The 71,903-nt window shown below is 43.5% G+C and overlaps 1 protein-coding gene and 1 long non-coding RNA gene across 23 annotated transcripts in view; one reads left to right on the top strand and one right to left on the bottom strand.

The window, feature by feature from the left end:
* Positions 1-6,481: 6,481 nt before the first annotated feature.
* On the top strand, positions 6,482-56,110 carry SFXN1 (sideroflexin 1). Of its 22 annotated transcripts, none has more exons than XM_045394521.2 (15): positions 6,482-6,585; positions 7,737-7,838; positions 10,437-10,495; positions 11,438-11,607; positions 13,412-13,516; positions 19,704-19,876; positions 35,417-35,587; positions 36,494-36,592; positions 37,833-37,908; positions 38,479-38,564; positions 39,817-39,944; positions 42,996-43,045; positions 48,616-48,665; positions 49,069-49,116; positions 53,313-56,110. In XM_045394521.2, exons 6-15 carry the CDS (start codon positions 19,713-19,715, stop codon positions 53,407-53,409), a joined length of 969 nt encoding a protein of 322 aa, XP_045250456.1. In that variant the 5' UTR covers positions 6,482-6,585; positions 7,737-7,838; positions 10,437-10,495; positions 11,438-11,607; positions 13,412-13,516; positions 19,704-19,712; the 3' UTR covers positions 53,410-56,110. The 22 variants fall into 22 exon arrangements, with proteins under 22 accessions (XP_045250456.1, XP_045250459.1, XP_073850848.1 ...); XM_045394524.2 differs by having other exon boundaries at positions 11,495-11,607; XM_073994747.1 differs by lacking the exons at positions 11,438-11,607; positions 13,412-13,516 and adding an exon at positions 7,971-8,215 and having other exon boundaries at positions 35,446-35,587.
* A 15,556-nt stretch (positions 56,111-71,666) lies between these two features.
* Positions 71,667-71,903, bottom strand: part of LOC123574087 (uncharacterized) — a 74,509-nt gene continuing 74,272 nt past the window's right edge. Inside the window, exon 3 of the long non-coding RNA XR_012414368.1 lies at positions 71,667-71,903. This exon is cut by the window's right edge and continues 148 nt beyond it. This is a non-coding gene — a long non-coding RNA (uncharacterized lncRNA).

The following is a 71,903-nucleotide window of genomic DNA, read 5'->3' on the forward strand; positions in this document are numbered from 1 at the left end:
CGTGATCTCAGCACACTGCAGCCTCAACCTCCCAGGCTCAAGTGATGCTCCCACCTCAGCCTCCCAACTAGGTGGGACTACAAGTGTGCCACACCATGCTCAGCTAATTTTTTAATTTTTTGTGGAGAAAGGGTTTTACTAGGTTGCCCAGGCTGCTCTTGAACTCCTGGGCTCAAGTGATCCTCCCACCTCAGCCTCCCAAAGTGCTGGGATTACAGACATGAGCCACCACGCCTGGCCTAAATGAGGTAATTCTGAAAAGTGACAGTACGACAAAAGAAATAAACAAGCAATGAGCTCCAGTGTGAGTGGGAGGGACTACTCCAGACAGGTGATCAGGGAAGGCACCTCTGAGGAAGTGACATTTGACCTGAGAGCATTCCAGGCAGAGGGAACAGCATATGCAAAGGCCCCGTGGTAGGTAAAGTTGCCCTGTTGAGCCAGCACTACCATGAGCATAGGAAGCAGTGGTATATGGTAAAATTGAAGAACTGGAACAGGACAGATCATGAGGGTCCATAGGCCACAGTAAAGAGTTCAAATTTTACCATAAGTATAACTGGAAGGTGTTGATTATTTAAAAGCAGAGGGCACATGATTTTATTGACCTTTCCAAGAGATCAGGGACTGAACAGTTAGAGGCAAGAGCGGAAATGGAGATGTAAAATCAGGGGCAGAGTAGTGTGATGGTTGCTTTTATGGGCCAACCTGGCTAGTCTATAATAGAGTGAATTAATCAAACACCGATCTAGGTGTTGCTGTGAAGGAGTTTTGTGGATAAGGTTGACATCTACAATGAATTGACTTTAAACAAAAAAGATTACCCGCAGTAATGTGGGTGGACCTCATTCAATTGGTTGAAGGCCCTAAGAGGAAAACCTGATTTTCCCAGTGAAGTTCAGCCTCAAGACTACAGCATCAACTCTTGCCTGAGTTTCCAGCCTGCTGACCTGCCCTAGAGATTTCAGACTTGCCAATCACCACAATCATGTGAGCCAATTTCTTAAATCATTCTAGACAAATAGATGGAGAGAGAGAGAGATGGATGGAGATATAGTATATATAGAGAGTTATAGATATATAGTTTATTGGTCAGTTTCTCTAGAGAAGCCTGACTGATATAAATAATTAACCCCTCAGGGATGCACTGAAGACTAGAGAAGATGTTTGTGCAAGTGGTTAGGGTATGTGTTGCCTGCCCCACTCACAGTGGATACTCAGTTACCGGCATTCCTCTCCCTCCCTTCTGTAAGGCTCTGCTGAGTTTCTGGACCCAGAATCTCCAGGTCTTCCCTCACCTGAGAAAAAAACACACTGAATCCAATGTGTGTGAGTGGGTACTACAAAAAGACTTTCTTTGACAGGTCGGGTGGACGCTGATGCAGCTGCTCCATGAAATGTTCTACAGCCATTCAAGCAAGAAAGGGCACCTTCCCCTAGGTCTTCCCTGGCCCAGCTCCCTGTCACCTCCACACCCCCTCCTTTGTTTACTTATAGGACTTACTACCTTCTAACATGCTATATATCCTACTTTTTTTTTTTTTTTTTTTTTTTGAGACAGTGTTTTGCTCTTGTTTCCCAGGCCAGAGTGCAATGGTGCGATCTCAGCTCACCACAACCTCTGCCTCCCGGGTTCAAGCGATTCTCCTGCCTCAGCCTCCCAAGTAGCTAGGATTACAGGCACATGCCACCGCACCTAGTTAATACTGTATTTTTAGTAGAGACCGGGTTTCTCCATTTTGGTCAGGCTAGTCTCAAACTCCCGACTTCATGAGATCTGCCCACCTTGGCCTCCCAAAGTGCTGATCCACCTGTGCTGATTACAGGCGTGATCCACCATGCCTGGCCTTATATATTCTACTTATTCATTGTGTTTATTGTCTGTCTTCATTTCCTACACAATCAGCTGTGTGAGGGCAAGGGGCTACATGTGTTCCATTCACTGTAGCCTCCTTAGCACTTAGAATAACGACTAATGTAGAATCAGTCAGTGTTCAGTAAGCATTTACTGAATAAAAAGCATGAAAGAATGCATAATGAAGATTATGATGTGACCTGAGAACATGTTTATAAAATATAACTTTGAGTGAAGAAAGTGAAACATAAAATACATGTACCAGGATTCTCACCACATATTTAGCAAACAAATACGGCATTCACTGGATGTCCTGCTAGACACTGGGGATAGAAAGTTGAATGACACTGAGTTTCTTGTTTGAAAGAGTTCATGGTCTAGAGAGAAGACAAGACTGTAAAACTATGCAGAGAGAGTTTATGAAGTGCCGCAGGACCCATGAAGCTGCAACTCTAAGAAAAGCAGCTCTCAATTAACAAGGCTCACACTGACCAGGCGCCCTGCTCATCTCTGCACATATGTAATCTCAGGTAATAGTCACGATGGCCCCAGGTAAGTGTTAGTCTTACCCCATTTAGACATAAGCCAAGGCACGGCAAGGTCAAGGAACTAATTTGTGTAGGGTCTCACACCCGATCCAGGCAGAGGTGGAATCAGAACCCACGTGGACCCACCTGCAGAGCACTGTGCCGCGTGCTTCTGGGCTTGTGCATACAGAGAGCTGAAACTCAAGCATGGGATGAACCGAAGTTTGATGGGTCAGCAAAGGAATTACAATATTCAAAGGGAATACACTAAAAATCTAGCAGGGAGATTTCTGGGGAGTAGCATTGAGTATACACTTATACTTTTCTGTACTTTTCAAATTCATTTGATTACATATTTCTTTTATCACCAAAAACAACATGGGGGGCAGGCGAGGTGGCTCACACCTGTAACCCCAGCACTTTGGGAGGCTGAGGCAGGCAGATCACGAGGTCAAGAGATGAAGACCATCCTGGCTAACATGGTCTCTACTAAATCTGTCTCTACTGAAAATACAAAAATTAGCTGGGTGTGGTGGCGGGTGCCTGTAATCCCAGCTACTCGGGAGGCTGAGGCAGGAGAATCGCTTGAATCAGGGAGTCAGAGGTTGCAGTGAGCCGAGATAGCGCCGCTGCACTCCAGCCTGGCTACGGAGTGAGGCTCTGGGAGAAAAAAAAAAGAGAGGGAGAATGAAAAAAAAAAAAACATGGCTAATATCATCTGGAACTTAAAGTTTTAATTAAAGAGTTAATTTAAACAAACCAACAAAAAATATGGTTCTCACTGGATTATCTGTTCTGCCCTGATGAAAACTTCCCTTTGTGATACATTCAGCAAGATCTTCCCTCAGCTCCCTGAACTTTTGCTATGCTCAGAAATGCCCCCCCCCCCAACCTTTGCTGATTTAAGCATTGTTTTGTCTTTGCTGTTCCCTGAATGGTCAAAGTCCATATTAAAATGCAAGGGTTTTGCAACTTTTGTTGATGCAAGCCTAGCAAGAATTCCCAAGCATTTGTTTTCTGAATTAAACAGAAATGTCATTTTAGCTTTATGGAAGCTGTTTCTGAACCGAAGTTTGATGGGTCAGCAAAGGAATTACAATATTCAAAGGGAATACACTAAAAATCTAGCAGGGAGATTTAGCAGGGAGCTGTATTTGAAACAATGACTGGAAATCATATAAACGCTTGCTTCCCACTTTTAATTCCCTCTCATTTTTCTTCCTTCATCCATCTGCTGTTCCCACTTTTTCAAATTTAGTTGCACTAGCTTGGATGTCACCACCTCTATGAACATCTCCTCACCCCAGTTAGTCAGGGATGAAAATCCAACTCACAAGAGCTTAAGATTTTAAAAAGAAGGAAAAAAGACAAGCAAGGGAAAAGAAAAGAGTTGGGGTGGGGGTGGGGTCTATTGACTCCCATAGCTGGAAGCCCAGGAGGCAGACCAGGAGGCAGATCTAGCCTCAGGCTTGGCTGAGTCCAGAGCCTGACATGATGCCATCTGACCTCTGTCCCTCTCACATCTTTTAGCCTGGCTTCCCTTCCACAGCTCCAGCGGCCCTCAATCCACATTCTCTTAGATCAGTTGTCCCAATATATGTGTGTGGTGGGGAAGGGAGGCAGGGAGGAGGGGTTACTTCTCTTCCCCAGCACCTACATATAAATTCAGGGTGGAATTCTGGCCCAGCTTGGGCCACGTACCCATGACTGTGGCAGACAGGAGAAGATCAAGTACCACGATTGATAATTGGACGAGATCCAGTGAAATGCGGGAGGGGAATTCCCCAAGAGAAATTGAGATGCTGGAAAGACAAAAACTACACATGACGGAATTTTTTAATAAAAAAAAAATCCACAATTCTCCACCAGTCTATATATCTACACCTGCTTGCCATGTTGCTTGGCAGTTTCTCTCATCAAAAGATAAAGTCTATTTCACCCTGAATAGCGGCTGGCCTTGTTGACCTGCTTTGACCAATAGGATGCCTTGGAAATGAAGGTTTGCCATTTTCAAGCCTTGGCCTCAAGAGGCCTTGAGTTCATCTATTCTAGCCTTTCTCTGCCTTTGCTATGTGAACATGTCCAGGCCAGCCTGCTGCAGGAATGAGACGTGGAGCAGAGCCATCCGGACCCAGTAATCCTGGCTGAGGCCCCAGACACCTATGAGAGAGCTCTGCCAAGATCAGCAATGCCACTGATGGCCCAAAGGTGACCACAGACACATGAGCAAGCTCTGCAGAGCCCAGCTCGGGTCAGCAGAACCTCCCAGCCAACCCATACACTCAGGAACAAAACTAAATGTTTACTGTTACATAGTCCCAAGGTTTTGTGGTTGTCATATAGCATTACTGTGGCAACAGACAACTGATACATTTGTATCTACTAAACCTCTTCCACATGCCCATTCTGCAGGCAACTAGTCAATCCCTTCTCTGTGTTCTCAGGACACTTAGTTATACAATATATTCCACACTCTACTGTTGCAAGTTTCCTTTTGAATTGTTACCATTTATTTTAAGCAAGTATTTACATGTCTATCTCCTTGCTCGTAAGCTCTTTGGAGAAACTGGTTTTGGTTTTTTCTTTTGTAAATTTGTAAATAATTGTTAGTTTTCTTTTGTGAGAGAGAGAGAGAGACAGGGTCTCACTCTATCACCTAGGTTGGAGTGCAGTGGCACAATCGCAGCTTACTGCAACCTCCACATCCCAGGCTCCAGCAATCCTCCTACCTTAGCCTCCTGAGTAGCTGGGACCACGTGCCACCATGCCCAGCTAATTTTTTGTATTTCTGGTAGAGATGGGGTTTTACCATGTTGTCCAGGCTTAAACTTCTGAGCTCAGGTGATCCACCCACTTCGGCCTCCCAAAGTGCTAAGATTATAGGCATGAGCCACAGTGCCCAGCCAAGAAGGGGCGACCTTTTGTATATCTTTTTGAGCCCAGCACTTGGCACAGGGTATGGTACAGAGAAAAAGCTAGTTAAACATTCACAGGAATTTGGAGGATGAGGAATACCACTCAAACTATCTGTGACATATTGCTTAAGTTTTAGAAGTTTTGTTTTCACATTTGGATCGTTAATCCACCTGGAGTTTAGTTTCATGCATTATACAAGTAGGGATTTGGCTATCCCAGTACTGTTTAACGAATATCCAACCTTTTTCCCCTGACCTGCGATGCCAAATCACAGCAGGTTTCTACATGTGCAGGTTTCCACATGGCTGGCAACTCTGTTTGGCTCCATGAAGCTTCGCTGACCCCGGAGCAAACACACCACCTTTCTTATTTACCATTGTTTTATAACAAGTTTTGTATCTGTAGGACAAGTCACTCGGCCTTGCTCTTTTCTTCAAAGCTTGCTTGGCTATTTCTGGCTCTTTATTTTTTTCATATACATTTTGCAGTCTGCTTGTGCAGTTATAACACACACTCCACCATGCACACCAGTGTCAAAAAATTTTTTGGAATTGTCATAGGTCATTTGGGAGAGAATTTACATCTTTAAAAATGGAATCTTCCTATGAAATTTATGATGTAATTCACCATTTATTAGATTTCATTTGCCCTTTAAATATGCCCAGGTTACCCACCTGGTCCAAAACACCATGATTCCTCTCCTGGATAACCTCAGCATCTCGCTAAACAGCCTCTCTGCCTGCACATCCCCTCCCACACAGTCTGTTTTCCATAAAGAAGACGGGGTGGTGGTGGTGGCGGCGGTATTTTTTAAGACGTAAATCAGGTTGTGGCACTAAAGTCCTAAAATCGCCTTGTAGCGCCAGTCTTGCCAAGCTCCACACTTTAATTGGGTAAATGAGTGCGTGAATGGCGCTGGCTATGCCAGGCCCCGGGAATAAAGAAATGATAAAGAGGCAGTTCCTTAAGGGAAACCCAAATGGAAAACAGTGGCCCCGGCCCGCGCAGAGCCCCACACCACGGTGAGGATGGGCTTGGAGTTCTCCCGGAGCCGGGGCGCGGTCGCTAAGCCAGAAGCGGAGTCGCGCGCGCGGGGCGGGGCCTGGACCCGGAGGGCGGGTCCCTGAGCCTGTAGCTCCGGGGCGCGGACGCGCGCTCGCAGGCCCGCACGAGGACGCGCTCCGGGGACGCGCGAGGACACCGTGGCGGGAGAAGCGCTTCCGGTGGCGGCAAAGGCTGCACTGAGCGGGACCTGCGAGCTGCGCACGCTGCGGCCCGGGGGGAGCGGTGAGTCGCGGGAGGCAGGCAGAGCCAGGTGGGTGGGAAACGCGCAGGGGGCCCGGCGGAGGCGCGCAGGCTCGGGCAGGCTTGGGCCGTGCACCTGCGGGCCGGCTGCCGGGAGACCCCGGGCTGGGAGGTCGGAAGCCCCTTCGCGGGCCGGGGATGCCTCGGGCCGGGGGGTCCCTGCACCTGGGGATCCCTGCCATCCTGCTGCCGGACAGCACCCCGCTTCCAGCATCCCGAGGCCCAGCATCCCGTGGGCCTCCTCTCCGGTGGGGAGAGCCCTCCGCCGCGTCCCCGCGCGCCTGGCCGCGCTGTCTTCGGCGCCTGCGTGGCGAACTCGCCGCGGGGACACCAAGATGGCTGCGTCCCGGACAGCGGCAGCCAGGTGGCCCGGTGCCTGACCCCGCGCTCCGCGCTCTCAGCTTTGCCTCCTGGTGCTGGGGTCGGAGGGGAGACCACCTGGTTCCTGTCCTGGAACTCGCAATCCAGTAGGGAGGTGATGTGCAAGGAAGTAGATTCTTGGAATAGTAGTTGCTTTTCTCCTGAACTTTCACATCTGTCACAGGTCTCTAACCTGCCCAGAATGACAATAAACAGTCTACTAAGTGCGTGCCAGGTGACTTAGGCCCATGTAGTTTTACACTCTTCCAGCCCTGCGAGGTACTGGGTTCCAGATGAGAAAACTGGGGCTGAGAGAGGTTGAGTGCCCAAGGTCGCACAGCTGGCCATCCATAGTCCAAGGCCATCTGAGTCTCAGTCGTAAATGCTGCGTTCTCAAAGATGCTTTTTCTTGGCTATGCTGCCTAAAATTGCACCCCCATTCCCACACACACCGTTTGTAACACAAACTCTGGATTTTTTCTTTAGTGTCTTTTGTCACTAGTTGAAATTAAAGGTGGTTGTTTCCTTCTCCTCATGTGAACAGGGCCTATTTTGTCTTGCTCAGCCTTTCTATCCCCTGCACGTAACAATTGCCTGCACCAAGAAGGCCCTCGGTGAATATTTGTTGGCTGCCTGAATGAAAAAGCCTAGCTCTGCTTGACCCCAGAGCTTGGGCACTTAGCTGCTCCGTAGGCAACTCTTTTCTGAGTCCCCATAGCTTTTCCCTTGTGCATTTCTCACAGTCCTAGTCCCTCTTCTGCCTTGACTTCTAGATTTTGACTTGGGTGCCTCTGGATTCTCCATTCTTTGTCCATCCCCCGTTTGATCTGCTTCAATGTTCCCGGCATTGTCATAGGTGCCCAAGGAGGATGCAGGTAAATGAGGGGGCTTTGCAGCTCCTACAGCTTCAGACTTGATGTAAAAGATGAGAGGGAATTGTTTGGGAGGATGAATGGGGTGGCTACCAAGAAGTTCGGGAACCTCAAGCAGGTTCTTTCTCTCCTCAGCACTGAGCAGGTGTCTCACTTTCAAAAATACAGTGTTTGGGCCAGGCGCGGTGGCTCACGCCTGTAATCCCAGCGCTTTGGGAGGCCGAGGCGGGCGGATCACGAGGTCAGGAGATCAAGACCATCCTGGCTAACACGTTGAAACCCCGTCTCTACTAAAAATACAAAAAATTAGCCAGGCGTGGTGGCGGGCGCCTGTGGACCCAGGACTCTGGAGGCTGAGGCAGGAGACTGGCGTGAACCCGGTAAGCGGAGCTTGCGGCCAGCCGAGATCGCACCACTGCACTCCAGCCTGGGGACAAAGCAAGACTCCGTCTCAAAAAAAAAAAAAAAAAAAATACAGTGTTTGGCAGTGAGGAGCTAACAGCTCCCATCTCAGCTCAGTACATATTCAAAGGTTAGATTGAGGCTTTCAGGCCACATGGATGTTCAGAAGAGGGATGATATCTGTGGTTACAGTTGTTAGAGAGGAACCTGTGTGGCAAGGGGTGTCATAATTCAGGATCAGTGAAATGTTTAGCATGTTCTTAATTTTCTGTAGTTTTATGAAATCCCATGGGGATGGCTACAGAAAGGCACCAACTGGCAGGGATATTCCTTCCTGCTCCTCACTTTCTGCAAAGAAAGCTGACAGGACAGCCAGGGCGCAGAGGCCGGAAGAGCAGACCCGTCATCGAACTTTGTTGTTCTGGAAGCCTTACATTGAAGTCAGGCATCTGTATCCTGTTGTGTAGCAGTGGTGAGCTGCATTCGGTTAGAGTAGAAACATGAGTGTGACCAATTTTTCCTTTGTGGTTAAAGGTAAGAAATCAGAAGTAGTGAATCCATTGTTTTAAAAAGGGGGGAACAAAGAGCTGTTGTCCAGAAAGTGAAAAATCATTAAGTTAGACCATGTATCAAACCTGCACTTAATTATACAAAGTTCAAAGTTACTAAGTTTTTCTTTAGCAGCTGTTAATTTGTAAAGTAGTTTTATAGACTTTGGTATATGGCATCCCTGAGTTGATTCCTATAAATGGATGGTAAAACTTCATCCGAATATGTCTAAAATATTACAGTTGGGTTGTGTTTGTCATTTTTTTCCAAGCTGATACCACCATCTCAAATAGAAATCAATAGAATTTGTTTTAACTGGTAATAACATCACCCATCCTAAAATACTGCTTAAGAAATCCACACCCATAGTTGATCTTGAGGACCGGAATATGAGCAGTGGTTGTAATGTTACATCAGTGTTTTTGGTTTTTGTTGTTGTTGTTTGTTTGTTTGTTTTTGGGGACGGAGCCTCCCTCTGTTGCCCAGGCTGGAGTGCGGTGGTGCGATCTCTGCTCACTGCAACCTCTGCCTCCCGGGTTTAAGTGATTCTTCTGCCTCAGCCTCCAGAGTAGCTGGTATTACAGGGGCCCACCACCATGGCTGGCTAATTTTTTTGTATTTTTAGTAGAGACGGGGTTTCACCATGTTAGCCAGGATGGTCTCGATCTCCTGACCTCATGATCCACTCACCTCAGCCTCCCAAGGTGCTGGGATTATGGGCGTGAGCCACCGTGCCTGGTAGATGGGTGTTTTAAAGTTAATAGAATAGTGGGATCTGCATGGGGGGGAGGACATGGCAGTGGGAAGGGCAGGAGGCCTTGATTTTCCGTGTATTCCTGATTCTAGGCAGGCCCCACGTCTCCATGCAGAGCTATCCTGGAATAGGGAAGCATATGCAACACAAATCCATTGCTGAATGGAAATACCCTTGGAATGAATCTGATGCTTTGCACAGAATTCAACTCTCTGATCTATAATTCGATCCCCTGTGTGACCACGCCCATAAGAAAGGGATACTATATGCAGATGCCCAGCCCAAACAGAAATCAGGGAATTTGCTTTTTAGGCTCCTTGAGTTAGTGTGATTGTCCTTGTCAGACACATGTTCTCTGGCCTCCAAAGACTCAGAATTGAGTTTCAGAGTCAGATAGAACTGTGAAGGCTGTGTCATCTTGGGCATGGCACTAAATTTCTCCGAGTGGCTCTAGAAAACAGGGGAAGATAACTTGGAGGGCTGTCATAAGGATTTAGCAATCTAACCATGCATGGAAAGCTTAGTGTCTGGGTGCTCCGTCATGTCCCCTGGACAGTGGACAGCAGTGATTGACGGGCTGTCTCACACCTGCCTGGCCCTAGCTAAACAAACTGGGCAATCATACCCTGTCATAACTCTCAAAATACAGTAGTTTTAACCAACAGGCTTCCAGCTTAATAACGTAGTTATCATTATTAATCTTTAGCCAAGATTAAAGGTCTTTATTACTAAACTCCTGATGAAGCACATTCCCTGCTAACTTGTTTTCTACAATATTTTGGAAAATTCTTTTTTCTCGAGTAGTTAAGCATTTTCTTGGCATGCAGCTAAAAATTTGAAATAAAGTTTATCTTGGAGATAAATTCTTTTTCTTACACGTTTCTGATCATCTTCAGGAAGCTCAGGCAGCCATTCCTGGCACCAGGAGCTGCATTTATGCACAGGACTATGGCCGGTAAGGACACGAGCTTCCACTCATGGAAAACCAGCTTATTAATATTGATTGCACTTTTGTTTGGCACCTTAATAAAGATTAATAAAAGACTCATACTCTTCAGTTTGCTAATCCTACCAACTCTATGAGCCAACTCTTATCTGTGTTTTATAGATGACAAAATTGAGGCTCGGAGATGTAAAGTAATTCACCCAGTCACATGTCTAGAAAGGAAATAACAGAATCAGGACTGAAATCTAGATTGTATTTGCTTAAGTCCAGTTCTCATTCCATAGGTTATCAGGGAGATTACGCCACAGGGCAGGGGGCCTCCATCAGCAGGGACCAGCCAGAATAAAACAGCTGTGTGTTGGGTCTTTCCAAACCCAGGACCAAGCCAGTGTTGAGTACATAAGAGGCCTTCAGTGGATACAGAAGGCATAAGTTAATTTTGTTTGTGAATGAATAAATAAAAAGACTTTCAGAAATCTATTGGGATGAGGCTGCATGAAACTATATTTACTCGAAACCTTAGTTAAGGGATTGAATTTAAACAGTTTTTAATTTCTCTATGAGATTATTTCTGTCCCTTTTAAAGGGTGAAATAATTTTTAAACATATATCATCTGTAAAATAATCTGTTCATTTAAATGCAGTATCATGTTATAATTGTTAACAGTTCCAGATAGCCAACATCATTGTGAGAATGTCTTTATGTGATCAAACCTTAAAGTCATTTTTCTTAGCATAAGTGGCATCAGCCAACCACAGAATTTTTTAAGTCCCACTTTTTTCTCATACCCCACCAAAATTTCTTAATACCATTAAAATCCAAATATTTCTTTAAAATCATTCATGAAAAAGATTCTTAGAATTAACACCTCAATTGGCCAAGCACCAGGAAGCCACATTATAGCTACTGCAATACACGGAGACCGTCTGTCACCAATCATTTCCTTCTAGCACGTCTGTTCTAGGCCCCTTCTCTTCCCTCCACACCCCATTGCATCATTTCTTCAGCTCATGAAAACTGAGCTTGCTGGACGTGAGAAACCTGCCAGTGTGCCGCTGTGTGAACCATCACATTTTGCTGCTGCCTTTCTGCAGTCCTGAAGCCAGCAAGTAACTGCTCAGTAAGCATCTCTAATACAGCTTCCCTGGGCCCCTCTGTGTCTGTGGCGGGCTGGGGCCTGCTCACCTGTCTCCTAGCCTCTCTGAGTGCCTGAAGGCACCCCCCCAGCGCTTCTGCATAACTCTCAAAGCCTCAGGTGGACAGGGCAGAGAGAGCACCCTCCCCACTGACTGTCTCCTCACTCTCCCTGGCATCGCTCACTTGCTTCACGTGCCATGAGGGTGATGAACCCACACACTCTGGAACACATTCTTTGGCGTCCTGTGCCGTCTGGCCCTCTGAGGGACATTCTTCATGAACCTTGCCGCATCTGCAATGGGAATGCAAATATCTTATTCTCCAAAACTTTCTTTTGAAGCCTCTGTGGTTTCATGATTATTCACACTGTTCCCAGTGTCAACGCAAGGCTGGGCAGCACGACTTCCTCCAGCGCAGTCTGCAGAAATCCAGAGTCGAGAAGCCTCTGTCCTAGCACTGCCCCTATCCTGGGTCATGAAAGACTGTGAGTGATGTTCAAGACACCTCTGTAACAAGGTGTCTGATCTTTACCCAGTTTCAACCTTGCAGGCAAGCCTAGGGGCCATAATTTGCCAGATGGATGGCTGCATAAACCAGACCATGGATAAACAAAGGCCATTCCTGCACCTTCACCCCCACCCCAGGACCTCGTTCCCTCCCCACAACAGTGCCCGCGGCAGCCCCGCCCCACCACCCAGCCCTGCTGACCTGTCAGTACCAGGTGTGTGAAGCACATGCCCTCAGCGCATCTCTGCCTTGCCCGGGGCCAGCAGGTGCGCACTGGAATGCTACAGACCAACCAAGTCACCCGGCCAGCCCTGACCCCGGCGAGTGGAATGGGGTGCACCCTGGGGATCCCCACATGGCGGCCAAGGCCTTAGGGATACCAGCATCTCGCTCCCTGAATAGACTCCAGGCACAAAGCGGAGCCAGCCCAGGGCGTGCCTAGGCGCACCCTCCCCAGCCCAGGCCCCATGCATAAGGAGTGCTCCATGTCAGCATGCTTGGTGGGCCCCATTGATTTTTAGAGACGGGTTTTACTATGTTGCCCAGTTTGGTCTCCAACCTCCTAGGTCCAAGCAGTCCTTCCACCTCCGTCTCCCAAGTCGCTGGGATTACAGGCGCGTGCCACCACACTCAGTGCTGTTGACTTTCATGTGAATAGGAAATAAGTTTTGGTGTTTGTTTTTGGTTTTTTTTAAGTGGGACTCCTGTTTTTAAAAATGGATCAATTTGTCTGGGGTGCAAGCTACTTCTGTGCTTAAAGGTGGAAGTAAGTTCATGCGTGAAAGAAGTCTTGTCTAATTGAAACACGGCATCATGGTTAATAATAAAATGTTATCTGATCTGAGATCAGCTGTTTTTGTGAGAATGCTAATGTGCCATTCCTGATTAGTCTGCATGTTTTTTGGGTTTTTTTAAATTCTGGGGGCAGAGGAACACAGATCATCACATCCAGTTGGTAGTTCTTATGCCACTATAGTACAACTTGAAATCCTTTTTAAGTAGAGGAAACAGTGTTGTATTCATTTCCTATTGCTGTTATAACAAATTACTACATATTTAAGTAGCTTAAAACAACACAAATATATTATCTTAGAGTTCTGGAGGTCAGAAGTCTAGAACAAGTGGGCCTTCCTTCTGGAGGCTCTAGGGCAGAGCCCCTTTCCCTGCCCTTTCCAGCTGTTAGGGACTGCAGCTCACAGCCCAGCATCACTCCAACCTCTGCTTGTTCCTACATCTGTTTCTTTGCCTCTGCCTCTTCTGCCTCCTTCTTTCTCTTATAGGGACCCTTGTGATGACATTGGGCCCACCAAATAATCCAGGATCGTCTCTGCATCTCTCAAGATCTTTAATTTAATCTTATCAGCAAAGTCCCTGCACCATGTAAGGTAACATATTCATAGTAGTAAGTGTTCAATAAAGAGATATTAAAGATAGCCGCATTTTTTATTAGACCTTCTCACAGCTTCCGGGGATTCGATGGAGGTATCTTTGGCGGCCGTTATTCTGCCCATCACAGGTACATGCGGTAGGCGCTTCCACTGCCAGGATTTCGGTGGGTTTGACTGGAGTCTGCAGATAAGCAGTTGGAGTCAAGCACTCCTGCTTCTTCCCTTGCTGGAAAGATGCGGTGGCTTTGAGTGATATCCCAGAATCTTGATTCTTCCGTCTGCAAAATGTGCGTAGGATGTCTGAATCACACTGTTGTTGTGAGAAGTTCTAGATGGAATATTCTCTAATATTGCAAGCTTAGGCCAGCATCTAGCCCAATTCCTTGTATGTAATGGAAATTCTTAAGATGTCAGGGCTCCCCTCTCCATCTCTCTCCTTTTTCCTTGCCTTCTAAGGAAGACATTTTTTCTGAGGCCTCCACAGCATTCTTGATCACTTGTACTGTAGAGTAACTTTAAGGTTATTGTAATATAGAACTTCGTAGTATGAAGGTCAAGTTTTTATTTAAAGGAAAAAAGGGAGGGGCCTCCAAGATATCATTTCTCTGCAGACATTAATTGGTGTCATACTTCAAGAAAAATGGCTAGAAGAGAGTGGTGAGTGGAAAGCTGGCCAGTGCCCTGGAGGCTGGTCCTTCTTTGAGCTCTCCCAGACTTGGTTCTGCCGCCAGCATCTACTATGCAACCTGGGCAAGTTATTTCCCCTCTGGACCTCGGCTTCCACATAATAAGCACATTGGAGAAATCATTTTTAAGACTATCCAGCTCTTATACATGATAATACTTAAATTTTATAGAGTACCCATATTTTTGGCTGGGTGCAGTGACTCACACCTATAATCCCAGCATTTTGGGAAGCCAGGGCGGGCAGATCACTGGAGCCCAGGAGTTCGACACCAGCCTGGGCAATACAGTGAAACCCTGGCTCTACAAACGGTATACAAATTCTAAGAATACAAAAACTAGCTGGACATGGTGGCAGACACCTGTAGTCTTAGCTACCCGGGAGGCTGAGGTGGGAGGATCACCTGAGCCCAGGACGTCAAGGCTGCAGTGAGCTGTGATTGTACCACTGCACTCCAGCCTGGGTGAGAGAGAAGACCCTGTCTCAAGAAAAATAAATAAATAATATAGTAACCAATTCTCAAATAAGACCATGATGGCAGCAACTTGCCCTAAAGGTTGCCCTTATATTTAACAAATTAGAGATAGTTATTAGGAACTAGAATTATATAAAAGCTACATATTAATTTTTGTTTTCATTATTTATGTTAAGCATAAAGGAAAAATACTGACAGTGAGAATTATAATTAAAAGGGAAAAGAGATTACTTGGTATTCAATTTTCTGAGAACAACCCCTATCAGATCTCCACCAGGGAACATCACAGATCACCTAGGCCCGAGGGCAGGCACCAGAGGGTAGAGAACGGTGCAGGGAAGGAAATGGCTCCCGGCCTCATGTACAGCCACAGCCTGGGGTCCGTCCAGCATGAGGTCCACACCCAGAGCACATGCTGAATCCCACGCCCAGCCTTATGTTGAACCTCCTGGATCAGAACCTCTAGAAGGAGGATAGTATTTGTGTTTATAAGAAGCTCTCCAGGTGATTTTGATGTGTTGCATTGGTTCAGAACCATCAATCTGCACCAGCAGCTTTGCAGGAATAAAGTCTCCTGAGGAGGGGAGGTTTAATGTGTTGTTCCATCTTGCTACCACCATCATTGCTGTTAAATCCACCTCCTCCCCCTTCACTATCCAAAAATGGAAGTGACCGGCTACCAAGGTGTCTACCTTTTGGCCAGTCGGGCTAACAATAGATTTACCTCTCATCTTCCAGGATGCTACTCTCTCCTGGTTTTCCACCCACCAGTCACTCCCCAGCCCACTGTGCGTGCCTTCGGTCCTTTCTGACCTCTTCACACCAGACTCCTTGGATCTCTTCTCTATTTACCTTCACTTCCCTGGTGATCTCATCACATCCCATGACTTTAAATATAATCTCTGTCTGACAACTCCCACAGATAATCTCCAGATTAGACTTCTCCCCCGAACCTAGACCTGCTCATTCTGCTGCCCGCTGGACATCTCCACTTGATGCCTCCTAGGTGCCTCAAACTTACTCCGGGCAAATCTGAGCTTCCTGTCTTCTCCATCGGCCCTCTCTCCTCCTCCAGTTTTTCCAACCAAATACTTAGGAACCTTGCTTTTCCTTTCTCTCACATCCCACGAGTGTGAGGTGTCAAGAAATCCCGCTGGCACCACTGAAGAAACACCAAGAGCTCCAGTACCTCTTGCCGCCTGCGCTGCCCCCCGGCTCTGTCTGGATCTCTGCAGGAACCTTGCAGCTGCTCCTCCTGTGTCCACTCTTATCTCCCCGTTGTCTGTTCTCCACACAGCAGCCAGAGAGATCCTTTCAAATTGTGAGTCCGTTCATTTCAGTCCTCTGATCAGAACCCTCCAATGACTCCCATTTTTTGCAGAGTGAAATGCAAAGGCCTTACAGAGGCTACACGACCTATATCATCTGACTCCAACCTAAGCCGTTACGCCTCTTACCTGCTCATCTCCCATCTCCCGCTTCCTCACTCCACTCCAGCTCATGCCTTCTTGCTGTTCTCTGAAGTCACCAGATGCATTTTTGCCTTAAGGTCTTGGCAATACCTTTTCCCTCTGCCTGGAATGCTCTTCCCCCAGATATCCACATGATTCAATTCTTTACTGTCCTCTGGTCTTGCTGCGGTATTACCTTCTCAATGAAACATGCCCTGACTACCTTATTTAAAAATGCAGGCCCTGCTCATGATCCTTCTTATCCTGTTCTGGGGTATGTTTGTTTGTTTGTTTGTTTGTTTGTTTGTTTGTTTGTTTTCCCCAAACCATTTACTGTCTTATAATATAATGAATAGTTTACTTGTCTTTTGTGTTTTTTGTGTATTGCTGTTTTCCTTTCACCTCTGCCATCCCAGCGTCAGCTCCAATAGGGCAGGAATTTTTGTCTTCTTCGTTCCCTGATACAGCCCAAGAGTCCCAAGAGTCCGTCCTGTAGTAGGTGCTCAATAAATAGATATTAAAGATAGCAGCATTTTTTAGGCCTTATAGAAAAAACAAAGCTAGCAGATTTTTTTTTTCTCCTAAGTATTTATTCTGTTATGCATTTAAACTATGGTCTATTTGAGAGTAGGAATTATATCTTTTATTGGCTCATTCAGAAAGGGGAGGAAATTAGGCCAGATTTTCTGTTTTATTCAGTTGTATGATTACGTATGGCATTTATTTGATGACCTCTAAGGATAGAAACAAATGCTGTGTAATACATGTAATTGTAACTTCAAAATGTGGCTCGTGGACAGGGGCCGGCATGTGAACCCACCGGCTTGAATTCGCCTGCACGCCCTACGGGTTGCTAAGATGCCTCAGCAGAGCCCAAGCCTCTGTAGACAAGTCTGAAAAGGGCTGCTTTTCAGAATATGAACTGGACTCTGCTTTTTGTAATACACTTGATATATTCTAATTCAAAATTTAGTCATGTCTGCATACAATGACATACATTTCTTGTATCCCCATGATGGTGGTAGCAAGAAGGAAGACACTGCACAGCACATTCAACTCCCCTCCTCGGGGAACTGTTTATTCCTGCGAAGCTGCTGGCGCAGATCGATGGTTCTGAACCAGTGGAACACATCAAAATCATCTGGAGAGCTTTTGAAACAGACAAATGTTATCCTCCTAGAGATTCTGATCCAGGAGGTCCAGCACAAGGCTGGGCATGGGATTCAGCCTGCACTCTGGGTGTCGACCTCATGCTGATGGGTACCAGGCTGTGGCTGTACATGAGGCCATGAGCCATTTCCTTCCCTGCACCCTTCTCTACCCTCCTGTGCCTGCCCTCAGGCCCAGGTGGACTGTGATGTTCCCCGGTGGAGATCTGATACAGATTTTTCTCAGAAAATTGAATACAAACTATTCTCTCTTCCCTTTTAACTGTAATTCTCACTATCACTACCACATCCCTGTTTCCTTAGAAGCTACAAAGTTAAGATGGACTTGCAACGTTGTGTCCAAAAGTTTCCTAATCTGAAGCTCTACTCCCGGGCTGGAAATCTGGGCCGGCTTTCTGTGTCAAGAGTGGGATGTTTCATTCTGTGCGTTAGGATTTCAAGTAGCGAAGTTTCTGACCGTCTGTGATGATAGATAACAAGATTTCTCAGTGAGATGAGAAAACAGTGGTCACAAAAAAAGAGAACTATTATGACACCACATAGCTGCATTCTGATCTTGGGGAAAATAGGCTTCCCATTAGCTTTCTGGCTGGCCTTCTCTGTGTTTGTTACCCCAGCCTGCTCTAGGAATAGCAGGGCTGATTCTTACCTTCTCACTCTCACCGCCCTACTGTTTTCCATACACTAGACTCCTCACATCCGTGGACCTCACATGCTCAGTTTTGATCCTGTGGTCCATGATATGTGTTAATTGGAGATTTTGAGAAAATATGCCTTACAGGAATGCCCAGCATTTGCATCTGACATCTTAATATACCTCCGAACCTGTAAAGCACTAAGAAAGTAACTTAAGGAAAAGTGACCTGAAAAGTGAATTAAAATTAAAACTGGTATTAGAAATGTAGGGAAGGGAAGCAGATGTAAGTAAGCCATGGTTTGAAACCTTCATAGTGGGTAAAATCCTTTGGCCTACTAATATCACGCAGAGAGAGCTAGTCTGAGGAAATCACTAGCTGTAAGGACAAACATGCATAGACAGGGATAAGCAATTATATGTCATGGTGAAAAACCAAAAACCACTTAAACATTAAAGGTGTAGTTATATATCCAAAATGAACAGCGGCCACAACGATACTCATGAAATAAGTACAAAAAAATCGGGATTTTAAAATACACAGTGTGATATCAACTATTTTTTTAATTGTATAATAACATGTATAGAAAATATCTATAAGGAAAGGTACCAAAACATTAACGATGATTTCAGAGTGCCTGGATTATGGGAGATTTTGTTTCTTTATTCTTTATTTTCTATAATAAGCTTGTGTTTTTCAGAATACCACAGTAAGCATCTATTACAACAATACAACGCAGTTCTAAAATAAACATGTATTACTCAGAGAAAGAAATTAATTACTTTTGGAAAAAAAGTAATGCTCTTTAGCCAGAAAATAAAAATTTTATGAGGATAATTATACGCTACAGAGTTATTCCTATTCATGGGGCTATGCAAATGTGTTTTTCCCACTATGTTCCTGGTAGCTTGAAGAACATAATTCTTAATTTTTGATTGGTGGTTTATGTGCTAAACAAGGCTGAATGAATCTGCATCTTTTTTAGTTGTGTAATTTTTAGCATTTAAACCTTTTTAAAATCATTAGTCATTTCTCCTAGTAGGAATAACAACTTTAGTAGGCTTTAAACAACTTTAGTAGTTTGACGTTGGTTGTTTCACTCAGAAAAATGGGTTCAAACTTCAGGCCTTGTTACTGTTATTATTTTTAAACTTCTTTTTTTTTTTTAGAGACATGGTCTTGCTTTGTCACCCAGGCTGGGGTGCAGTGGCATGATAACAGCTCACTACAGCCTCCAACTCTTGGGTTCGAGCAGTCCACACACCCCACGGCCACCTCCGCCTCCTGAGTAGCTGGAACTATAGGCATGCACCACCATGCCTGGATAGTTTTTTAAAATTTTTTGTAGAGATGGGGTCTTGCTTTATTGTCCAGGCTGGTCTCAAACTCCTGGGCTCAAGGGATCTTCCCTGCTCGACCTCCCAAAGTACTGGGAACATAGGTGTGAGCCGCCGCACCTCTCCTAAAACTTCATACCTTTATTTTCTGCAGAGTAATTCTAAGTATTCAACAAGTAAATATTAAAATACTATGTATTTATAAAGACAAATATGTAGGAAACTATTGAAATTTAGTTAAGATCAATTGAGATTTATAGACAAAGTTAGCTTTGAATTTAGATGGCCTTTTTGCCATTTATAGCAAAATTATCTTTATAAATAGGAAGAGTACGTAAACCTTTACTTGAAAATTAAAAGTGACTATAAAGTTTCTAAATATGTAGTGACATTGTAAGCCTTACTTGAATTTGCCTTTTTGACTCTTTGCAGTCCGGGACCATGTCTGGAGAACTGCCACCAAACATTAACATCAAGGAACCTCGATGGGATCAAAGCACTTTCATTGGACGAGCCAATCATTTCTTCACTGTAACTGACCCCAGGAACATTCTGTTAACAAACGAACAACTAGAGAGTGCAAGAAAAATAGTACGTGATTACAGGTAACATTAATTATTGTTTTTTGGTTTAATGTATAAATAGATCATCATGTTAGGCTGTTATCTTTAAACCTTCACTTAGTGATTTTTACAACCTTTTTTTTTTTTTTTTGCAATGGAATTCTTTTGACCAAAAAAAAAAAAAAGGGAAGGGTAAAAAGACTTGTTGTATCCCTCATTGCTCGCCCTTAACACAAATATCTAGGGTTCATATTAACCTGACAATGAGAGTCACCCCTCTTTGTTGTGGATACCAATCCCTTTCTCCTGGCAGCTTGCCTTCTGTTCTCCAATAGCACCACCACCTCCGCTATGACATCCACAACCCCTCCATGCATTTTTCTGTCTCTGGACAGAAACAGCATTATGCAAAAACAAATTGCCAAGAATCAGGGGTAGTTTGGTTCCTTCTGAATTATAGGCCCAGTAAGTAAAATCCTGTAGGTAGGAGCTCAGATGGCAAGGGTGCTGCTGGCAATGCCTACAGGGACTGCAGATGTGGGATGCACGCCATCAGTTGAGAGAAGCAAACAGGAGGGAAGAGAAGATGCTACCAGTGTAGAGATATTCCATCCAAGGCAGCAGTTGGCCACTTTTTCTGTAAACGATCACATAGGAACTATTTCAGGCTTTGTGGGTCATTGTCACATATTATTCTTAAATTTTTATTTGTGTTTTTTGTTTGTTTGTTTTAACAATCCTTTTAAAAAAATGTAAAAACCTCTTACCTAGCAGGGCACACAGGCCACGACCGGTAGTTTGCTGACTCCTGCACTAGGGGAAAGTCAATCCAAAGCTGGGGACTGGATTGTTAGAAGCTTTGTGCCTAAACGTGCCCAGAAGTGATACATCAGAAGCAGGTCCTTAACCATCATCTAGGTAGAGAGAGAACCAACGACAGCCAATAAACACTGAGTCTGGCCAAGTACTGCCATGTGCCAATGTGCGTAAAGAGGGAATATACAGACAGCAGATATACAAACAGCAGAACATCCTGGAGCCTTATGAGGAAATAGTGAAGACAGGCCAAAGCCATAGAAAGCGGAGAGGTTGAGATGAAAAGACAACTACGTGGTTGAAAAGAAGATGGCATAAGGAACATTGCCAAGAACCAAAAAATGTGATTGAAATTGAAAGGTTTACTGGAGGCAGTGGTAAAGAACCAACATCAGAAATCACACAGTAAGAAAAAGAATTACCGGCCGGGCTCGGTGGCTCACGCCTGTAATCCCAGGACTTTGGGAGGCCGAGGCAGGCAGATCACAAGGTCAGGAGATTGAGACCATCCTGGCTAACACGGTGAAACCCCATCTCTACTAAAAATACAAAAAAATTAGCCAGGCGAGGTGGCGGGCGCCTGTAGTCTCAGCTACTCGGGAGACAGAGGCAGGAGAATGGCGTGAATCCAGGAGGCGGAGCTTGCAGTGAGCCAAGATCGCGCCACTGCACTCCAGCCTGGGTGACAGAGCGAGACTCTGTCTCAAAAAAAAAAAAAAAGAAAAAGACAAAGACAAAGTAGAATTACCGATGGAGAGAATGAACCTGAGAAGCTTCCTGGGTGAAGACCAGAGGTCGGCAAACTTTCCGTAAAGGGCCAGACAAAAAGTATTTTAGGCTTTACAGGCCACGCATTCTTTGTCACATATTCTTGTTTGTTTTTACAACCCGCTAAAAATGTAAAAGCTATTCTGAGTTCACAGACATAGAGAAACAGGCCAGGCCATGGACTGGTGTTTGCCAGTCCCTGATATAGATGGAAAAGAAAGATATGAAAAAGACTTTATAAGAGGAAAAGAGAGTAGAGACTGAAGATGAAATTAAGTCGTGCTCCTAAAAGAGAAACTAAAAAAATTGCAAATAAGCAATATTAAATATATTTCATAGCAACAGAAAGTAAAATGGAATTCTCCTCAGGTGAGGAAAACCATTTCTCTAATTAAAGAGACCTGCCCTATTTCAAGCAGAGACACCCACACATGGCAATTTTTTTCCTTTTGTTTTTTCTATAAACTTTTAAAACTTCCAAAAGCATCCATGAACAGGAAAACAAAAAAAGCTATTAAAAAAGAACCTGTCAGAAAGGGCTCAGTCTTTTCATCTTTATACTGAATGCCAGAAGATAGTAAGTAGGGTGTGCAAAGTTCTCAAGAGAATGAGTTGTCACTTGGGAATTTTAGAGCAGATCTTCTATTTCCAACAGCAACAGAAAATATGCAAGTGCGGCCAGGCACAGTGACTCATGCCTGTAATCCCAGTACTCTGGTAAGCCAAGGTGGGTGGATCGCCTGAGGTCAGGAGTTCGAGACCAGCCTGGCCAACATAGTAAACCCCGTCTCTACTAAGAAAAGTACAAAAAATTAGCTGGGCATGGTGGTACATGTCTGTAATCCCAGCTACTCGGGTGGCAGAGGCAGGAGAATCACTTGAACCCAGGAGGCAGAGATTGCAGTGAGCCGAGGTCATGCCACTGCACTCCAGCCTAGGCAACAAGCACGAAACTCCATCTCAACAAAAAAAAAAAGAAAGAAAGAAAGAAAATATGTAAAATATGCAAGTGCATCAAACATAAACTCTTCATGAAACCTTCTTGGGTGGTCAAAAGATAACACAAAATAGAGTTAAAAAAAAAATAAGCCGTAATATAAGGAGATTCCTCAAACAGTGAAACATGAATCACCGTGTGACCCAGCAATCCCACTTCTGGGTATATACCTGAAAGAAATGAAAGCAGGAACTCAAACAGATGCTTGTATACCCATGTGCATAGCAGCAGTATTCACAGTAGCCAAAAGCTGGAAGCAACCCAAGTGTGCATCAGCAGAGGAGTGGATGAGCAAATGTGGTCCCGCCGTACAATGGAATCCCATACCATGAAATATTATTCAGCCTTCAAAAGGAGGGGGATTCTGATGCATGCTACAACATGGTTGATCCATGAAGACATTATGATGAGTCAAATAAGCTAGTCACAAAAGAACAAATATTGCTGATTTCACTTATATGAGATACCTAGAGTAGTCAAATTCACAGAGACAGAAAGTAAAGGGGAAGTTGCCAGGGGCTGGGGGAAGAGGGAATGGGGAGTTAGTGTTTAATGGGCACATAGTTTTAGTTGGGGAAGATGAAAATGTTCTAGATGTGGTGGTTTGATAGTGGTGATGACCACACAATAATGTGAATGCACTTAATGCCACAGAATTGTATACTTAAAAATGATTAAAATGGCTGGGAGTGGTGGCTCATACCTATAATCCCAGCACTTTGGGAGGCCAAGGCAGGAGGATCACTTGAGGTCAGGAGTTTGAAACCAGCCTGACCAACATGGTGAAACCCCGTCTCTACTAAAAATACAAAAATTAGCTGAGCATGGTGATGCACACCTATAATCCCAGCTACTTGGGAGGCTGAGGCAGGAGAATCGCTGGAACTCATGAGGCGGAGGTTGCAGTGAGTTGAGATCGCACCACTCCACCCAGCCTGGGCAACAGAGCGAGACTTCATCTCAAAAGAAAAAAAAGGGGGGGGGTTAAAATGGTAAATTTTATGTTATGAATCTTTTACTACAACAAAAAAGAAATATAAGAAAGTCGTCATATAAATAGACAAGTGATGAATGTTGAAACACATTAAAATAGAAACAGTTGTACATCTAGTATGAAAGAGTGTATATAGAATAAAAGAAATTAAAAGTGGTTGTTTTTTTGTTTTGTTTTGTTTTGAGACGGAGTTTTTCTCTTGTTGCCCATGCCGGAGTGCAATGGCGCGATCTCGGCTCACCGCAACGTCTGCCTCCCGGGTTCAAGCAATTCTTCTGCCTCAGCCTCCTGAGTAGCTGAGATTACAGGCATGTGCCACCACACCTGGCTAATTTTGTATTTTTAGTACAGATGGGCTTTCTCCATGTTGGTTAGGCTGGTCTCAAACTCCCAACCTCAAGTGATCCGCCCTCCTCAGCCTCCCAAAGTGGTGGGGTTACAGGCGTGAGCTACCGCGCCTGGCCTTAAAAGTATTTTATTAAAAAATGTAATAGATAGCTGGGCATGGTGGTGCGCACCTGTAATCCCAGCTTGGGAGGCTGCAGCAGGAGAATCACTTGAACCTGGGAGGTGGGGGTTGCAGTGAGCCGAGATCGCTCTGCTGCACTCCAGCCTGGGCAACAGAGCAAGACTCTGTCTCAAAAAAAAAAAAAAAAAGGTAATAGGTATCTGAATCTAAAGCCCTAGATTGTAGTGTCAAAAACCAAAAAGGAAATGGAAGAATTAAAACATCTTGTCTCAAATAGGAACAAAACTCAAAAATATACATGATTTTGCTCCTTACTGTATTCAAGAAATGCATTAACATGTTTTATTTTAAAGTTAGTAGAATATGCATGAACAGAAAATTGTACGCCTTAATAATTTACTAACATACCAACAAATTAAAACATTTTTAAATCAAATCAAAGACTTTAAAATTGGGTGGAAACACTTAAAAAGCTCAGTGATGACATGACACCCCACTTAGAATACCTGAAGCTTGCGTGATGCAATAGTACTTACGAAATTACAATCCACTTTTCCAAGAATCCCTCAATGTCTCCCTTTTTTTTTTTTCTCTTCACCTTTTTAAAGCATATAGACCCTTAAAGTCTGGGTGATAAATTGACTAGGCCTGTTCCAAATGAGCTTTGGGGTATTTGTTAGGTTCTGTGCTGATATATACTCTTTTTTTTTTTTTTGAGATGGAGTCTTGCTCTGTCGCCCAGGATGCAGTGCAGTGGCGCTCCAGCTCACTGCAACCTCTGCCTCCCAGGTTCAAGCAATTCTTCCTGCCTCAGCCTCCCAAGTAGCTGGAAATACACGCGCCTGCCACCATGCCTGGCTAATTTTTATGTTTTTAGTAGAGATGGGGTTTCAGCATGTTGGCCAGGCTGGTTTTGAACTCCTGGACTCAAGTGATCTGCCCACCTCGGCCTCCCCAAGTGCTGGAATTACAGACATGAGCCACCACGCCTCACCTATATACTTTTATATATATTAATTAGTAAGCCAGTTGTTGAATCAGTATGTAAGAAATAACTCATCGAGTTTCTTACCTCCCCTCAAGAGATAAATCAGGTGGGGAGATTAGCTCAAGGGCTAGTTAGGGTTAAAGAGATACCATGTTTTAAGTGTGACTGCCAATATACAGTTCTAGTGGGATACCAACAATGCTATTTTAAAATGAACCAAAAAGGAAGTAATAAAAATGGCTAACATTAAAAAGCAGGACAAAGGTAATTGCAAATAAAAAGCAAGAAATCGCAACTCTGGGCAAATAGACCCAAATATCTTGATATTGATAAAGATATAGTGAATGCTGAACAGACAGTATTCATGAGCTGGTGGTGTTCCATCAAAATATACAAAGAAAGGGTGGTTAGCAATACAAATAGAACTTGATTAAAACACAATCTTAGGGCTGGGCGCAGTGGCTCACGCCTATAATCCCAGCACTTTGGGAGGCCGAGGCAGGTAGATCACCTCAGGTTAGGAGTTTGAGACCAGCCTGGCCAACATGGTGAAACCCTGTCTGTACTAACACAAAATGTTAGCCAGGTGCGGTGGCGGGCACCTGGAATCCCAGCGACTCGGGAGGCTGAGGCAGGAGAATTGCTTGAACCCAGGAGGCAGACGTTGAAGTGAGCTGAAATCACGCCACTGCACTCCAGCCCGGGTAACAAGAGCAAAACTCCGTCTCAAAAAAAAAAACAAAAAACCCACAATTATAGTAGGAAATTCTAACATACATTTTATCATCTTTGATAGATCATCTAATCACATTAGAATTTTTATGCTCTTTTAATTCTTTGATCAAAACAAAAAGAAATAAAATTACAAAGTAAAAACAATGAGAAAATTAATAAGAAACCTTAAGGAATTGTACTCAGGGGAAAGACTGTAGCTTTACATATCTCTGTGATTAAACAATAAAAGCCGACAATGAATGACCTGAGAATCCAGCCTAAGAAACTAGAGAACAGCAGAATAATAAGAAAACAGCAAACCCTGCAGGGTACTTCCTGAGTGCTGGATACTGCTTTAATCATTTCACATTTACTAATTTAACCCTCACAACCTTTGAAGGTAGGTAATGTTATTTCCATTTTTCAGATTGAGAAATGGAGGCATTAACAGAATCCTGCTGCAGTAGGCGGTAGAGCCAGGATTGAAACCCAGACAATCTGACCACAGAGTTCATGCTATTAACTGTTAACTACTACATACACTGCTTTTCTTTTTTTTTTTTTTTTTTTTTGAGACGGAGTCTCACTCTGTCGCCCAGGCTGGAGTGCAGTGGCGCGATCTTGGCTCACTGCAAGCTCCGCCTCCCGAGTTCACGTCATTCTCCTGCCTCAGCCTCCTGAGTAGCTGAGACTACAGGTGCCCGCCACCGCGCCCGGCTAATTTTTTGTATATATTTTTTTTAGTAGAGATGGCATTTCACCATGTTAGCCAGGATGGTCTCGATCTCCTGACCTTGTGATCTGCCTGCCTCGGCCTCCCAAAGTGCTGGGATTACAGGTGTGAGCCACTGCACCCGGCCTACATACACTGCTTTTCAAAACAGAGAGGAGTTAATTTTAAAAGTCAGAAATTAATTAATAGGATTAAAAAATAAATGTAAGAAATTGTCCTTTGAGAAACCCAGAAAAGGATAAGCCTCTGGTAAGTCTAACCAATCTAAAGGAAACAAATAAAACTCAAAATACATAACAAAAGGAGTAAGAAGGTTACCTAAAAGAGAAATAGAAAATAAAAATAAAGCCTACTATATAGCTTTTTTGCTAAAGATTTAAAAAATCTTAGTGAAATACATAACATTCTATGAATACAGTATATAGATTACCAAAATTGACTCAATCCAAAAGAAGGCAGGGAAAGGGGGAAAAAGGGAATGAGGAGAAGAGACAAACAGAAAACAAATAACAAGATGATAATAAAACAAAAATCTTTCCCACAAAAATCTCAAAGGCCAGATGGCTTTACACAGGTAAAGAAAGAATTTTTTCACAGGAAGAATATCAAACCAGCCAGGCGCAGTGGCTCACTCCTGTAATCCTAGCACTTTGGGAGGTTGAGGTGGGCGAATCAACTGAGGCCAGGAGTTCAAGACCATCCTGGCCACCATGGTGAAACTCCGTCTCTACTAATACAAATTAGCTGAGTGTGGTGGCTCGTGCCTGTTATCCCAGCTACTCAGGAGGCTGAGGCAGGAGAATTGCTTGTACCCAGGAGGCAGAGGTTGCAGTGAGCCGAGATGGCACCACTGCACTCCAACCTGGGCAACGGAGTGAGACTCTGTCTCAAAAAAAAAAAGGATATCAAACCACAAACTCCAGCAGAAAGCAGAAGAGTCAAGAAACACTTCATCATTCATTTCCTGAAGCTACAAATACCCTGATGCAAAACCAGAAAAAGGGATAAGAGGAAAAATGACTAATACCCCTGGTAAACATAGACATGGAAATTCTTAACGGAATTTAACAAATCTACCCAGAAAGGGCAATACCAAAATAAGCAGAACTCAAGTGGAGTTATGACAAGAATGCAAGATTGGTTTAACATTTAAAAATCACTGTATCAGGCCAGGCACGGTGGCTCACGCCTGTAATCCCAGCACTTTGGGAGGCCGAGGTGGGAGGATCACGAGATCAGGAGATCGAGACCATCCTAGCTAACACGGTGAAACCCCGTCTCTACTAAAAATACAAAAAAAAGTAGCCAGACATGGTGGCGGGCGCCTATAGTCCCAGTTACTCAGGAGGCTGAGGCAGGAGAATGGCGTGAACCCGGGAGGCGGAGCTTGCAGTGAGCCGAGGTTGTGCCACTGCACTCCAGCCTGGGCAACAGAGCAAGACTCCGTCTCAAAAAACAAATCACTGTATCAGCAGACTAAAACAGAAAACCATATTACCATACCAATAGATGCAGAAAAAGCAGACAAAATCCAACATCCATTCCTGATACAGCTGTCAGCAAACTAGGAATAGAAGGGGAAGGTACAACTACAAAAGCCCTACCACTAACATCAGACCTGATGGTGACAGTATGAACACGTTCCTTCCGAGGCTGGGGAGCAAGGCGAGCATTTCTGCTCTCATTAATTTTCTTCAGCATTGTGCTAGAGGTTCTAACTAGGGCAATAAGACAAAATTTAAACATTTTTTTTCAAAAAAGGCAAAGATAGGAAATGAAAAGTAAAACTTTCCTTATTCACAGAAATTGTGATCATCTATATAGAAAGAATTTACCAGGCCAGGCGCGGTGGCTCACGCCTGTAATCCCAGCACTCTGGGAGGCCAAGGCGGGTGGCCAACATGGTGAAACCTTGTCTCTACTAAAAATACAAAATTATCCAGGCCTGGTGACGCATGTCTGTAATCCCAGCTACTTGGGATGCTGAGGCAAGAGAATCACTTGAACCTGGGAGGTGGAGGTTGCAGTGAGCTGAGATTGCACCATTGTACTGCAGCCTGGGTGACAAGAGCAAAACTCCATCTCAAAAAAAAAAAAAAAAGGAATTTACAAAAAAACCCAACTACGATAAATGGATTTAGTAAGGTTACAAGATCTATATACAAAAATCGATTTCATTTCTATCTAGTAGCAATTAACAACTGTAATTTTGAAATTTTTAAAATAATACCATTTTCAGTAGCAACAAAAATATTAAGTACTTGGAGATCACTTTAACAAAATATATAAAATGCCTGTACACCGATACACACACACACACATTACAGAGAAAAAAACAGAGGTTGGGTTTTTTTAAAAAATGGGGAGATATGCAGTGTTCCTGTATTGGAAGACTCAATATTGTTAAGATGTCATCTCTTCCCAAATTTATGTAAGATTCATTGTAATCATCAAAACCCCAGCAGGCTCTTTTTAGACACTGACGAGCTACTTCTAATGTTTATGTGGAAATACAGGGAGCCTAGAATATTGGAAACAATTTTGAAAAAGAATGAAGCTGAGAAACTTACACTACCTGGTCTTAAAACGGACTGTAAAGCTCTCATAGTAACGACAGTTTAGCATTGTTGTAAGGAGACACATTTAGATCCATGTAACAGAAGAGAATCTTGAAATAGGCACAAATATATATAGTTAACTGATTTTACATAAAGGAGCCAAGATAATTCAATGAGGAAAGGATACTCTGTTCAATGAATAGTTCTGGAAATAAAAAAATGGATCTTGATCCTTAACTCATCCTGTAAACAAAATTTAACTTGAAATGGATAGTAGACCTGAATATACTAGCTAACACTATTCAACTTCTAGAGAAAACAGAAGAAAATGTTTATGACTTTGATATGGACAAAGAATTCTTTTTTTTTTTTTTTGAGACAGAGTCTCACTCTGTCACCCAGGCTGGAGTGCAGTGGCACAATCTCGGCTCACTGCAACCTCTGCCTCCCAGGTTCACACCATTCTCCTGCCTCAGCCTTCCGAATAGCTGGGACTATAGACGTGTGCCACCACGCCCAGCTAATTTTTTGTTTTTTTAATAGAGACGGGGTTTCACCATGTTAGCCAGGAAGGTCTCGATCTCCTGGCCTCGTGATCCACCCGCCTCGGCCCCTCAAAGTGCTGGGATTACAGGCGTGAGCCACCGTGCCTGGCAATATAGGCAAAAATTTCTTAGATAAGACATAAGAATGAACAATGATCAATTTAAATGGAAAGAGAAAAACACTGATAAAGTGGACTTCATCAAAAATAGTCTTTCCATGACAGAAGACACTTTAGAAAATAAAAATGCAATTCACAGACTGAAGGAAAATATTTGCAAAACTTATATCTCATAAAGGATTTGTATCCAGAAGATATAAAGAACTCTATCAATACTGAACTATATCACTTGAACTATATCCAACCAGTAATTACCCAACCCAATTTTTTTAAGTGGACAAAAGATTTGAGTAGACTGAGGACACTTCACCATTGAAAATACAGGAATAGCAAGTAAGCATATGGAACTATGCTCAGCATTTTTAGTTACTAGGGAAATGCAAATCCACAAGAAGATACTACTTCACACCTACTTCACCTACTAGACTTGGTAACCACCCGTTGGGTTCACCTTGCCTGCTGCCCAGACAGAACCGATTTATCAAGACAGGAATCACAATGGAGAAAGAGTAATTCACGCAGAGCTGGCTGTGAGGGAGACCGGAGTTTTGTTATTACTCAAATCAGTCTCCCCGTCGGTGATGAGAGTTTTTAAAGATAATTTGGCGGGTAGGGGCTTGGGAAATGGGGAGTGTTGATTGATCAGGTTGAAGATGGAATCATAGAGGTTCGAAGTGAGGTTTTTTAATGTCTTCTCTTCCTGGGTGTGATGGCAGAACTGGTTGGGCCAGATTACTGGTCTGGATGGCGTCAACTGATCCAAAGTGCAAAATATCTCAAGGTCTGATCTTAGGTTTTACAATACAGTGACGTTAGCCCCGGGAGCAATTTGGAGAGGTTCAGGTTCTTGGAGCCAGAGACTGCACGACCCTTAAACTGTAATTTCTAATCTTGTAGCTAATTTGGTGGTCCTGCAAAGGCAGACTGGACTCCAGGCAAGAAGGGAGTCATTTTGTTTCAGAGTCAAACCATGAACTGAATTCCTTCCCAAGGTTAGTTCAGCCTATGCCCAGGAATGAACAAGGACCGCTTAAGGATTACAAGCAAAATAGAGTCGGTTAGTTCTGATTTCTTTCACTGTCATAATTTCCTTAGTTATAATTTTGCAAAAGCAGTTTCAGAATAACTAAAAAGAGAATTGATCCATGTAACAGAAGAGATGACCAGTGCAGTGGCTCATGTCGGTAATCCCAGCACTTTGGGAGGCAGAGGCGGGAGGATTGCCTGAGCTCAGGAGTTCAAGACCAGCCTGGACAACATGGAGAAAACCTGTCTGTACTAAAAATATAAAAAATTTGCCGGGCATGGTGGTACATGCCTGTAGTCCCAGCTACTTGGGAGGCTGAGGCAGGAGAATCGCTTGAACCCAGGAGGCAGAGGTTGCGGTGAGCCAAGATCACGCCATTACACTCCAGCCTGGGCAACAAGAGTGAAACACCATCTCAAAATAATAATAAATAAATAAATAACTGGTACGTCCATCCATCGAATGGATTAACCAACTCATATAAACAACAAGGTGCATCTCAAAAGCATTATGCAAAGTGAAAGAGGTCAAATACAAAATACACAAAATATATATCTACTCGCTCTATGATTCCATTTGTGTGAAATTCTTGAAAAGGCAATATAGTGTTAGAAAATAGATCTGTTGGTTGACAGGAAGTGAGGAAATAACTCCAGAGGGGCCCAAGGGAACTGTTGAAGACATGGAAATATGCTGCACCACAGTTCTGGGGTGGTTACACCACTGAGTACATTTTTTCAAAACTTATCAAATTGGACACTTAAAGTGGATGACTTTTATGGTATTTAAATTATACCTCAATAAAGCTGATTTAATTTTAAAATGTTATGAGATCATAGGAAAAAAAGGAAATGCTTCCCAATTCATTGCAACCCTGATAAAATAAATGATTAAAAAAAAAATACAAAAAGAAACAATGGCCTGTCTTACAAATTGATAATGCAAAAATCCAAAATAAAACACCAACACATAACATCCAACCTTGTGTTAAAACATGAACTGGTAGAATTTATTCCAAGAATGAAAAGGTGATTTATATTTAGGACATTTATTAATGTAATTTATCACATCAGTATGTCAGAGCAAAAAAGCCACATCTTGATAGATGCCCAAAAGAAGGTAAAATTATATATTTCCCATAAAATAATTAATCAGGAATAATGCATAGTACTTCTTTAATTATTAAGAATGCATATCCCACATCAGTAGTGACCAGTGCACAAAATAATGGAACACTAGAGCTGAACTTCCCAAAAAGACCTCTAAAGAAAAGGAACCCTGGCCGGGCGCGTCGGCTCACGCCTATAATCCCAGCACTTTGGGAGACAGAGCCAGGTGGATCACCTGAGGTCGGGAGTTCAAGACCAGCCTGGTTAACATGGTGAAACCCCGTTTCTACTAAAAATACAAAAAATTAGCCAGGCATAGTGGCACGCACCTGTAATCCCACCTACTCGGGAGGCTGCGGCAGGAGAATTGCTTGAACCCAGGAGGTAGAGGTTGCAGTGGGCCAAGATTACGCCATTGCACTCCAGCCTGGGCAACAAGAGTGACTCTCCATCTCAAAAAAAAAGAAAGAAAGAAAAAATAATAATGAAATTCTATGAAATACTTAGAGAAAGAAAAGAGCGGGGCAGGGGAAGGGAGAGAGGAATCAAGGGAGGCAGAGAGAGAAAGGGAGAGGGTTTTGGTAGTCAAATTTGACATTCCACTTTTGAGAATGTCACATTCTATTAACTGTTCAAAGTTTCTAAAAAGTCCAGGAGTAATAATAAAGCTGCTTAATCATTTTTCCCAAACTTGGACATGAGCCCTTTCTTTTTTTCCATGATGTATGTAATATGTATGAGAATACTCAGCCAGGCGAGGTGACTCAGGCCTGTAATCCCAGCACTTTGAGGCCAAGGCAAATCACCTGAGGTCAGGAGTTCAACACCAGCCTGGCCAATGTGGTGAAACCCCGTCTGTACTACAAATACAAAAACTAACCGGGCATGGTGGCGCACACCTGTAATCCCAGGTACTCCAGAGGCTGAGGCAGGAGAATCACGTGAACCTGGGAGGCAGAGGTTGCGGTGAGCCAATATTGCACGACTGCACTCGCCAGGGTGACAGAGCAAAACTCCATCTCAAAAAAAAAGAAAAAGAAGAGACCATAACAACTGAAAAACCATAGAACAAATAAAAATACAATGAGGGGACTACTTATAATAAACACAAAACAACAGTAGTTTCCTATGTACCAGCAACAAGCAATTACACAGTGTTTTTAATTCACTTCAAAAGAACAATTTTTTTTTTTTTTTTTTGAGACAGAGTCTTACTCTGTCGCCCAGGCTGGAGTGCAGTGGCACAATCTTGGCTCACTGCAAGCCCCGCCTCCCTGGTTCATGCCATTCTCCTGCCTCAGCCTCCTGGGCAGCTGGGATTACAGGCGCCTGCCACTGCACCTGGCTAATTTTTATATTTTTAGTAGAGACGGATTTTCACCATGTTGGCCAGGCTGGTCTTGAACTCCTGACCTCGTGATCCACCCACCTCGGCCTCCGAAGTGCTGGGATTACAGGTGTGAGCCACCGCGCCTGGCCTATTAATTTATTAAGGCTGCCATAACAAATTGCCACCAACTTGAGCCTCACAGTTATGGAGGCTCGAGGTCTGATATCAAGGTGTCAACAGGGCCGTGCTCCCTCTAAGAATCCTTCCTTGGGGTTTCTAAGGTTCTAGAAGCTCTAGGAATGTTTTGATGTGCCTTGGTTTATGGGTACATCGCTGTCATTTCTGCCTCCTTCATCACTTGGCCTTCTTCTACGTCTGATTGCACGTGGCCTTCCTATAAGGACACCATTCATTGGATTTAGGGACCACTCTAATCTAGTATGCCTTCATCTGAACTAATTGCGTCTGCAGAGACCCCATTTCCAAATCGGGTCACATTCTGAGGTTGCAGGTGGACATGAATTTGGGGGAGACACGGTTCAACTCAGTATAGATTATATAGAAGAATATCTGAAGACACAGAGAAATGTTTACAATGTATTACTGAATAAAGAAGGCGGTTATAAAGCAGCAGATCCGGTGTGAGGCCTTTAAGTAAACACATCACATTTAGATTCCAGAAGAGAGACTGAAAATGTACGCATGCAAACATTACCACTGGAGATGAGTAGGTGAAGACTTCAGTGATTTTAAGTACTCTAATAGGTTCCTGTATTTTCTAAATTTTTGACAATGAATATGTGTTTTTTTGATAAAGGGAAGGAAATAAAGAATGATGTACCTAACGGTTTTTTTTTTTTTTTTCATCAAGAGTCTTCTGAGGCTGGACATGGTGGCTCACGCCTGTAATCCAGCACTTTGGAGGCCATGGCAGGCAGATCGCTTAAACCCAAGAGTTCAAAACCAGCCTGGGCAACATGGTGAAATCCTGTGTCTACGAAAAATGCAAAAAAATTAGGCAGGCATGGTGGTGCATGCCTATGGTCCCAGCTACTCAGGAAACTGAGGTGGGAGGATCATTTGAGCCCAGGAGTTCAAGGCTGCGGTGAGCCAAGATCATGCCATTGCACTTCAGCCTGGGTGACAGAGTGAGACCCTGTCTTTAAAAAAAAAAAAAAAAAAAAAAAGGCCGGGCGCGGTGGCTCACGCCTGTAATCCCAGCACTTTGGGAGGCCGAGACGGGTGGATCACGAGGTCAGGAGATTGAGACCATCCTGGCTAACACGGTGAAACCCCATCTTTACTAAAAAATACAAAAAAAACTAGCCGGGCGAGGTGGCGGGCGCCTGTAGTCCCAGCTACTCGGGAGGCTGAGGCAGGAGAATGGCGTGAACCCGGGAGGCGGAGCTTGCAGTGAGCTGAGATCCGGCCACTGCACTCCAGCCTGGGCGACAGAGCGAGACCCCGTCTCAGAAAAAAAAAAAAAAAAATTCTTCCTGAACTAGCTTTTCATTCTATAGGTATAAAAATGAATATCCTTAATTACCATAACTTTTGTCTAATTGGTTAAAATATTTTAGAGTTTACAAATTCAAAATACATTATAAAATATGTCACTTAAAGAGTATTTCAAAGTTGAATGCTCTCCTGTTCCCTATATATAATTTCTTTTCTGGCTTTTCCAAACTACAGGTAATTTGAGATAACAGGTTTGAATTTTTTTTTTTTTGAGAGGGTCTTGCTCTGCCTAGGCTGGAGTACAGTGGCATGATTTTTATTTTTTTGTAGAGACAGAGTCTCACCATGTTGCTCAGGCTGGTTTTGAATTCCTGGGCTCAAGCAATCCTCCTGCCTCAGCCTCCCAAAGTGCTGAGATTACAGGCATAAACCACCACGCCCAGCCTGAAATGTTCATTTTAAGTGCTTATTGTCCTGTATGTTTTGAAATTTTTGCTGACTATATGTAACAAATTTGTCACTCCATCTAGGCACAAGTGTTTTAGGTGAACATAAACTTTTTTTTTTTTTTTTTTTTTTTGTGAGTCAGAGTCTCGCTCTGTCACCAGGCTGGAGTGCAATGGTGCGATCTCAGCTTACTGCAACATCTGCCTCCCAGATCCAAGCAATTCTCCTCCTCAGCCTCCCGAGTAGCTGGGATTACAGGCGGGTGCCACCACACCCCACTAATTTTTGTATTTATAGTAGAGACAGGGTTTCGCCATGTTGGCCAGGATGGTCTCAATCTCTTGACCTCGTGATCTGCCTGCCTCAGCCTCCCAGAGTGCTGGGATTACAGGCGTGAGCCACCGTGCCCAGCCAGAGCATAAACTTTTAAAATCTTGTAGCCACTTGTCTCTAGGGTACTGGGGAGATACTTGAAATGAGCAATTGCCATATTATTTGTTATTTTCTTAGGCAAGGAATTGTTCCTCCTGGTCTTACAGAAAATGAATTGTGGAGAGCAAAGTACGTCTATGATTCAGCTTTTCATCCTGACACTGGGGAGAAGATGATTTTGATAGGAAGAATGTCAGCCCAGGTTCCCATGAACATGACCATCACAGGTTGCATGATGACGTTTTACAGGTACGTTATAATATGTAGCAACAGTTTGTTTACCATTACAGAAGCCCAAAGTCTATTTTTGCATGTAAATAATTTTGTTGAAATAAGTTTTATTGCATAAGTATACGAAGTGGCAAACAAGGTAATTAGCTTGCTTGAATCGTTCCGTAATGTACTTATGAATCGAAACATCATGTTGAACTCCTTTAGTTTATACAATAAAAAATAAAATTGAAGACAATAAAAAACAAAAAACGGGGCATTATGGATGTAAAAAGAAAAAAGTCATTTCACTTTTAGTTCCATTATGTTTGAATGTTGTTACTCTGGGACCCCTTTTTTTTTTTTTAACCTTTCCCCTCTGCTAAATAGCATCTTCTTAGTTGTTCAAAAGGAGGTCGAATTTTTTTTCTAAATCTTAGCCCCAAAACAGAATGAAATGGAGAAAGAAAATAAAGAGGCTGCAAGCAGATTCTCCTTTGACTCCATTCATATACATATAGGTATAGGCATGAGTGTAGATATAGGCACACTAAAGGTGTATGTGTAGACATAGACATATAGCACTCCTCATGCTGTTAGGAGGGCCCAGGACTGCTTAGCCTACACATTGTGTCTTTTTTCCCAAAAGAAGGGATCTGGCATTTATTGAATGTCTATTCTGTACCAGGCTCTCTACAACTTTTATCTTACTTCATCCTCATGGTAACCCTCTGAGCTTGGTGTTGTCTATATCTATGGAACGAGGACATGGATGACCCCAGAGGATAAAAGCTTGCCCAGCACACAGGTCCTAAGCCTGTGGCCTTGTGGCTTTCTCCCTTCCCCAGTACGTCTCCTCTGTGGTTACTGGTGTCCACATTTTCTGTTCTGTGCCGCGGCTGGGTCCCGATGGTGGTGGGTATGTGACGGATGGCTCTGTTTTAGGACTACGCCGGCTGTGCTGTTCTGGCAGTGGATTAACCAGTCCTTCAATGCCGTCGTCAATTACACCAACAGAAGTGGAGACGCACCCCTCACTGTCAAGTAAGGCTATGAGATTTGACCGCTCTCTGCAGTTCTCCAACCTTCATGTTATTAAGTGGCGATACTCTCCTATTTAAAAAAGCGTATGTGTACACATTTTTATATTGTTCCGAATATTATGTAGCATCTTCTTTTGTAGCTTTTTTTTTCAAAAAAGTCAAGTGTTTCTTTTTCTCTCTCTCTATCAAGAAAACTGTCTTCTTCCAGCCTGCCTTCTCAGACGTTACTCATGGCTTTGGAGGTACTGATAGAATGATACCTCCTTCTCACCCTGAAGCTCATGGCCCTATAGAACACACAGCAGGCAGCACCAGCCTGGCCTCTGATAAGTGACAGGCTGTTCCCCCATCTACCCTGCCTGAGTCGACAGACACGAACGTTAAAAGTAGAGGCGACAAAGCGTGGTCTCTGCAGAAATCAAGGGGAGACCATGGCGGTGTGACCTTTGTATCTGATATGTTTTTAAAATAGCTCATCTGTGGAGCCCAAAAGAAAGCAATGAGTTTAATTTTTTGTCACCTGTTAAAAAGAAAAATAGGCTAACAAGATTAGTTAACCACAAATGTTAGTTAGCGTAATTGTATTATACTTGAAAGGAAAGTGCTTCTCTTTTTTATCACTTAAAATTGCTTTTGACAACCCGTATTTTTCTACTGTTGTCATATGGAACAAAGGATCTTGAACTCTGTAACCCAGTGGTGTTTATCGCAATTAAAATTTCTTTTAAGAGAGAATTGCTTGGGCTTTATAGTTTTTGGACGATAAGACTTAGTATTTTTATACAGTTAAAATATCATTTTTTAAATGGCAGCACTTCGTTTTTGCTTTCAGTGTGTATATTAATATTTTGAGAAGTATTTTAAACAAATATGCTCCACACATTTAGCCCAATATGCATTCCCCTGTATTCATAGCTTCCTACACGCAGCACACAGCTCCCCTCCTTTCCATGAATACAAAGTCTGTATGTTTATTTATTTATGTATTTTAACCACCTCACCTCAAAGAATACGTGTCTGCTTGTGGAGTTACAGTCAAGATACGTGTGAAGAATCCCATTTTTTACGGGTCTGCTTGCTTTTTCTCTAGATTCCCCTATTTGTGGAGTGATAATGTTGTTTTGTAGACTCTTCATTCTGAATCATTCTCTTTTATATTTCCCTTTTATTTCTTCAAATAATGTTGCACCAGTTTCCTGACATGCCCTCGTTATCTACACGATACCCTTTTTTCTTTTCAGTGAGTTGGGAACAGCTTACGTTTCTGCAACAACTGGTGCCGTAGCAACAGCTCTAGGACTCAACGCATTGACCAAGGTACTCAGATTTTTATTTCCATAATAAAGCTGCTTAATTTGTTATCATATGTCTGGCTCTAAATCCCTCTATTATTTCTTAAAATAGTTCAAGTCATATGGCTTTCTTGTTATAGTCCTTATCTTCAACTGCGTATTTTAGTTATATTTTCCAATAACTTTGGGAAGAGTTGTCACCGATAACACCTACCAGGACTGTGGTCTGTGCCTGGCTCTGTGTACAGAGTGCTAAATGTTCACCATCCTCACAGCCCTCCAGAGGCATTGCAGTGGCCAGTGTGCCGCAGGCCACAGCTCTGAAGAGAGGCGAGAGCATCTCTCTGTCGGCACTCCAAAGCCCATCCTCCTGCAACCACACTTAGCTACAATGCCTTAGAAGCTTGCACGGTCCCAGCACACCCATGTGGGAAACATACAAATACTGCCAGGAAAATTTTGAAAGTATTCTTGGCCTGAGTTTCTATGCAAATAGGACTCTGCATTTTTCAGAGTTTTCAAGAAGAAATAAGTTAATTCCATGCACTAGTACAGGAAAAATAAGATAAAACTTTTGAAATTTTCTCCTCTGCAGCATGTCTCACCACTGATAGGACGTTTTGTTCCCTTTGCTGCCGTAGCTGCTGCTAATTGCATTAATATTCCATTAATGAGGCAAAGGTAAGACGAATATGCACTCTCAGTAGGGACGTGTGCTTGATGGGGGAGTCTCTTGTAATAATTAGCTTTGTTGAAACTTTCAAATATTCGTTTTAATATGTATAGGTGAAATTATGTGAGATCTTGGATTTCCTTCACAATAATCTGGGGTTGGGGATGAGGATGGGTGTGTTGATAAAACAAGCTTAGCTATGAGTTACTGGTTATCGAAGCAGACTGAGGAGTGCGGGGAGGGGGCTGAGCTGGAATAGTCTTTCTGTGTCTGTATAATAAAAAGTTTAAAAGATATATCTCAAGCTTACATTGAGTTGTGCTTGGGTTAGACAAAGTCTATCCAAAGAAAGTTTATTCTCTAAAATAGATTCCTTTTTTTCCCTCCAGAATTTTCTTTTGGAGCTTAAAGTAACATTATTCTGTATCTTTGGAAGTATTGTTTTAGAACTGGCAAAAATTAAAGGAGAAGAAAGGACAACAAAAGCATTTTGGAATGGATAACAAAAAACAGGGGTAACCGTAGTAGTTATACTTAGTGTTAGTAAATGTAGTTAATAAATATACAATAGGGCCATGTGCGAGTGACTTTCCATGTCAGCATACTAAGTTTGTTGACTTAATAATGTGGTGTGTTATGTCTGTTTCTCATTTGGAAAGTTGCTCAAATTTGCACATGAGCATAGATTGAAGTTAGCATATCCACCCTTCGAATCGTATTGTTACTGAAAAAGGTACACCCTGTTTTAAAAGTTTTCTAGGTTGTTTCAGTTTTATTTCTATCAAAGGAGGATTAAACTTGTCCATGGTATTTAAAAATAGATGTGTCTGCCAGGCGCAGTGGCTCACGCCTGTAATCTCAGCACTTTGGGAGGCCAAGGCAAGTGGATCACCTGAGGTCAGGAATTCAAGACCAGCCCAGCCAACATGGCAAAATCCCGTCTCTACTAAAAATATAAAAATTAGCCAGCACACTGGCGCACGCCTATAATTCTAGCTACTCGGGAGGAGGCAGGAGAATCGCTTTGAACCTGGAAGGCGGAGGTTGCAGAGATAGCACCACTACACTCCAGCCTGGGCAACAGAGTGAGACTCTGTCTCAAAAAAAAAAAAAAAAAAAAAAAGATGTGTCAGTACCAAAAAATGACACTTGAGTGGGTATTTTAATTAGGTAGAGGCTTGATCTTTCCCAACATCGTACTGTTTCGGGACATTTCTTGAAGGCATTGGTGGAGCTCTCTGTATGTGTTTTGCTCTGCAGGGAACTCAAAGTTGGCATTCCTGTCACAGATGAAAATGGGAACCGCTTGGGGGAGTCAGCGAACGCTGCGAAACAAGCCATCACACAAGTCGTCGTGTCCAGGATTCTCATGGCAGCCCCTGGCATGGGTTAGCAGGACTTTGTCATTTATTCCAGTACAGGTTGAACAAGCGTTCACAGATTTGTGAACCAGAAAACAAAGACAAATATCATGCCTCTTAGTGGAAATCGCCTTCCCGTGGGGGTGGCAGAAAATAAACAAGTAAATAAAGTTATAGTATGTGCAGTGGTGATGAGGGCTAAGGGGGTAGGGGGCTAGGGCAGGTGGGGGTGGAGGTAGGGCAGCCGGGAAGAGCACTAGGTGGAGGTGTGGGAGTGAGCCAAGTGGCTATCAGGGATGAATATTCTGGCAGAGGGAACCGCAGGCAGGAGTTTGCCTGGTGTGTTGCAGGCATTATGGGTGCAGGTGCAGCTAGGGCACAGTGGGAGGGGTGGGGAGCAGTAGGAAGGGAGTCAGGAGGCCACAGACAGCAGAGCATGGATGGCGGCCCTGGCGTTTCACACTTGGGTTTTAGTCTGAGAGGTAAGAAGCCAGGCAGGGTTTTGGATACAGAAGCAGCACAGTCTGACTTAGGTTTTATTTGTGTGACTCTGGGTGGTGGATTGAGAATCGGCTGAAGGGGAACGAGAATGTTCAGTGGAGGCTATCCAGGAGGCTGCCTCGGTAATCCAGGCAAGAGGCAGTGATGGGCTGGACTAGGGCCACACAGCGGGAATTTGACCAGAAGGAGCTGATGGAGCAAATTGGAATGGTTAGAGCAGCTATTGATAAATTGTGTGCCAAGCAACTAGTCAGTTTTCCCTATAGGGGCTGGGATCAGCATGACCAGAAACAGAAACTCTACATTGTATTTAGTTCTGCTGAGATTCTCTAGTCCACCCGAAGGCTGCTCAGAGCTACTTTCAGACCAGGGGCCTAAAGAAAGTTCTCAGACTGAGAAATCAGAGGGCCTGGGAGTTAGAGTGCTCTTCACAGAAAACAAACAGAAATTAGTATGTTTCATTTTCATCATCTAAACTGAATGCAAACAACACTTGGCAATTAAAATGAAGCTCGCCAATGAAGTATACTTCACCAGCTGCTGTCAAGTCATCCATTAATACTTTCTGGAGGTTTTTAAATTCCCTTTGTCACTGTGACTGCTCGTTAGCAGGCAGGCAGAGCAGGCAACAAAAGTTGAAGAAAAGTGCATGAAGGAAAACTTTGAGGAACATTCTATTCACATTCCGGCAAATTGGGGGAAAACTGCTATTATCTGATTTCACACAGGAGTGCCTTGGTGCCCTGTCTGAGGCTAATGTGTTCTGTAGGGCTGGCTGCATAGCCACAGTCCTGAAACATGGGCACAGCATCCCCTGAGTCCAGGGACCAGCACGTTTGTCACTAACCTAAGAGGAGGCTATGGAACCCACCCCGGTGTGCCTGCTGAGCCCTGATTTACAGATTTGCTGAAATCGAGGTTGCAGCTCCAGCTTCTGCCCTGGATTTGTTTTGTGGTGGTGGTGGTTGTTGTTGTTGTTGTTTTTGAGACAGGGCATTGCCCTGTCCCTCAGGCTGGAGTGCAGTGCTGTGATCATGGCTCACTGCAGCCTCAACTTCCCTGGGCTCAGGTGATCCTCCTACCTCAGCCTCCCAAGTAGCTGGGACTACAGGCATGCGCCACCTCACCCACCTCATTTTTATATATTTTGTAGAAACAGGGTTTTGTCATATTGCCCAACTGGTCTAGAACTCCTGGGCTCAAATGATCCGCCCACCCTGGCCTCCCAAAATGCTGAGTTTACAGCTGTGAACCACTATGTCCGGCCCTGGGTTTGCTTTTGATTGTGGTCTTTTCTGTTTTGAATTGCCTCACTCCTCTTAGAGTTCAGCCAGCCCAGCCCATCAAATCCATTTCTAGTGATTTGGCTATTTTAAACACTATTTAGTCCCCAGAGAAGAAATACAATCTTTCTGTCCCAGTGCAATTTATACGAATAATTGACGTATTAAAGTAGTGGATATAACAGTTTAGTCTGATAAAATTTGTCAGCAAATGAACAAATGCTGTCCACCACATACCCAGTGTTTTATATGCATTATTGTATCCAATTTCCCCCATTTTATAGAAAAAGAAAACAGAAAACTGAAGTTCAGAGAAGTTAGGTAACTTCTCCAGGGTCACCCAGCTAGCAAGTGGTCTAGCCCAGCGGTCCCATACCTTTTTAGCACCAGGGACCCATTTCATGGAAGACAATTTTTTCATGGACCAGGGGTCAGGAGGATGGTTTCAGGATGATTCAAGCACATTAAATTTATTGTGCACTTTAGTTCTATTATTATTACATTGTAATATATAATGAAATAATGACACAACTGACCATCATGTCGAATCAGTGGGAGCCCTGAGCTTGTTTTCCTGCAGCTAGACAGTCCCATCTGGGGGTGATGGGAGACAGTGACAAATTATCAGGCACTGGATTCTCATAAGGAGCAGGCAACCTAGATCCCTTGGATGTGCAGTTCTCAGTGGAGTTCGGGCTCCTGTGAGAATGTAATGCGGTCGCTGATCTGACAGGAGGCAGAGCGCAAGCATAATGCAAGCAATGGGGAGCGGCTATAAATACAGCTAAAGCTTCATTCACTTGCCCGCTGCCCTCCTCCTGCTGTGCAGCCCAGTTCCTAACAGGCCACAGATCCAAACCAGTCCATGGCCCAGGGATTGGGGACCCCTGGTCTAGTCTGTATGGAAGCAGTTTCTGCCTGACTCCAAGGCAGGATTCTTTACACCATCCTCCCTGCCTTGTGCGCTTTGTTTTATTAATACTGGAAGAAAAAGTTCTTGATATTTTTATTTTTGCCTATTTAAACCTAAAAGTAAAGTTATTTTCGAGATTATAAGATGATCTGGCTGGCAGAGGATGTGATATTACTTTTCAAAAATTTAGAAAACAGGAACAGTTTTCAATTTAATGAATTCAAATATAATAATTTAAAGAATTACTACAAACTGTTTTTACTGTGACAGTGGAAACAGCCTAAAAGTGACAGAAGTTTTCTGTTAAGTGGTTGAAAAAAAAAATGTAAGCTGAAAATTGACATTAAATAAAGATTTAAGTGGATCTGTCTTTATTTGCAGCCATCCCTCCATTCATTATGAACACTTTGGAAAAGAAAGCCTTTTTGAAGGTAAGCTGTAGTTCTTTTGTCATTTTCTCAACCCTTTTTATTTCTTTTTAGATTTCAAACTGTACAGAGTATTTCCTACCTAAACAGTATAGAATTTGAAGGCCACTTTCTCCTGGGCACTTATGTAAATAAAAAGATGTTCCCAGGAAGATTTGATTTCTAATCTCAGATATTTGAAAAAGCTTTTTGTAAATAAAGACTGCTACTTTTGAGAGGTTTTAACTCAGTTACACACACAGTCATCTATTGCATGCCTGGCTGGGTAAAAATGAAGGGATGATGTGAATTTGGAATGATATGTGTACAAGTCAGTAGTCATCCTATCAGGAATGAAAAAATCATTCAGAGTAGCAGCTTCATGGGGTCTCAGTTTGGGAACAGTTACCACAGTTCCTCTCATCTCAGTGACAAACACTGAACAGAAGACAGTTGGGCATGTTGCATAAGTTTCTTGCTGTGACAGATGGAAATTTCTGTAGATATTTTCCTGGCATTTTCTCATGCGAAGGAGCTGGCAAATGATAAAAGCAGTTAGCCCCATCTTAGCCCACCATTGCCGCATTGTTCCAGGCTGTTACACAATGATAAGATGAATAACTGTTGTGTTCTCCCCACTTTCATCTTAAGTTGTGGTTTTTTTAGCTTTGCTTGATATCGTACCCTTTGATCATCATTTGGAAGTGTGTCGCCTCGCCTACTCTTCCCACCGAAGCCCCCTACCTGCCCCACTCCCCACATGGAAGGGCCCACTGGTTTCAGAACCCCACATGAAGGTCCAGAGAGATGATCAGGACAGCTCATGGCTCAGTCCTGGCACCTCAGTGGCTACAAGGGGGCCTGGTTGTAGCTGTATTCCTCCAGACCTCAATGAGAGATAATTGCTCTGAAAAACTAATGGCTAAATACTGTTAAGGTACCCATGCATACCTACCACTCCCCAAGTTCACGGTTGCTGGTATATGTCAGTGTTGCATTTCACCCATGCAGAGAGGACCGTAGGACAGAAATGATAGTACAGTCATTGCTTATGACACAGAGGCAGCTTATATTAAAATCCCTACTTTTCCATGTTCAAAACACTTTCAGATTCTATCGTGAAGGCAGGCTTCACCGTGCCCCTTCCGCAAAGGCTGAAGAGATCACTTCCTCGGCAGCTCATGATACCCATGCGGGCTGTTCACCTTGGTTGGCCTTCCGCTTGTTCCCACTGCCCCAGGGCCAGGTGTGCCTCCTCTGCAAGGATGTACTCATCTGGGCTTTTACCTTAGAAATGACCAGACTCCTCCGCAAACAAGAAACTAATTGAACATTCTGGGCTTTTTTAAACGATGATGCTTGGGGAGCATTCAGTATGACTCATCCATCCCCCCACGCCTTATCTCTCCCCAAGTGGAGAGCTGGGAAAAAAGGCATCAGCTGTAGGCAGGTGACTCACGGAAATTTTTGCAGTAAACCAAAAAGTTCGCTGCCTAAAATCTGGTGCTTCTGTGAACAGTTTTCTTGAAGAATAGTTCCGTTGTCTCTTTACACTTGGGTCATTCTTAATGGCACGTTCATTGGGAGCGAAATTGATATGGTTTGGGTCCTATGCTAGTTCTTATTCCTTAAGTTCTAATTCTTTTATATTCCCTTTTATAAACGTGGACTGCTGTGTCTACTCAGTAGGCTTTCAGGACTGCTAGTTGAATGGGAATGTAACATTTATTTGTTCATTCATGTTTTTTTTTCAACAGCCCTTTGCTGAATGCTTGTTTATGCCAAGCGATGTGGTAGACGCTAGAGTCCCAGAAAGAGGATGTGACTCCTGCACTCAGGGAGCATGTAGCATGGTATAGGGAAGAGGCGCAAGACAGATTGTGAAAAGACACAGTGTTTAAAGTTTGGGGCACAGAGGGAGCGCGTAGGAGGTATCTTACCCAACTGGTGTAGGTGAGCAGGGACTTCTTTGAAGAGGACGGGGTGAGGGCCACACGCTCTGCAGAAGCTCAGCAAGTACACAGAGCAGGAATTGTTGGAGATTTGTGGATGGTGAGGTTGGCTGGGATGTAGGCAATGTGTAAGGAATTGACTATATCATATATAAAAGTTAGCTCTCAGTGGTTCATAGAATCTAAATGTAAAAGTCTACAACTATAAAACTTCTAGAAGAAAATACAATAGAACACTAGGGCTAGGCAAAGACTTATTAGACTCAACACAAAAAGCACAGCCCATGAAAGAAAAATTGATAAATTAGACTTCATCAGATTTGTTAAATTCTGTTCTTAAAACTACACAGAAAATGAAAAGAGAAGAAACGGCATGGGAAAAAATGTTTACAAGGCATGTATGTGATAAAGGACTTGTGTCCAGAATACATAAAGGATCCTCAGCCCTTAAGCTGGGCAGAAGGTTTGAACAGACGCCTTACCAAATACATACGGTTCTCAAGCACCTAAAAAATGCTTAGTATCTTTAGTCATTGGGAAATCTAAATTAAAACCACATGAGCTGCCACTCAACGCTTATTAGAATGTCAAAAACTAAAAAGATTAATCATAACAAGTGTTGGTGAGGAAATGGAAGAACTGAAACCTTCCCCAGTGCTGGTGAGAATTAATGCGGTACAGTCATGTGAGAAAATACTGAGGCGGTTTCTTACAAAGTTAAACAGATGCTGCCCTGTGATCCAGCCATTTCCTTCCTACTTCTTTACCTAGGAAAAATAGAAGCACATGTCCATGAAAGACAAATGTTCATAGCAACTTTATTTGTGATAGCCAAAAACTAGAAACAGCTCAAATTGCTCAACAAAAGGAAAATGGATAAACACCTTGTGAATACAAAGGAACACTTAACTCAGCAATAAAAAGTAACAAACTAGTGCTACACACAACATGAAGGAGTCTCAAAGTAATTACACAAAAGAATAGATACTGTATATCGAGTCCTAGAAAATGTAAACTAAATCTAGTGACAGAAAGATGAGAGGTTGCCATATAATGGGGTGCAGGGTTTATGGAAGAGGGAGGAACTGCAAAGGGTACAGGAGCAAGAAAAACATTCGGGGTGGTGAATATTTTCATTATTTTGATTGTGCTTTATGGCTTCACAGCTGCATATAGATGTCAGAACTTACACACTTCAAATATGTGCAGTTGTATGTCAATAAAGCTATTAGAAAAAGATCATGGAGGGAGAGAGAATTTAGAGTCATTAACTTTTAAGGGTTTTTCTTTTTTTGCCTTGTGTGTGTGTGTGTGTGTGACCGAGTCTTGCTTTGTCACCAGGCTGGAGTGCGGTGGCACGATCTCGGTTCACTGCAACCTCCGCCTCCCGGGTTCAAGAGATTCTCCTGCCTCAGCCTCCCAAGTAGCTGGGACTACAGGCACCCACCACTGCGCCTGGCTAATTTTTTGCATTTTTAGTAGAGACGGGGTTTCACCATGTTAGCCAGGATGGTCTCGATCTCTGGACCTCGTGATCTGCCCGCCTCAGCCTCCGAAAGTGCTGGGATTACAGGCATGAGCCACCGCACCCAGCCTAACTTTGAGCTTTTTACTTCATTGAAAAAAAAAAATATATATATATATATAAAAAAAACATATAATTACTCTCTTTAACTCATTTAGACTTTTCATCTAAACATCCCCTGTTTGCACAGTTGTGTTAGGTATGATATGTCTCTACCTTGAGACATTTTGTGAGTATCTAGTGAAACACCAGCATCCCAGCTGACAAATGTTGTATCTGACTTTCTGATTGAGAGGAAGGGATGAATAAGGCAGGATGGGATGCTGGGGTAGGAGCTGGAAGAAGACATGGTATCAGGTTGGGTTTTGGCAGGATACTGTAATTGTCTAGGAGCCTTGTCTGTGCAAGGAGCCTTTCCATCAAAACCCTCTGCGTGAGCCACAGTCAGCACGTAGTTTGCACATGCCCGCCTCCAAGGTGGCACACAGCTGCCCTCTTTTGGCTAACAGGTTAGCTCAGTTTGCTGCAGACCAGAGTCTACTTAAAATGAAGTGGCTGCTCTCACAGGTTCATGTTCATCCATGAACAGGCTCTCGCTCAGTACTATGCCTACCCTCCCGTCACCAAGTCTGTCCCAGCCCAGATGTCACCTGGATAGGAAGTGCTAGGGGAGTATTTAGCATCTCCTTATGACAATCCTTCACCATCAAACAGAGACGGTTGCCAAAGATACAGTGTTTTCCTTTTCATTCTGTCTTTTTTTTTTTTTTTTTTTTTTTTTGAGATGGAGTCTTACTCTGTCACCCAGGCTGGAGTGCAGTGGCCAGATCTCAGCTCACTGCAAGCTCCATCTCCCGGGTTCAGGCCATTCTCCTGCCTCAGCCTCCCGAGTAGCTGGGACTACAGGCGCCCGCCACTTCGCCCGGCTAGTTTTTTTGTATTTTTTTTAGTAGAGACGGGGTTTCACCGTGTTAGCCAGGATGGTCTCGATCTCCTGACCTCGTGATCCGCCCGTCTCGGCCTCCCAAAGTGCTGGGATTACAGGCTTGAGCCACCGCGCCCGGCCTCATTGTGTCTTTTGCGGAGAGAGACCCCTCTGTGTAACCTGTGGGGATCGGTTTCCTTGCCGATGCTCCTCCCTTCCTCTCTGATCCATCCCTTTCCCCTCTTACGCCAACCCTGATGAGCCTTTTCTCCAGAGGAGTCTCTGGGGACCAGGGTGCGCCTCCCATGCACGTTGTCTTCTAACAGCTTGTGTTGACTCCTGACTAAGCTGGCTGATTTCATTACAACCAGCTCACACCTTGGTTGCAGTGATTTCTGTGGCCCTATTTATATAACCATATATCTCATCACTCTTTATATTGTGTATTGAAGTACCACTCCTTTTTTAAAACTAAAAATCTAACAGCATTTATTCTCCAAAAGACCAACCAACTTGTTCATTTCCATTAAAAAAAAAAAAAAAAAGTGTGACTAGCAAAAATGTTTTATGCTAGAAATAGTTTTAACCATACTGACAGCAACTAAAACCAAAAAGACGAGGTGCAAAGGGGGGTGAGGGATGGTGAGCATTTGTTGGGTTTCTGGTATATTCCAGCCACCATACTAGGTGCTTCATGAATGTGATCTGGCATCTTCCTCCACACACTTTTAGGAAGCTGTTAATGATGTTCATTTTGCACCATAACAAGGAAACGGAAGCTTGGAGAGGCTATACTCTGCCTGTGCTTCCCCACAGTCAGGAACCAACCGGAAGGGCAGAGACTTGAGACCTTGGCACCAGGCTATCCTATCTCCTCAGCCAGGGGATACGTTACAATTAAATGACAGCTATCTCCCCACCTCCACTATATACCCAGGCAGTGCTCAGATTAAATGGGGGGATGTGGGAAAAAACAGAAGCCACTTGATCTTTGCGTGTGTGCTGATTTACAGATCAAAGAAGGCTACAGGAAGTTAGGCTAACACCGTTGTTGCAGCGTTTCCCCCAAATTTCACTAACCACCTTCTACCTGGATCTTGAAATATGGTGAGGTTCCTTCCAGTTAATCACAAGAAATTGTCTCTAAGACCCTGTATGAAAAGTATTCAAAGTCATTTATTTCTCAACGCAGAGGTTCCCGTGGATGAACGCACCCATTCAAGTTGGGTTAGTTGGCTTCTGGTGAGTAGAAATTACTTTTACATAATTAATTTCTTTTTAAAATATAAATACACAGCGTATGAAAGGTGACTGGGTAATATGGGATACAAATTTTGAAAATGAGCCATCTCAGAACGTCTGGAATGCATGGCCCCAGATAATTAAATAGAAGTAAACTGTCTTTAGAGGAACCTACAACATGGGGGCTATTCGTGTGATTCTTTTTTAAATCGTTTTATCTCTGTGCCTTTTCCATTATTTTGGCAATCCTAGGTAATAAAACTTACACAAACAGGACTTATTTTTGTTAGACAACACAGAACATAATGCTCTGAAGAAAGAAGGGATTGTTGTAAAATAGAAAAATAATCTGAAAAGTTAACCATTTAAAATGGTCTGACTTTTTTTTGTATTTTTTTTTTAGTTTGGTGTTTGCTACACCCCTGTGTTGTGCCCTGTTTCCTCAGAAGAGGTATGTATTTGTTATTCTTCAGAATAATCATGAGTTTTAATCCTAAAAACCAATGGAAGGTGCAGGTGCCATTATTCCATTTCATTGGCAGGGAAGTTGAGACTCAAAAGATACTGAAGCCAGGGTCTCTAAAAGGAAGGGATGGAGGCAGAAATCAAACCCACATCTGCCTAATTTCAGATGTACCCAGTTCTTTTCTACCCCCTTCCATTAAATTTTAAAACGCTTTATTCTTTTATAAGAATCAGATTAACTCTGGTGCAAATTTGCTTTTATGAAAATTTAAAATACGGTCCAATCCATTGGCAAATGCATCTGTAATACAGATATGATAGGATGTAAGTTCCGCCCCCAGGGACAGCAATTATATGCACTTAGCTTAGGTGGTTGGTATATTTGCTTCCCTTCTTCCCACTTAGTTTTTTGCCTTAAAAGCTTTCTCGTGCATGCCTTTCATCACAAGCTGCCCTTGAATCCTGCCTTTGATGTGAGAACAGGACTAACTGGCATTAAATCGGCATTTTCGACATCAGGTCTCCAGCCTGCTCTTGACCTGACACCAACATGCAAAGCGGCGGCATTTTGTTGTCTGTCGTTTTCTGTGTTATCAGGCCCCTTGCCATGGTAATACCCTTTCCTTCGTGGGCCAGTAGGTCCCGAACATACGGTATTTAATCCCCTAGCCTTGCGGAGTCGGTTTTGGATGAAGTGTCTGTTCTAGAACTAATGCGGTCACATCCCTCTACCTGATGGAGAACTCCACCTTGTATCTGCTCTCCCACTCTGTCTCCGACCCCACTGTTTTTGAATAGACATTTAAATCTCATGGACAGGAGCCCTTCATCACCTTGGGCCTGCTGAGGAGCCCCCTGTGAAGAGGGCAGGACCTTCAGAACTTGCTCTGGGAGCGTGATTCAGATGAATTTCCTCATCTCTACAGTGGGATAATGATACCTGTTTAACTGCACAAACCCCAGAGTCTTGGGGCTCAACCTGAGAATGTCCATGTCTGTAGTATGTGGGCTTATGAACACTGGTGTTCAGCAGCTGACCTTGATTTAGCAATTTAGACTTCGAGCACGTAAAATGCCGAGGGGCGTGCCTGATACCAAGGAAACGCCTAAGAAATGTAGCTGTAATTATTTTCAGGTTGAAAAGATTTTAGATTTGAAAACCCATAGAGAAACTTTCTACTTTGGCCTTGATTTTCTTTGAGTGCTGCGAGAAAAAAAAATATATATATAGTCTAACATTTATTTTTTAAGATTCATTTAAACTCTAGGTGTAGAAATGAAAAGCTTTCTGTAACTACTAGTGTCCTCAGGTCAAGGCCCTCAGAAAGCGTGTGGTTTTACATTTGTGAAACCAATGGTCTTTTGTTTTACTGTATTTTAAAATAACTTCTTACTCTGTTTTGTTGTTGATACATTGTTTGTATGTTTGGCTTCTTTAGGTCTCTGGCTCCTCAGTTTCATAGATTAGGATTAATAATATTCCTTGGCTCGTAACATAGTATCCTCATTGATCCAAGCATGACCCTGTTTTCCGTATTTTTATTTTATTTATACTAGTAATATAATGAACATCCACAAATTCAGTGCCCAATGAGGCAGGAGAATCACTTGAACCCAGGAGGTGGAGGCTGTGGTGAGCCAAGATCACGCCACTGCATTCCAGCCTGGGCAACAGTGCGAGATTCCATCTCAAAAATATATATATATATGTATATATATCTCCAGTAAGTTACATCTTATAGACTCATCCCAACCTGTGTCCCTGCCTCCCCTGCAGATTTAACCACTATGCTGAATTTCATGCTCTTGCATTTTATATTTGTGTATGTATTTTTAGTTTGTCTTCTTAGGAACTTGTTAGACAAGGGTGTCACACTATCATAAGATATATAGTCTTCTAGTACTTGTTCTTTTTATTCAGTATCAGAACTAAGATTCATCTACATTATTGCGTGTACCTGTAGTCCATTCGTTGCTATTGTTGTATCATAGTGCATTGTATGAATGCACCACAGTTGCCCATCTCCCATGTGAACAAGTGATAATGAAAACATTCTTTATTAACATTTTTGAGAAGCAGCAAATGTGTTGCTTTGAGAGATATTTATAGCTTTAAATGTTTATATTTTGAATAATGGATAAAAATCAATGCACTAAATGTCCAACTTAACTTAAAAAAAAAAGCACAAAAGAATAAACATCAGAAAAGAAGGAAGGAAGGAGATTAAGATCAGAAATAAATAACAGAAAGAGTAGAGGATCAACAAAGTGAAAACTTGGTTCTTTGAAAATAGAAACAAAATAGACAATTGTCTGGTGAGATTAATCAAAACAAAAAGAGAGAAAAGCACAAATAATATGAATGAAAAAGAGGCATAACTGTAGATTCAGCAGTGATTAAAAATAATATCAACATTATACCAATAGATTTGAAAACAGGCAAAATAGACAAATTTCTGGAAAAAATATTAGCAAAGCTGAAAAATTAAAAAGTCAGAATAAGCAAGATAGTCATTAAGGAAGCGGAAGCAGCATTTAATCTTCCTCCTACAAAGAAAACACAAGAAACAGGTAGTTTTACAGGTAAGTTTTTCCAGCTGTCAAGAAACAGATTATTCCAATTTTGAACAAACTCTCCTGGAAGATAAAAAAGAGAACACTCCCCACCATCCACCAAGGTTTGAATAACTTTAATTCCAAGATCAGACTTGGGCCTTTAACATACATTCGTAGTAATTACAGATACTTAGAGATCAATGGCAAAACAGAAGGACCAAGAGGCGGCATAGCAGGGCTTCGGGATCAAGAAAGATCTGCCTTCAACATCTCAGTTGCACCTCAGGTTTCCTTACCTGTACAATTATGATAATACTGGACTTCTAGAGTTTTCATAAGGATTAAAATGCATAATGTCTGGCCCAGCAAATGAGCAATAAGTCATAGCCATTATCATTACCATCATCAATGTCATCATCATTTAAAATGACTCAAAGGCCCACTACATAAGCAGTAGCCATCGTGGGATTATTTTTTTTCCTACCTTTTTTCTATATGCGTAATTGTTAAAATTTGTTTTGCATATTTGAAATATAAACTTGTATCCTGACTTTTTTTTAACCTTACAGTCTATCACATGTCAACTATATTAAATACCAATTTTTTTATTGTTTTTTAGAGACAGGGTCTCACTCTCTTGCCCAGGTTGGAGTGCAGTGGCACAGTCATAGCTTACTACAGCCTTGAACTTCTGGGCTCAAGCAATCCTCCTATCTCAGCATCCTGAGTAGCTGGGGCCACAGGCATACACCAACACACCTGTCTTATTTTTTATTTTGATAGATACAAAAATTTGGGTCTCACTAGGTTACCCAGGCTGGTCTCAAACTGCTGGTCTCAAGACATCCTCCTGCTTCAGCCTCCCAAAGCTCTGAGATTACAGGTGTGAGCCACTGCGCCCAGCCTCAAATTTTTTTTTAAACTAATTACATATCAAAATATTAGCAGTTTTTCTGGTAGGTATTCTGGACAATTTTCTTTATACTTTAATGAGTATACGTTTCTCTCAAAGAATAAGCTTTAATATATATATATACACCCATAATACCTTCAAATACATTCTTAAGCACTTAAAGACTAACAGCAGTTATCTCTCAGTGGGATTATAAATGTTTTGGGGTTTTTTTGTACATTTTAGTATTTTCTGAAATTTTTTCAATAAGCATGTATTATATATGGTAAACAAAAGCACATTAATGCAGGCAAATTATTAATGTTATACATTTCACTGACTGCATATATCTTTTTTTATCAATGGTGAACATTGCAAATGATTGATACTGTTTTTCTTAGGAAGTGGCATTGCCACAAATGGTTTTTCCAGCACCAGCAGGGTCTGAGAGTGTCATCACCATACCCTCTTGCCAGCAATAAGAGATTTCACCTTTTAATAACGTGAGAGGGAAAAGTTGGGTGTTGGGTTCTTAAGATGCATTTCTTCCATTATGAGTGACAATTTTCTGAAAGGAACATAATCTCGTTTTCTAGCCGCATGAAGCATTTCTCCAACAAGACCCACTGTACCAGTCCTGGGATCTCCACGCCTGTGCCTTCTCCGTGCTCTTTCTAGATCCTGATTCTCACCTCTGCCTGTGTAATAACCCTATCATTTCTCCCTTATCCCAGTTCCATGTCTGTGACAAGCTTGGAGGCCGAGTTGCAAGCTAAGATCCAAGAGAGCCATCCTGAATTGCGACGCGTGTACTTTAATAAGGGACTGTAAAGCAAGGAGGAAACCTCTGCAGCTCATTCTGCCACTGCAAAGCTGGTGTAGCCATGCTGGTGAGAAAAATCCTGTTCAACCTGGGTTCTCCCAGTTACAGAAACCTTTTAAAGATCCACATTCGCCTTTTAGAATAAAGCTGCTACTTTAACAGAGCACCTGGCATGGGCCAAGTGCCTGATACTCCCTTACATTGAATCATGTTATGATTTATAGAAATACCCTTCCTTTAGCTTTTATAGTCATTGTTTTTCAAAGACAGTATACCAGCCATCACCCAGGGTTTTAAAAAAGTACTAATAGACATAGAATAGGTGCTCAGTGTATGGTCAGTAAATATTCTATTGATTATCAATCAATGAAAAGAGAATCTGTTTAAAATATTGAATTTTCATCTCACTCCCATTCCAAATCAAGGAGATCTCAGCAGTGAACTGGGAAAATACAAAAGCTCTGGGCTAATGTATAAAAACTTACCACGAAATATTAAGGGCAGTTTGCTTCTAGTGTGGGGACTGTGCTAGCCCAATGAAGGTAACGAAGTTTTTGGATTTGGAGGGTGAAAGCTCCTTCACACCCCTTCCAAAAGTCAGTCACGGACCACTGCAACATGCCTTCCTGCTGGATCATTATATACATTCAGATTGTGGGTGGACTGCCTTGGTTGACTTTTAATTTATTGTTTTATGTTCTTATAAAGATGTTAATCTTACCTTGCAGTTATTGACTTTATATTCAATTATTTACATCAAATAATGAAATTACTGAAATGTACAAATGTCAAATTTTGGAAGTATATTCAATACCAATGCTGTGTGAGTGGGTTGAATCTAGTTCATTGGTTTTTTTTTTGGTAAGAAGTGAGACTACAGTTCCAGCTACCTACATGTCTTTTCTTGTCATCCTTATAGATCTCTTTGGCTTTCAGAAAGATACAGTGATAATGTGTATGAATCAGTCACAGTGAATTTTACTTGAATATTGTATGTTGCATTCCACTTCATTGGAAGATAATGAAATGTACCACTGTTTACATCATCTGTAGTGATTTCACAGATAATATATTTAATATAACAGATTATGTTTCAAGTCTGTAGATGTCGAAGGTCGTAGACAGTCGGCCCTCTGTATCCATGAGCTCTATATCTGTGAATTCAGTCAAGTTTGGATGGGAAATATTTTTTAAAAAGATACAAAATATACATAATAATGAAAAATAATACAAATTTAAAAACCAATACAGTATAACAACTATTTACATAGTGCTTACATTGTATTAGGTGTTATAAGCAATCTAGAGATGATTTATCAAGTATACAGGAGGATGTGCCTAGGTTATATGCAAATACTGTGCCATTTTATATCAGGAACTTGAGCATCCGCAGATATTGGTATCGGAGGGCGGTCCTGGAACCAGCCACCCACGGATACTGAGGGGCGACGTTTCACGAAGTGTAGATCATTGTATTCAGAGATTGTAAGTGAAAAAATATATAGAAACTCTTTAGTTTTGGCAGATTTTTTTTCTGACAATGTGACCAGACTGAATTTCCTCATAAAGAAAAAATGGCGTGCCTTGTGTCTGTGTTTCTCTTTTCTCTGAAAGGATTAATAGATCTGAAGCTTTGGGCCACTCGGAGCCTTCCTTGATGCTGCCAGAATCTCCTCATTTAGATTTTTTGTCTTAAACCATTGGAAGCAAAACGGCTTTCCCGTGACACTCTGGTCTTGGACAGGTTCTGTTGTCCTCGACATGTCTCTTTAAAAAGTGGTAAAAGCCTGAAATTCAGGGCAGATCTCCATAAGGTGCTGAAGGGACTCTTTTCGTAGGAAGCTAAGGCACGGCTGCCTGCCCCAGGTGTCCTGCTCCTCTCAGAGTCCTCCCGGCACCAGGTAATCTGTAGCTCCGTTTCAGAATGTTAACCTCCAGTGAAGAGCTCATGACTGGTTAGAAGACTGACAAACTAACCAAAATTTTACACACTCCAGTTATGTGTGTTAAAAGTTATAAAAGGAATGGCCAGGCGCGATGGCTCACCCCTGTAATCCCAGCACTTTGGGAGGCCAAGGCGGATGGATCACCTGAAGCCAGGAGTTTGAGACCAGCCTGGCCAACATGGAGAAACCCTGTCTCTAAAAATACAAAAAATTAGCCAGGCGTGGTGGCGCACACCTGTAATCCCAGCTACTCGGGAGGCTGAGGTAGGAGAATCGCTTGAACCCGGGAGGCGGAGGTTGCGGTGAACCGAGATCACACCATTGCACTCCAACCTGGGCGACAGAGCAAAACTCCATCTCAAAAAAAAAAAGATTATAAAAGGGATGATGAACATGGAGCTGCGTCTTTTTAAACGTTGTTTTTTGATGCTTCAGACTCTTAATGCTTTTATATAAAGCTATAAACTGTGTATGTTAATCACGGTTTATAACAAAGAACAAATAAACCAAGATTGGCAATCCTTGCCGATCTTTTAGAAATACCCTTTCTGGAGAAAAAAATCCACATGAAGTGCAATAAGCTTGTAAAGCTAAGTAGTTATTAATATTTCTATTAACATGATATAAAGGATTATGATTGTAAGTGTTTATTGACTGGCAGTTTTCATTTCAGTATTAGCACAGTGTCTTGCCAGTGTTGGAGGCCATGTATTATTTCAGTTCAACTGGATGAAATGTTAAATAAACTCAGAATGAAAATAAATTCTCTCTTTTATTTGTACATAAAGGATAAAGCAGTTTGTATGTTACAATTGATGGTACTTTTCATTCAAACTTAGTATCTGCAGTACCATCAGCAATTCCTAATGAAAAGATATTTTTGTATTTTGCCTTTGACAAGAAATATATTTCTATTTTGAGCTACCAGTCTTCCACCTTTTTAAACCTCATATACATAGAGGCACACCCACCCCCCCCAAACCCCAACGACAGTGTGATTCCAGGAATATTAATGATGGGCATGGGGGATGGATTTTGGCTTTAAACTCTGATGGCCAACACCACTGCACATGACGGTGATGTAAATGTGCTTTTATATTATTGATCTGATTCTAACCTGGAACTGCATTTACTGACAAAGTCTAAATTAACCTAAGATTGGGGAGTGCCTTAATAAAAGACTTGATACGGGCCAGGCGCAGTGGCTCAGGCCTGTAATCCCAGCATTTTGGGAGGCCAAGGCAGGCGGATCACAAGGTCAGGAGATCAAGACCATGGTGAAATCCCGTCTCTACTAAAAATGCAAAAAATTAGCCGGGCGAGGTGGCGGGTGCCTGTAGTCCCCAGCTACTTGGGAGACCGAGGCCGGAGAATCGCGTGAACCCGGGAGATGGAGCTTGCAGTGAGCTGAGATCGCACCACTGCACTCCAGCCTGGGCGACAGAGCGAGACTCCATCTCAAAAAAAAATAAAATAAAATAAAAGACTTGATACAGAGCTGAGCATTTTAACTTCCTTGGCCATGTTTCTGCATTTGTTTTGCTACAGTAACTCTGTTGTCACTGAAATTATTTAAATATATTCAAGAGCGTGGGTCTAGAAATCAGAGCCAGGTCCAATCTTCATTGCACCCTTTTATAAAAGATACGCATTTAGGCCAATGACATTCTCTGTGACCTTCAGTTTTGTGGTTTTTGTTTTGACTCTTTGGAAAAATCATTGAATCATAGAGTTGTTATAAAGATTAAATGAGCTAATCCCTGCACAGTAGACACCATATTGCCTGGCACTTAGTAAACATTAAACGAATGGTTGCCTCTTGTATATTTGCTCTAGAGACAGTGGGTGTGCATTCAAAATGCCAGCGTGTCATTGCTAAAGGTAAGATTTCAGAACCCTGGCAACTTTGCCAGAGATGGCACACAACTTAACTAAAAATATCAGATTAAAATGGTCAAGTGGAGACTTTAAATCTATCCCTTAAAAATGTCCAACAATTAAGGTTTTGCATAAATGAGACAGAAGCCGGAAGAGTCTCCACTCACAGATGAGCAAATGGGCTTGCGTTAGTGAAGTGCATGCTTCAGGCTGCTCCTGGTCACTTGAAAACCAGATCTGACATCCATACCTACAGCCTTGTCCAAAAATGTAGACAACTGGAATATGCTAATAAAATTAATTTTTCTTCTGTGTATTCAGAGTTTTACTAAAAGCTGCAGGAAAATAAGATTACATTTGGTGGGATGAGATAAGGCATCACTTAAACCCTAGATAGTCAAAGTGTGGTCCGTAGACCAGAGACATCCAAACTGGTTAGAAATGCAGACTCTTAGACCAGACCCCCGGCCTGCGGAGCCAGGATCTGACAGGTGCCAAGAGCCCCAGGTGATCCCTGAACACATCGCAGCTTGAGAAGTTCTGGCTACAGCCACATTCCTGGTGTTCCCAGGGGTCAGTGAGCTTCACTGGGTCAATTTGAGGACAACTTGTGGTTTTCTATGAATTTTGAGTATTTACCCCTCACCAGATTCCAAGAAACCATGGGAAGGGGTCCTCGTTGACAAACAAGCTTACAAGGACAAGGATTTGGATTTCTCTTTTGTCCATTGCCATATCCCCAGCACCTAGAACAGTTGACACTAGGCCAGGGGCCATGTGGTCACTGGGTTCAACCTAGGCTATTTCTAGAATCTGCAAAGTGTCCTCACCTACCCAAATGTGGAAAAGAATCCATTGTGTGTTTCAAAGAGGGCATCCCCAGCATGTGGAAAGAACAGGGAATAGGAGATTTTCTGAGAAGACAGCTAGAGGGGAAATGACTGAGCAACCACGTTACAAGTGTGTTCTGGAATGAACCCTTTCCTCACAGACGACAGAGTGCCTCTGAGTTTCTGCAACAGAAGGAAACCAGGACTGATGCACATAGGGGCTTGTTTAATCCTCATGGAACCCATCATATCCCCACTTTCAAAGAAAAGAGATTTGATGCTCAGGGAAGTGGACTGACTTGCCCAGTGTCACACCATGGTGGAACCACGATCTTTTTTTTTTTTTTTTTTTTTGAGACAGAGTCTCACTCTGTTGCCCAGGCTGTAGTGCAGTGGCCCAATCTCGGCTCACTGCAACCTCTGCCTCCCAAGTTCAAGCAATTCTCCTGCCTCAGCCTCCCGAGTAGCTGGGACTACAGGCACATGCCACCACGCCCAGCTAATTTTTTATATTTTTAGTAGAGATGGGGTTTCACCATGTTAGCCAGGATGGTCTTGATCTCTTGACCTCGTGATCTGCCCACCTCGGCCTCCCAAAGTGCTGGGATTACAGGCGTGAGCCACCGTGCCTGGCCTAGAACCACAATCTTAATTTATACCTTACAAATTCTCATAGCTTCCCCATCAACAGAAATAATTATAACCAGCTTTAGAACAACATTTCACAATCTCCAAAGTGTTCTTTACATACATTCTTCCTTGTAATTCCCACAAGGGTTCCTCTGAGCATCATCTCCATTCAAAAGGTGGGGAAAGTCTTGAAGAAGTGAAATCGTTTGCCACAAACCTTACCCAAGATATTCAAAAGACCATAAAGGATTCTATTCACGTTCACATACACACACATACGAGGTATGTAGAATATGTAGAGTTCCAATGAGCACTCAGCCAAGGTCAAAGGTAATTTCCAGATGGGGCCTCATATTAGAGTCATAGAAGCAATGGTTCTGAAAGTGTGATCCCTGGACCAGAGCATTAGCATCACTGGGACCTTAGAAATTCCCATTCTCAGGCCTATCTCACACTTACCAAATCAGAAACTTAAGCTGGGGCCCAGCCAACTTTTAACAAGCCTTCTCAATGATTCTGATGGACATTCAAACTTGAGAACCACTGGTTAGGAGGATGAATGCTTGGAGGTGGACCTCTCAGGCTTGGATTCGGCTCGGTTCTTCAAATTGAGGTAGGCTAACCTCTCTCAACCTCAGTTTTCTCATCTGTAAAACGAAGATAGTACTACTTCCCTCATTGAGTTATTGTGAGGATGCAGTGAGGATTAGCAAATAGGCAGCCCTTAACCTGGCACCTGGCACAGTGCATGCACATCCAATACATTTTAGTTAAACTTAAGATGGATGTGTGATCCCTGGGACAAAAGGCTGACAACATTTTGCTGGTGACCCTATTGGGAAACAGGTACTGTCATGACTGCCGATAAGAGTGCAAACTGCTACAATATCTCTACAAGAGTTTGGCAGTATATATCAAAAGGTATAAAAGCATAACTCTCTTTTAAGCAGTTTCACTCGTGAAACCTAATCCCACAGATGTATACACTCATGTTCACAGAAGACCATGGCTACTCCTATGGAAGCCATATGAATGGAGCCTTCTGGGTGGATTTGGAGGAAGGGGAAGTTGGAGGATGTTTTCCAAAGATAGTGAGAAATTTTCAGGCAGAAAAAGGAATAAAAATAAATTTTTCTCCAGGTGCAGTGGCTCACGCCTGTAATCCCAGCACTTTGGGAGGCCAAGGTGGGTGGATCACGAGGTCAGGAAATCAAGACCATCGTGACTAACACGGTGAAACCCCATCTCTACTAAAAATACAAAAAATAGCCGGGCGTGGTGGCAGGTGCCTATAGTCTCAGCTACTTGGGAGGCTGAGGCAGGAGAATCGCTTGAACCTGGGAGGCAGAGGTTGCAGTGAGCCAAGATTGCACCACTGCACTCCTGCCTGGGCAACAGAGCAAGACTCTGTCTCAAAAAAATAAATAAATTTTTATCTTGGGAATTTTTTTAAATTTCTGATTTGAATTCTTGCTAAGTAGATTTTATATATATATATATATATAAAATGATTGTCACAAATATAAACTAAATTGGGAAGCAAGGCTATCTCTACGCAATGAAACTAAAAGTCAGTTTTAAATTTTCTTCTTTATGCTTTTCCATTTTCCCAGATTTTTTTCTGCTTCTGCACTCAGGACATATGAAATGCTATTTTTAAAATTCTATGTACATTCTAATCTCAATTTTGTAATAAATACATTGATACACATAAAAGACATATAAAAATAATATACACCAAAATGGTTAACAGTTGGTGTCTCTGAGTTTGCAGGTAATCTTTATCTTATTTACACTTTTCTGATTCCCAAATTTTCTGAAATGCACGTGTATTCATATTATAAACGGAAAACCATCCAGTCCAGGCCTTTGAGTAATGTAATAGCTTGAAGCAACACCCGAGTCTCCAGGCCTTCTCGCAGGGTGGGCCGTGATCCCAGCCCAGGCACCCACGCTGGCAGCCCTGGGGCCAACTCTCGGCTCTCCCAGCTCGAAAGCCCGGGGGATACTGAGCCAATCGTGGACCCTTCCCTAGATTCCAGCTCCCTACTGGAAAAGATGGAAAAGCGTGGACCTCAGGAGCCTTGTCAGGCCTGAATCAGGCTCTGATTTCCGAGCCAGGCGAGTGGCGCAGCGCTGAGAAGCGACGCCAGGGCGCAGCATTGCCTGCAAGATCGCGCGGCCGGAGCCGGGCGCTCCCCGCAGCTGCCGGCAGGTGGCCCAGGGCAACCCACGGCCGCCCGCGGACGTGCATCTCCCAAGCGAAGTCAGGAAAGAGGTAGAGGAAGCTACAAGAAAGACATGGTCTCTCCAGCTGCGGCAAGCTGGAAAGATGCCCTGGCTTGGCGTCCCACAGATAGGAATGGATTCATGGATTCCGGATGCATTCCTTTGGGGTACATTGTACAGGGCACCTGGTTGGGGGTGAGAGGGGAGGACACAAAACCAGGGTGGACCAGCCCCCGTCCTTGCCCTCAGCATCGTCAGCACTGTGACACAGGTCAATAACACCAGGTGCTGCAGGAGCACGGAGGCTGAGCCCTGAACCTTGGCGGTGGGAAGGGAGCAGGGAATGGGGAGGGCCTTAGGGGATGAAACCTCAGCCACACCAGAAGGATGTGCAGGACTTCCTCACTGGGAGCAGAAAATGGCAGGAAAAAAGCCAGGACTTCTAGGTAAGGGAGACAGTGCATACAAAGACCTGGAGACCAGGGAAAGTGTGGCTGAGTGTAGTGTGCAGGAAGATCTCACCAGGATGCCAAGTCATGAGGGCCCTGCAGTGCCCACAGAGGCAGCACGAATTTCATCCTGAAAGTTGGGGCTCCTTCGGAAGTTTTGTGCAGGGAAGGAGCAGTAGTTAAATCTTAGTTCTGCCACTGTTTCTGTGATATGAGGCAAGCCACTTGCCTTCTCTGGCCCTCAGTTGCCTCCTCTGTAAATGAGTACAATAAAAGCCACCTTGCAGTCTTGTGAAGAGAACGCTGAGTCAATGCCCAATATGTGTGACTTACCTTCCCTTGTCCTTTAATTTCTTTTTTTGTTTTATACTTTAAGTTCTAGGGTACATGTGCACAACGTGCAGGTTTAATACACAGGTATACATGTGCCATGTTGGTTTTGCTGCTCCCATCAACTTATCATTTACATTAGGTATTTCTCCTAACGCTATCTCTCCCCCAGTCCCCACTTGCCAACAGGCCCAGGTGTATGATGTTCCCCTTCCTGTGTCCAAGTGTTCTCATTGTTCAATTCCCACCTATGAGTGAGAACATGCAGTGTTTGGTTTTCTGTTCTTGCGATAGTTTGCTGAGAATGATGGTTTCCAGCTTCATCCATGTCCCTGCGTAGGACATGAACTCATCCTTTTTTATTTGTCCTTTTATTTCTCTGCAATAACATTCAGATGGAAAAGACAGATAAGCGGGCCGTCTCCAGCACGGCCACAGTGCCAGCCTGGCAAAAATTAGTAGTCCAGGGGAGTCATCTCAGCTGGCTTCCAGGGGCCAGGAAATCATTTTCATCATGTTTGATTGCAATCAAGAACAAGTTCTGCCCTCTTATTCCCGTTAATAATAAAAATGTATCTTTAAAAATGCATCTTACTCTGATTATAAAAATACTATCTCCAGGAAAGATGGTAGCTGAGAGAACAATTTAAAAAATTAAAAATAGAGAAGAAAATGCCAACTCCATTGAATGCAAAAGACCCGACCTCATGACACAAACTCTAAATAATCATTTTCATCCAGAATGTAGGAGGGGGGATTCTGGGACCCACTTCTGGAGTGGAGCAGTATCAGGTAAGTGAGAGAAGGGCTGGGCGCTGGGTAGGACATGAGGGTGCAGACACGTGCGAGGAGGACAGGAACCAAGAACGTTTTCCTCTGATCTGGTTCCCTCACTGAGGGGTGAGTCAGAACAGGAAGTCCAGTGACAGATCAAGATCCGATGAGGAGGAAGAAGATACCATAACCGAGAGAGAAAGCTGTATGCAGCTTTCCTGGGTAGCTCAGCTACCTGCACTCCTTTGCAAGACAAAATCTAGGTCATGGGGAATTAACAAAAGAATCCTAAGCAGCTAAGTTGAGCCTCACAATAAAAAGCAGAAAGAGTAAGAAGAGGGGGCAGATAGAGAGGGTCCACAGCCACTGAGAGTGGTGAGTGGGCAAGAGGTAGTTTCGGAGAGAGAGGGTGCAGAGAAAGGCAGCGACGGAAGATGCCATTCTTAAAAGTTGGCTGAGCATGGACAAGACGTGCCCATTTCGGTGTGGAGCAAGGCTCCTCATCCCCGGCTTCATTCCAAAATCACCTGCCAAGCCTTTCAAAGTATCTGTTGCTCAGGCCGCATCCGAACCTATTATATCTCTATACCCAGGGGAAGCCTGGGAATTGGAATTTTGAGCTCCCCAGGCCGGTCTGAGGTGCAGTCAGGATGGAGAATTGCTGTTCTAGAGATAGAATTGTGCTTTGATGTACTTTAATAACTTTGGGGGTTGATGGATGGTGTTTTTAAATGCATTATACTGATGCGAATGTCCAACCCTGAGCTAAGAATATTGGCATTTGTTATCTCATTTAAATCCAGTGAGCCCCTGTTTACAGCTAGTGGTGGCTAACATTCATTGAACAGTTATTTTGCCTTAGACAACACCTCATTTAATCTCACAACAACCCTGTGAAATAACTAGTTTTTATCCCCCACTACACAGATGAAATTATGGCATAGAGCATTTAGGTAACTTGCCCAAGATCCGCCAGTTAATAAACGGCAGAGGCAGAACTGAGCCTGCGCATCTGGCTCTAGGGCCCCCTGGTCAATACAACAACATCTGCCCAGGTTCCCCCTTCACTTGCCTTTCATCAGAGGGAGGGGCAGGCCAGCCTCTGATCCCAAGGTAACCACAACCAAGACTCCGTTCAGACTGGCCTGGGAGAAGGAACCTAAATGAGGCTGAATGCAAGCAGCAGATGTCCCCACACAGCAATTCATTTGCTACTGGGAACATGGCTCGGCAAAGACTCCAGTGTGAATGGAGTTTGCAATTTGAAAGATGATATGTCTGGAACCCTGTGGCGTGCTCTATTCTGGCATGCACCTGCCTCCTCCATTCATTCCCATCCCCGCTCCCATCCTGGTTCCACCTCAAACTCCTCTTCCTCCCCCCTGCCCTCCTTCACGCCTCAACCTCTCTGACCTAAAAAACTCTATTTTTACTATAAAAATAATAGGCCACACGCAGTGGTTCACATCCTAGCACTTTGGGAGGCTGAGGCAGAGGATAGCTTGAGCATAGGAGTTCGAGATGGGGCATAGCAAGACCCTGTCTCTACAAAAAAATTAAAAATTAGCCAGGTGTGGTGGCGTGTGCCTATGGTCCCAGCTACTTGGGTGGCTGGGGCAGGAGGATCCCTTAAGCCAAGGAGTTTGAGGCTATAGTGAGCTATGATTGTGCCACTGCACTCCAGCCTGGGTGACAGAGACAGACCCTGTCTCTAAAAAATAAAAATTAAATTAAAATTAAAATAATACTTTCTCATAAGAATAAGATAGCACAGAAGTATATCTCAACTCTGCATGCCACCATCTCCTGCTGGGTACAATTTCCTGTGTGTTCCCCTAGACCTAGCATAGGCTCACACAAACATTATGCTCATCTGTAAATGTTTTTGCTTTTGAATTGTCTGTAAAAATTAAATCCTGTTATTCAAATTATACTACAACCTTATTTTTTATCCTTAAATATATGCCATGAATTTTTTTCAAGACAAAATATATTAATCTTTCTCATTTTTAAGAGCTTCATAGAATTCTGATATACTAATTCCTATAATTTATGTATCATTCCCCTATTGATGAACATTTATTTCCACAATTTTGCCACTATACACACACACACAAAATGCTGTCATGAGTCCCCTTGTGAGTAGCTTTATATTCTTATGCTATCGTTTCTGTAAAAGAGGTTCCTAGAAGTGAGATTAGCTGCTAGTTCATAGCATGTGAGCATATACATTTCTTTTCTTTTCTTTTTTTTTTTTTTGAGGTGGAGTCTCCCTTCGTCACCCAGGTGGGAGTGCAGTGACGTGATCTCAGTTCACTGCAACCTCTGCCTCCCAGGTTCATGCAATTCTCCTGCTTCAGCCTCCAGAGTAGCTGGGACTACAGCTACCACGCCTGGCTAATTTTTTGTATTTTTAGTAGAGACGGGGTTTCACTTTGTTGGTCAGGCTGACCTCGAATTCCTGACCTCAGGTGATCCACCCTCCTTGGCCTCCCAGAGTGCTGGGATTTCAGGTGTGAGCCACCACGCCCGGCCTGAGCATGTACATTTGTAACGATAATGATGATGATAATCATCTTGCTAACTGTATTTAGCACTTACTTCAGTGTGCCAGGCATTATAAGAACATTATATTCATTATCTTATTTAGTCCTTCCAACAGCCCTGTAAGATAGATTTTATTATTATCTTCATTTTCATGCAATAGCATTAAGGCCTAGAGAAGTTGGGTTCTTGCTTCAAATAACACAGTTAATAAGTGGACTGTCTGTCAAAAAGGCAGTACCAATTTTCACTCTAGCCACAGGGCCATTTCCCCAACAGGATATCATTGTCTTTGTGAGAACGAAAATCTAAAGGTCCCTCATTTTTGGTTTGCTTTCTCACCCCTTGAGGTGAACGTCTGTGGCTTCCATGATCACCACCCTGTTTCAGACCATTTTCTCTCCCTATTGGACCAGAACCTCCATGGGAGCAGCTCCTGCTCCCAGACTTCCCCCTTCCGGTCCATCCTCCACAGTATCAGAACACTCACACTCTCTCCTAAAGCCCTTTGGTCTCTCATTGCCACCAGGATAAACTCCTGGCTCCTTGGTCTACTATTTGAGGTCCTCCATGACCACATCCCTGCCAGCCTGTCAAAGTCACTATCCTTTCTCTGGCCCTTCTGTCCTTTTCCTGTCAGCTTTTCCAAACCATGACCCTGCACGTTCACATCTCAGAGCCTGTGCACACGCCATTTCTTCTTTCTGGAAGGCCTTTCCATCTTTGATTTTCCTGGCAAACTCTTACCCATCTTTCAAAGCCCAGTTTAAATGGCGTCTCTTGAAGCCAGGATGAAACCAAGGAGAACACCAAACTCAGTGACAGCGAGCTTGCAAGTGATAGTTATTCTGTGTTATACTTTTTGTGCTTTTTAAGTGTTTTGCAATGAGTAGCTGTTACTTTCATAACGAGAAAAAATAAAATACCTTCAATTTTTTAGCATCTTTTCCTATGAAATTTCTTAGTCTGTGCTTTATGAAGTAGTCATAAAGCATACTTGGACACACTTGTAATCCCAGCTACTGGGAAGGCTGAGACATGAGAATCGCTTGAATCTGGGAGGCAAAGGTTACAGTGAGCCAAGATTGCACCATTGCACTAAAGCCTGGGTGACAGAATGAAACTTTGTTTAAAAAAAAAAAAAAAGAGTGGATTTGGAGGACAAGCACCTGAGACTGTGCTGGAAGAGCTGGAGTCACAGCTTGTCCCACTGGCCAAGTGTCTTATGTCCCTGACCTAAAGAATGCTAAACTACTCTCTGAGAGGAATATTTGCTTGCCTCCTGGTTTGTAGCAGAGTCAAAGTAGGCATCCTTTTCCTCTGAGAAAATATCCAGGATGCCTGGTGTATAGCTGACCCTCAATAAGGGGTTGCTGAATGCATTAATTAACAAAGAAGTCAAGCACACACACAATTTGGCTAACTTCTAAAGCTTAAGCTCCTCGTGCATCCAAAAGAAGATTTCTCCCTCATCTCCTCGTCCGCAGGGCCTAGGGATGGGCAGGACCCTGAAGCAATGGCTTCCATGTGGTAATTCCAGGATCCTGTTAGCCTTTGGTAGCTGTGAGAGCATGTGTCACACTTCGGGCTCTGTGATGGGCCTGCGTCTCATTCCCAAATGCCGCAGGTACTGTATGAGACTCTGCTCTGCTGCATGATGTGAAATCCTGACTCCTTTGACCTCTCTGTGGGAGGGCAGCCTTGCAAATACACAGCAACCAGGAAACATGTCTTTTGCCCCTGGTGGACTTAATTGTAAGGTTTCAGAGAATTATCTTTTCTCCTTGGAAGGTGTTTTATGGGTACATGTGTATTAACTATTACTGAGTAATAAACCCCTCCAAACATAGTGCCTTAAAACAACAAGGCCTTTATTATTTATTCTGATTCTGTGGGTTGGTGGGGCCATTCTCTGACGGGTCTCACCTGGGCTCACTCATGTAGCTGCATTCAGTTGCTGGCAGTTCCCAGATGGCCTCAGCCACAGGCTTGGTAGTAGGTGCTGGCTGTTGGCTGGGATACCTCGGTGCTCCTCCACATGGCCTCTCCTCCTGCAAAAAGCCAAACTGGCTTTCCTGTACAGTGGCCTCAGGACAGCATCCCAAGAGACACCAATACACAAGGCTCTGCTTGGGTCATGTTTGCTGATGTCCCACTGGTCAAGCCACATGGGTAAACCCAGAGTCAGCCAGTCAGGCAGGAGGCTTGGAGCTCACCTCTTGATGGGAGCAGTAATAAGGAACGTGTGGCCAATTTCAATTCACCACAACGTGTGAGAGTCAGAGACAGAGGGGAGCAGAACCTGATCCTCACCTAGTGGCTGCACAACTGAGAAGACAGAAGGATGTATCCATGGCACAGAGGTGGGGAGATGTCAAAGAGGGGATTGGGGCTGGGCATGGCGTCCACGCCTGTAATCCCAGCACTTTGGGAGGCCAGGTGGGTGGACTGCTTGAGGCCAGGAGTTCCAGACCTGCCTGGACAGCATGGCGAAACCCCATCTCCACTAAAAATACAAAAATTAGCCAGGTGCATTGGCACATGCTTGTAATCTCAGCTACTGGAAAGGCTGAGACATGAGAATCGCTTGAATCCAGGAGGCTGAGGTTGCAGTGAGCCAAGATTGCACCATTGCACTAAAGCCTGGGTTACAGAGCGAAACTTCGTTTTTTTGTTTTGTTTTGGTTTGGTTTGGTTTCGTTTCGTTTAAAAAAAAAAAAAAGAGTGGATTTGGGGGACAACCACCTGAGATTGCACTGGAAGAGCTGGAGCCAAGGCTTCCCCTAGCTGTCCCACAGGCCCCTGCTCTCTGAGGCTTTACCTTACACAGAGGAGGAACTGAGGACATGTGTTGCTGGAGGAATGGAAGGAAATGCTAAGGAAAGACCAGTCCTGCCAGCAGGGAGAGAATTTTCCAAAAGCTGCATGAAAACCAGAAGAAAAATGATCTCTTTAAGGAGGTTGCAGGCCCGAGCAAGGCCAAGAACTGGGTGTGCTTCAGAGGGGACCCCCGGTGGCAGCCACAAAGGTGCATGCTCCAATCTCCCTTCAGGAAGAGCGTGCATTTCAGCTACAAGACACGCAACTGGCTGCTCCTGCTGCTACAGCTTTTAGGGTCCATCTCTGCGTGCAAGTTCTAGCCAAGGCCGTACTCTTCCCAGGAAGCCCCCTCAGCCAGTGACTGAGCATGGTGGGGGTTCTCAGACTTGGCCATTTCTGTCAAATGTGGGATTCTTCCAAGACCCATCTTTGCTCTAGGACTTTGTGCTGCATTGACGGAATGTCAGACCGGCATCATAGTCTGAAGGTTTTCCCTAATTCCTCCCTCTTTTACCTTTCATAGCTGCCGTGCCCAATGCGCCCTTTGCTTGGCTAACATTTACTGAGCATGTATTATGCATCAGGCACTGTGCTAAGGGATCCTATGTGCCTTGCCATTCAGTCTCTACAGCAATCCTATCAGATAGGAACCGATAGCACCCCACGTTATCGGTGAGGAAACAGGAACAGAAGGATGATGTGGCTCACCTTGCGTGTGGGGAGAGGGGAAGCACAGCCAGGAAGAGGTGGAATCAAGATTGGGTTTGGGGATCGGATCTGCACCCTCCACAGGGGAAGACACGCTTCTCACTGCTCTGTCCTTTCCCCTGGATGTTTTCCAGGCTCTAATTTCCTCCAGCTTTGAAAAATGAACTTTCCTTCTTGGAATTTGTCCAATTTTGGAATGATGTTTCCTGGTCTAGTCACAAATTCATCAGCAAGAGCTAAAATTAAGGGCTTCCCCTCAGTAGGGTGTCTCTCAAAGTCCTGCCTTGGGGACTTGACTGACCAAGTAAAGGAAAGCACTTACTGTGCAGATAGCACAGGAAGAGCCGCTTTGGCTTCCCCGAGATCAGCAGGCCCTGAAAGGCAAAGACCTGGGTTTGGAAGGTGCTGCCCGTTGGAGGAAGACTGGGGCTTCTCCGCCTTTCACATCAGAAATGTGCTTCTGAGAACAGCATGGGGACGTTCCCAGCAGGGTGCCTGCCTCTCCGAGTCACACAGGGTTAGTCACTCCTCTTGCCCCAGAGGCTCTGCTTAGCTCTTCCGTCTGTCAGAATCTCAATTTCATCTATACCTCACAGCCACAGACTTTCAACTGTAGACCTCCATGGTCTAGATATTCTCTACCCATTGTCACCCCCAAGGAGCTGGTCTCCAAAGTCTCCTCTGTGTGGGAGATTCAGCAGATCCAATGAATGAAATAGACTAGAGCAGGAATTTGATTTTGAAATGAAATCAAAACAGAATCATCCAGCACAAACCTGGCTTCCAGCCCAGGCACCATGTCCTGGAAAATAAGTCACTGTGTGAATTTGGGACAACCACTTACCTCTTTGAGCCTGTTTTCTCATCCGCAAATGGGGATAATAATAGTACCTGCCTAATGAGGATTTCACGAGGATCACAGGCGGTATGCTCAGCTCAGCACCTGGCACAAAGGCAGCTCTTAATAGATCTTAGTTACCATCTCATTTTGGGTCCCTTGAAGAGTAGGACTTCTTGAACCTACTTCAAGGTTGACTTACGAGGTAATCTCAGGAAACACAGTTGGAAGAGTGAAAGGAGAAAAGCCATTAAAAGTTGTCATCCCGAGTGGCTTCCTACTGTGGGCACCTAGGGCTCAGGCCCTCTAAGAAACAGTGTGGAATATGCATGAGAACTGCCGGGAAGCTGGAGCGCTTGTCCCCAGACTCCCAAGCCTCATATGTAAGGGATGCCCTGGGAGGCAAAAACAAGCCCCACAGCACATCTGGGTGCACCTGTGTGAAGAGGGGAACCCTCAGCCCAGTGAAGAGAGCCCAGTGTTCGAGAAGGAACGCGGTCAGCTTGCAGGCCAACTCAGGAGGGCAGGAGGGTGTCGGGGGCGTTCCTTCTGCTCCAGTTCCCATTAATGTTACTGTAATGACAAACACGAGTAACAGGGTATATTATCTTGTGTTACTCACATAAATATGTAGACCACGACAACTCAGTCCAATTTTCATTGTCTTCTGTGACGCTCAAATTTCAATAAATACCCTAACGGGCTTCATGGTTCATTGCAAAGGAAAGAAGGGGAATGACCAGTTATTTTATTAAGGAGTTTCGTGGCCAGGGACTGTGCTAAGCATGTAATCCTCATACAACTCATGAACTTGGATATGAATATCCCCATTTTGCAGAGAACAAAACTGAGGCAAAGAGAGGTTATATATCTCGCACAAAATCCTACATCCTGTAAGAGGCAGAAATGGAATGCAAATACACAAAATAAGACTCCACTGTCAATCATCTAAACCTTTGTGGAATTGAACTGAAAATGGCATGATTTTATGAAGTGGTTTGGAAGCCTGCTGAGTGGGTGGGGCAGGCCAGCATTCAAAGTCAGGCGCTAAGAAGACTGAGTTCAAAGGCCAGGCACGGTGGCTCACGCCTGTAATCCCAGCACTTTGGGAGAGAGAGGTGGATGGATCCCCTGAGGTCAGGAGTTCGAGAACCTGACCAGCATGGCGAAACCCCATCTCTACTAAAAACACAAAATTAGCCAGGCGTGGTGGCAGGCGCCTGTAATCCCAGCTACTCGGGAGGCTGAGACATGAGAATAGCTTGAACCCGGGAGGCGGAGGTTGCAGTGAGCCGAGATGGCGCCATTGCACTCCAGCCTGGGCAACAGAGTGAGACTCTGTCTCAAAAAAAAAAGAAGGCTGAGTTTGTAACTTTATTAGACACCTCCCAAGGGCTTTCCTCTACACCAGAATGCTGTCTCTTCTGTTATTAGGGAAGTAGTATGGAGTACCCTTGACATAACTAACTCCATCTTAGGAAAAGGCTCCACTTGATAATTCACAGGGCACTCTGCCAACAAGGATAAGATGTTTTGTTTAATAAACAAATGTAAAAAGTAAAGACCGCATCCAACCAGACAAGGACACAAACAAGCCCCTCTTCCACTATCAGTTCTCGCCAGAAGACTCTGTGACCATAAAAGATTAGGCCTTCGGCAGCTCAAATGGTCATCTTAACTGACACCATCTGGCTGTCACTCAGGATAAGAACTTGACATCTGCTGCCAAAGGCTCTGCCACCTCAAAGACTCTTCCTTGCAAGACCAAGAGACTGCCCAGCCCAGAACAGGACACCTTGTGTCTTCTTTGCTCCCCCTGGACTGGTTTATTAACACTTTCTTCTATCTCTTTTTCCCCTTGATGTTAAATGCTCCATTGTTGTGGAATGTTTGATCTGTAACACTTCAAGTACACTATCATGCATGGTTTGTGGTATTGACTGACTTACGGAGTGCCCGCAGCTCTGACTATGGAGTAAGTGGGAAGTATTCAGGAGAACTCCCTCCTTGGGAACTCCACAGACCTCGTGGCTTTTGTGATTGGATCACAATCAATACAAGCCTGACATTGTGGAAAGACACAAGCATGTGTGGACCGGGCTATTTCTAACCTGGCACCGCTCATGACAGAAGCCAAAGGGACAATTTGCATACGTAGAATGAGAATGTTTGGCCTTCAGATGGACTTCATTCATTGTTAGTAGTGCTCCCTTTCATTCTCAACGGTCCTGGTTTGGACAAGACATTGTACATCTCCCTATACAAAATGCTATTAAATTAACAAAGAGCTTCCGCACAGGTTATTTTATTTTATTCTCCCCACAACCTCAAAAGGGAGCTGTTTATGACACCACTTGATGGAAGGGCAAATCAAGACCCAGAGGGGCTGCCCTGAAAAGCCCTGGCCGAGACTGGAACCCAGACATCTCTTTTGATTCCAAAGCCCAGGGTCTTTCTGCTTGATCTTCATGCATTGTTCTTACATTGATTCGGTCCTTTATTTATTTATCTTTCACTCGTTCATTC

The sequence above is a fragment of the Macaca fascicularis genome, chromosome 6 (assembly GCF_037993035.2).
Source record: "Macaca fascicularis isolate 582-1 chromosome 6, T2T-MFA8v1.1".
In the NCBI taxonomy this organism is placed as follows: Eukaryota; Metazoa; Chordata; class Mammalia; order Primates; family Cercopithecidae; genus Macaca; species Macaca fascicularis.

What these genes read in the sequence shown, in the direction of transcription:
- SFXN1 (XM_005558559.4), top strand. An exon ending in AAAATAGTACGTGATTACAG is followed by an intron (nt 19,877 to 35,416) that starts GTAACATTAATT and finishes TTATTTTCTTAG; the next exon opens with GCAAGGAATTGTTCCTCCTG. An exon ending in GACTCAACGCATTGACCAAG is followed by an intron (nt 37,909 to 38,478) that starts GTACTCAGATTT and finishes TCTCCTCTGCAG; the next exon opens with CATGTCTCACCACTGATAGG.